The sequence below is a fragment of the Octopus bimaculoides genome, chromosome 2 (genome assembly GCF_046866305.1).
Source record: "Octopus bimaculoides isolate indiv1 chromosome 2, ASM4686630v1, whole genome shotgun sequence".
Lineage (NCBI taxonomy): Eukaryota > Metazoa > Mollusca > Cephalopoda > Octopoda > Octopodidae > Octopus > Octopus bimaculoides.
In genome coordinates this window covers 28,360,601-28,426,812 of record NC_142929.1, presented here as the reverse complement: position 1 = coordinate 28,426,812, position 66,212 = coordinate 28,360,601, and the positions used below count along the sequence as shown (strand labels likewise).

General features: G+C 35.7%; 2 protein-coding genes across 5 annotated transcripts in view; one reads left to right on the top strand and one right to left on the bottom strand.

The window, feature by feature from the left end:
* The first annotated feature begins 11,695 nt into the window (after nt 1-11,695).
* Nucleotides 11,696-44,050, top strand: LOC106872744 (U4/U6 small nuclear ribonucleoprotein Prp31). Of its 3 annotated transcripts, XM_089342228.1 has the most exons (15): nt 12,417-12,502; nt 12,740-12,789; nt 13,718-13,894; nt 16,089-16,146; nt 17,808-17,891; nt 20,428-20,525; nt 21,309-21,418; nt 24,103-24,154; nt 25,752-25,869; nt 28,259-28,416; nt 28,958-29,175; nt 32,207-32,279; nt 37,088-37,216; nt 39,627-39,725; nt 43,431-44,050. In XM_089342228.1, exons 3-15 carry the CDS (start codon nt 13,727-13,729, stop codon nt 43,533-43,535), a joined length of 1,470 nt encoding a protein of 489 aa, XP_089198354.1. In that variant the 5' UTR covers nt 12,417-12,502; nt 12,740-12,789; nt 13,718-13,726; the 3' UTR covers nt 43,536-44,050. The 3 variants fall into 3 exon arrangements, with proteins under 3 accessions (XP_014775318.1, XP_089198344.1, XP_089198354.1); XM_014919832.3 differs by lacking the exons at nt 12,417-12,502; nt 12,740-12,789 and adding an exon at nt 11,696-11,775; XM_089342218.1 differs by having other exon boundaries at nt 11,696-12,789.
* An 11,200-nt stretch (nt 44,051-55,250) lies between these two features.
* LOC106872738 (protein FAM81A) overlaps nt 55,251-66,212 on the bottom strand; it is a 120,232-nt gene continuing 109,270 nt past the window's right edge. For both annotated transcript variants that reach the window (XM_052976000.2, XM_014919821.3), the window contains 2 exons: nt 63,570-63,680; nt 55,251-59,534 (listed from right to left, as the gene is read on the bottom strand). In XM_052976000.2, coding sequence (XP_052831960.1) covers nt 59,331-59,534; nt 63,570-63,680 — 315 coding nt within the window. In that variant the 3' untranslated portion in view covers nt 55,251-59,330. The remainder of the gene's footprint in view (nt 59,535-63,569; nt 63,681-66,212) is intronic.

Sequence of the window (66,212 nt, the reverse complement as noted above, 5' to 3'; positions counted from 1 at the left end):
TGGTGCGTGTGTGTGAAGGCGCGTGTCGTAGTAGCTAGACTGTTTCATTCAAGATCGTTAGATTGTGGGTTCGATCCCCACATTGGGCGGCGCGTTGTGTTTTTGAGGAAAACACTTCAGTTCGCATTACTCCATTCCTTCTTCGATCAGGCAGGGATTATTGGTCTGCTCGCCGAGCCAGCGAGGTGACGTCATTTGAAGGCTAAAGCAAGGCAAAAGCGCAACGTGACCAGCGATGTACAACATCTGATAACATGGTTGGTCACGTGATCACATGATATATGTGTGTGTGTGTGTGTGTGTGTGTGTGTGTGTGTGTGTGTGTGTGTGTGTGTGTGTGCGTGTGTGGTGCTCTTAAGTTAGACATGACCTGGGCCAATCTTTGGTGGAAACATATTTAAGTTATACCATAGATCCACTAATTCTAGATTCCGCCTGGAACAGCGTTACTTTTTCATTCTACGTACTGAAACTCCCTTCAGACTCAACACAACCCTCCTCCCAATGATTCTCCCCACACACCCTTTTATAAAAAACATTTTACTCAATCTTTTTTTATTCGTTTATTTTTTCTTATAATTTATATTTATTTCTGTTACTGATTTTGTTTTCTGTTACTGGCGCGCACGCGCACACACACTCGCACTACCACACACATACACACACTCGCATGCACGCACGCACGCACACATGAACGTACATATACCTCCACACACACAATACACACACACAACCCTCCACACACAACACACACACACAAAACGCACACACACATGCACACATATACGCGCACGTACATTCACTTCCACACACACTCACACGCACATAGAGACACACATATCCCCACACGTACACTCGTACACATACACACACACGCACACACACGTATATATATACACATCGAGAGACAGAGTGACATAGTGAGAAACACATACACGCACCCATACACATATGCACACACACACACTCACACGTACGCGCACACACACATAGACACCCACAAGCACACTCAACGCACGCACACATGCACACATATACAAGCACGTACATACACTTCCACACACACACATCCACACACACACATCCACACACACACACATCCACACACACATCCACAAACGCACATCCACACACACACATCCACACACACACACATCCACACACACACACACACACACATCCACACACACACATCCACACACACACACATCCACACACACATCCACACACACATATCCACACACACATCCACACACACACACACATCCACACACACATCCACACACGCACATCCACACACACACATCCACACACACACATCCACACACACACACATCCAAACACAAACATCCACACACGCACATCCACACACCCACATCCACACACACACACACACACATCCACACACACACACAAACATCCTCACACACATCCACACACACACACACACTTCCGCACACGCACACATCCACACACAGACACACGGACACACACACACACACACACACACACACATATATACATATATATATATATATATATACAGTACATATATATATATATATATATATACCGTACATCTGTCAGACGGGACCTTGATGAATGCCATGAGGCAGGAAAGTATACTAGCCCTTATATATTTAATACTCTATATTTAATACTCAATATTTCATATATTCAATAAGACATTCAATACTTCATTTCATTTTACTATTTATATTATATATTCCATATTCTATATCCCACATTAATTTTATAAGAATATAAATAAAACATAAAAAACAGACAGTTGGAACTCTTTTAAATAATATATTCCTCTATACACGATCATACAAAACCCCTTTTTTATATTTTTTATATTTCTTTTTATTTTTATTCATATATATATATATATATATATATATATATATATATATATATTTACAGCGATAGAGTGAAACAGAATGACACGCAGAGAGAGAGACACACACACGCATCCATACACATGTGCACACACACATATACACGTTCCCATTCCGTCTACGCACACATGCCAACACATACACACACATACACATATCTTCTTCAGACTGCCTCTGGCTCACCATTTACCGTTCCATCTACGCACACATGCAAACACATACACACATTCACACCTGTCACTATAACTGCTGACCTCTCAGAGCGACTTTAACACACACACACACACACACACACACACAGATCCTAACACATACGCGCACGCGCACGCGCAATTACTGCCACACATACGCTACAATACATACATACGCTTGCACACACACACTCACAGACACTACCACACACACATACTGACCATTTTCACACTCTCTTCATTCCTTCTACTTCCGGTCACTTCTAAAATGTAGCTGCACGTGATTGTGGGCGATTTGTTTCCTCCTTCGTCTTGAACTTTCCTGTTTCCAAAGAAGTGCTATGCCCGAAACCTAAAACTACTACACTTTTTCTTCTCTGAGGATCTTATTCATACATTGCTTGTGGTACGTCCATACGTCCGTTTCTTGAATTGTCTATACACACATACACACACATATATATATGTGTGTGTGTGCGTGTGTGTGTGTGTGTGTGTGTGTGTATGTATGTGTATGCATGTATATTTATGTATATGAGAATGGCACAGGAAAAACTTTTAAGCCACGTTTATTCAACAAAGATTTTATAAAACTGGGCTTCACATTTTCTGGAAATAAAAACAACCCTCGTCCCCTGTGTTTAGTTTGTGAGGATATACTTGCAAACGAAAGTATGGTACCAAACAAATTAAAGCGTCATTTCAGCACTAGGCACGGAAATTTGTCAACAAAGCCAGAGGAATACTTCAATGAACTTTCAAAATCTCTAAAAAGAAAAAAAGCAGGCTTCAACGTTCATAAAGAGATTGAAGACATCAGACAAAGCTCAAGAGGCAAGTTACTTGGTCGCTCAAATAATTGCCAAAAACAAGGAAACGTCGTCTCTTCATTTTATTGCCAAATTGGTAATATGCATCAGAAAAGATGCATCATTGCTTATGTCGATGCCCAGATCACGCACTGATTTTGATTCAGGGATTGTAACCCACCTTGGGCCAGTGTATCCTATCTGCTTTTCATTGAGCTTCATATGTTGGTAACGCAAGGTTTGGAATTTTCCAACATTAAACTGCATATTATTTTTCTCAGCCCACCTGTATATTGCGTCCGACTCACGTTGCAGATGCGCAACATCTCCAGGGTTCTGTATCCTCTGAGAGACTCTTGTATCGTCTGCATAGCTAGAAAAGGTTGCTACCTGAGCAGCTGAGGGCATGTCAGGGAGGACCACTATGAATTGCAGCGTCCCCAGGACAGTACCCTGTGGAAATCCACTCGTTATTTATGATTCCTTGGAGGTGGGCCCCGTTGAGCCATTCTCCAAGTTTTCAACTATGCCAAGATTCCGCAGCTTATGGCAAATCATACCATGGTCGACTTTGTCAAAGTTTTTTTTCAAAGTCGAGATATATCACGTTCACATTTGAGTTGTTGAACAACTGCTTTAGCACCCAGTCGTAATGCTGCAAGAGCTGCATCAGGCAACTTCTACTTGGTTGGAAACCATGCTGGGTGTCAGTCAGCAAGTCATTCTCTTCAAGGGATGCAATTAATTTCCTTCGGACTATTCGTTCCATGATTTTTCTGATGTGTGAGGTCAGAGAGATAAGTCTATAGTTTTTAGCATCTGCTTTTATCCCTCCTTTATGGGCATATTAATCCCTCCTTTAGTTTGCCCCAGAGCTTACTATTTGCGTGGAAGCTCTGAAAAAGAAGATGCAGTGGTTTTGCAAGGACTCGTTTGCATGACTTGAGAAGAACTGTTGGGAATCCAGGGGACCCGGCAGCTGAGTTTGCATCTACATCTATTGCCAGTATTACACCATCTTGTTCGATGTTGATGTAATCAATTGTTATTGTCTCCCATTCAGCTTCAGTAGTGGTAAAGAATTCTACAGGTTTGCTAACTTGCATATGCCGTAGGGGTGGGGTGAAGACACTTTTGAATTGTTCGTTCGGTGTTTTACTTATCCTCATTGAGTTTCCCGTGAGGGAGCCATCTTTTTGGAGGAGTGGTCCTACCCTTCAATGCACAAAAGCAGTTAGTTTGGCGTACCTAAAGAAGGCTTTAGGGTCTGATTTTATATTTCTTATGGCCCAGGCTTCTCTGTCAGGATCTTTCCTTCTCGTGAGAGTGCTTCGGTTGTTTCATAATCTCCAGTAGTGTTGTTTCCAGGCAGATTTTCTCGCCGCTGTTGAGTTCTCTGTTGAGGCGGTTTGCAATCTTTGTACGCCGTCTCATAAGAATTTTTCTCTCCCTGGATATCTTAATTTTTATGTGCAGCGGCCCTTCTCTCTGGGACAAAAATGTAGCATATAGCTTGCATTATGGGCATGAAGGTTTTCAGTTTCATGTATATGCCAGGTGTACAGAGATATTGGGACCAGTCCTATTTGGTGATCTCTTTCTCAATTGATTTCCAATCTGCTTTGTGGTAGTTCAGATTCGGTGCTTCTCATAGGCTGCATATCTGTGGGTTCCTTTGGTCCATACATGGTCGGCTCTATCATGTTGTGATTCGAGACAAGCGTCTGTGTCACTTTCACATTATGGATGCCACATTGTTTGTGAAACAGAGATCGAGTATTTTGTTTGCCTTGATTTGTTGGAGTATTATTTGCTCCATGTATAACTTGGTAAAGTTGAGCAGGAATTCCAACAAAAAGAAACATAAACCCGTCCATACCAATTTCGCCATCAGATCGAAAAATAATCAAAGAATAACAACTCCTACATTTTCATTTCAAAGACGAAGCCCCAGCAATCAAAAATTGCTAACGTCAACATTGAAAAAACAAACGAAAAAACAACACCAATAAGAATACACACAAACAAACGAACACAAAGAAACTTATTAAAACAAAACAATCCTAAAAACAGACGAAAATACCAAGATAGATGGTACAACAACCGGGAAAGTTCCTCCCGACATAATGGAATATATATATATATATTAGTAATGGCTGTGTGGTAAGAAGCTTGCTTCTCAACCATATGGTTCCAGATTCAGTCCCACTGCGTGGTGCCTTGGGCAAATGTCTTCTACTCTAGCCTCGGGCCAGCCAGCCCAAGCCTTGTGAGTGGATTTGGTAGACGGAAACTGAAAGAAGCCTGTCGTGTGTGTGTGTGTGTGTGTGTGTGTGTGTGTGTGTGTGTGTGTGTGTGTGTGTGTGTGTGTGTGTGTGTGTGTGTGTAAATGTGAGAAAAGGCTGAGTTCTATTTCATCCTTTACTTTGTGGGGTTCCAAAGTTAGATTTCTAATAAAGTCTCTTCATATCAAATTGGTAGCTTACTATTGTAAGTATTTTACGAATATGAACATATTACAAATATAAGGTGTGTTATGAGCATTTATAGAACACGTATCCTATAGAAACTCAACAAATGATTAAAGATGAAGAAGAGAAGGTGTTAAAAGTTTTATAAAATTTTAATCCATGCCCACGATCGTTTCGAACGGTAATATTAACATGTAAGAAACATGGAAAAACTTTTTTAATTAATTTAATTATAATTAAATTAATTACATATTACCGTTCTCCTCAGTGCGGAAGAAGAACATATCAAACAGAATTCATCAGAAGAATATTATATTGTTACAGAAGACTAGATGGAGTGAGTGTCATATAACATGTTCGGATATTCGTAATATGATTATGAACTCTTTCCCATCTTTAATTGTTTGTTGAGTTTCTATAGGATGCATGGACTATAAATGCTCATAACACACCTTATTTTATTTATATATTTGTGTGTGTGTTTGTCCCCCGGCCATCGCTTGACAACCGATGTCGGTGAGTTTCCGTCCCGGGGTAACTTAACGATTCGGCAAAAGAGACCGATAGCATAAATACTAGACTTACAAGGAATAAGTTCTGGGATCGATTTGTTCGACTAAAGGCGGTGCTCCAGCATGGCCGCAGTCAAATGACTGAAACATGTAAAAGAAATGTATATGTATATATGTATACATATGCATATATATATATACATATGTATATACACATATACATATACATACATATATATATATATATATAATACAAAGAATATATATGCATGTATACACACATATATGTACATACTTACATCTACATGTGTATATAGATGCATCTCAGGGTACAGGACGTTAGAACAATGAAGTACAGACAACGGAACGAACACATAGGAAAACAGACAGCCACTTGGAATTATTTCTTCATCAGCTGCCTCTATTCTAACTCGACGTTTCGAAGATATATATATATATATATATATATATAATGTCTAATAGTTCATGTTATTATTGTTACTAGTCGATTGAAAATAGCTTGTGCAAGGGAGACAACTTTTAATAGATTAAACGAAAACCCATCGTTCCAGATTTTGTGCAAAACTCATTTGAGTAATTATAGTCTCGGTCCGGACTTCACAAATGTTTCTTCGTTCCGTACCCCTAGAAAACGTCGAGTATGTCGGTATTCTACAGAATATAAAAGAACTCTCGAACGCAGAAAGGTTATGAAAACAGCTTCGAAAATCAGATAAATACCCTTAGAAGATGGGGGAAACGTGGCCAGTAAGCCTCCACGGGAATTCGAACTCTGCATCTCTTAAATTCTGGTTGAGCGCTCTGTACCATTTAGCTAAGAGATCCCTAACAACAGTTGTATGTTGGTATTCTATGTATGTATGTATGTATGTATGTATAATGATGGAAAATAGGAATCCAGCGAATACTTCGGCAAGCACTCTGTCTTATAAACCCAGCTAGCAGGATGTCCAATCAAGATAACAGCAGTTATTAATGCTGTGTAACAGGTGCAAACAGGTGATAACAGCAGTTATTAATGCTGTGTAACAGGTGATAAACTGTTAATCCGAAGTTCATCACTAATAAGTAATTTGGTGTATTAATCACAGGGTATAACAGCAACGGTGAGGCGCGTGGCTTAGTGGTTAGGGTGTCAGCATCATGATCGTAAGATTGTGGTTTCGATTCCTGGACCGGGCGATGCGTTGTGTTCTTGAACAAAACACTTCATTTCACGTTGCTCCAGTCTACACAGCTGGCAAAAATGAGTAACGCTGCGATAGACTGGCGTCTCGTCCAACTGGGGAACACATACGCCATTGAAACCGGGAAACCGGGCCTATGAACCTGGTTAGGCTTTAGAAAGGCGCATTTTTTTTTTTTTTTATAACAGTAATAAAATAAAGAATGAAAAATGATTCAGTGAGCTCTATCCATAGTATATTATGGTCTGCATGCTAAATTTATTCATTAACTAATCGATTAATTAATCAATATATGGAACAGACATCTCCCGAGCAATATTCACCAGAGTTTTTAAAGTATGTGTTAGATGTTTTCTGAAAGATATACGCAATCAGAATTAGCGGAAAAGGATAACTAAAAGAAAAAATATCAGATTTCCTCTCATTATTTATTATCTTATAGCGAGTTCATACTTTTGGGAGGTAAAGTTTTTATCAGATACTAGTGAAATGAAGTCTGTAAGAAGACGATAAGAATATAGCCTGCTTAATGACTACATTAATTTGTCCGTTAAGGAGGAGAATGTATTAAAGTGTGTGAGGTTATTTGAGTGCAAAGCAATTCTCAGTAGACGATTGAATGTAATAACATAGTCTTTCTAGATTATTTAAGAATTTCAAGTTTACAACCATTAGACATAATTCCATTAGCTAAAAAATATTCAAAAATAGTTGTTAAAGGCGCAGTGTGTGGTAAGAAGCTTGCTTCCAAACTACATGGTTCCGAGTTCAGTCTCACTGCGTGGCACATTACGTGTTTTCTACTTTAGCCTCGTGCCGACCAAAGTCTTGTGAAAGAATCGCGTCGTATATTCATATATGCAGAGGAGTGTTTGTGTTTTTGTTTGCTCCTCACTGGTGTTGGTTTGTTTATGTCCTCGTAACATAGCGGTTCGGCAGAAAATACCCGAGAGAATAAGCATTAGACTTTTAAAAAAAATTTACTGTGGTCGATTTGTTCGACTAAAGCCTTCAATGCAATGTCCAAACATGGCTGCAGTCTGACGACTGAAACAAGTAAAAGAATAAAAGAATAGAAGAATAGAAGAATAGACGACAAACGTTAAATAGACTTCCTTTCAGTGAAATATATTCAAGAACAGGATTAATGGCATTACTTTAGGTGAGAAAATTATGCACTCACGATTGGATAGTTTGATCTTCCATTAACGTTTTCGATGTTGCCATTGGGCTTGCAGTACGGATGATATAACCAGTACTAAGCTCCAGTGTAACATCCAGAAAATGTATTACGCTCTAGACTAATGGTTCCCAACCTTTTCACAGTGGTTCCCAACCCTTTTATTTAAATGAGTTTTGCCACGGACCCCTTTCAATATGCTTATCCTTATGTATGTATGTATGTATATGAAATTTTTAATTTAATTCACGGACTCCCAGTACTACCTTTGCGGACCCCAGTTTGGGAACCACTGCTCTAGACTTTCTCCAATGAGATAGAGAGCCCTAAGTTTTAAAAAGTTTTGTAAGTTTCTTCTTGTATCTTCTTAACGCAACATTACCACACGGATAAAATGTGAACAAAGCAGTTAGTTAGGAATATCTCTCATTGTGTATCTAGACTCTCAATTAAGGAGGAGATTTTCAGGCAGAGTGAAGAATACTTCTAACACCGCTTTGGCTAGAGTTGGATACACCGATAAAATCCGATATATTCCTAGGGTGGTTAATGGGAATGCACCGAAGGTCGGTAGGACACGTACACAGTTGCTTGGAAACAACGATTATAATGAAAAGGAAATTAGCTATACTAAGGAATATAACAATAGGATAGATAATAAGAATATTAGTAGGAGAGTATGAATGCAGTCAGCATCTCGAATAATAATAACCATATCCCAACAAAAGGAATGCATAGGCCAAATGGCTGTGTAACTTCATGTGAAAGACTCGGAAATGATCCGGTTATTCTGCAGACCCCTATTGAACACTACCGGTCAAATGACCGTGCTTAAATTCCTCTTTCTCTCTTGCTTTCTTCATGCGCACATTTTTTTCTCTCTTGGTCAGAAATATTTCCCCACCCTCTTCCCTCCACATTATCCGGTTTTTTTTCAAATACCACTCCCCTTACTAATCTCTGTGATTAGCCCTATTGAATACTACCGGTCAAATGACCTTGCTTAAATTCCTCATTCCTCTCACTCCCTTATATTTTTTATTTGTTCTTTCTAATACTTATTTCTCTCAACATTTATATTCTCCTCTCCTACTGTGCTCTCTACACATTCTGATTGAATCTTCCACGTATTAACATATACCTCCTTGCGGCAATGTAATCTTTCATTTAATCAAGATATCCTTGGCCTGAAGAGTAGCCTGCAGTATACACCTCGATTGGATATTTACCACTTCTGAGGTTTCACTCGCTATGAAACATATGTAGCCCGGATCTTATCTACTCCATTCCGATCTTTTCAATTTGACGGCCAGATTTTTTAATTAATATTTTTTAACTAAACACTTTGAAATTTCGGATACTGGTAGAATGTGTCAGATAGAGCAGGGTTTACTCTTAACGTTTTGGACGAAATTTTGTATTTTAGAAGATATTTCGTGTTAAAGTTGTCGTATTTGGGTAATTTTAACCAATCAATGACGTGTATTCAGCTGAAGAAAATTACTGCTGCTGTTTGCGAACAACTTCTAGGTCCACTTCCCTAACAAAACCCTTCTTTAATAACCAGAGATGTTTTTATAGCAACATAGGTTTGCTGTATCAGGGTTGATTTGAGGCTAAATAACAAGAAAATTATTACTGAGACAGACCAACGACGGAGGCTGTATATGGTTGCATGACCTGTTAGAAAAAGTAGCCACCAGAGGGTGGCTGCTGGAAGGCCCTGTGTCTGGTAACAGGACTCTACACCATGACACACAAGCAAGAGAATCCAGGCATGGTTGTCAGACAATTTCTGTGACCACATCGCCCCTAAACTCTGACCACCTACCTCCTCCGACTACAACCTCCTTGATTATTATGTGTGGGGCGTAGTTGAGCAAGAGACCAACAAAACTCCTTGAAACACCAAAGATGGACTGAAGGCAAGGGTTATGGCAGCATTCACCAACTTAAACAAGAAGACCGTTCAAAAGAGTTGCAGGAGATTCCGAAGTTATCTGGAGGTCGTGGTTGAAACCAATAGCGATTTTATTGAATAAATTTACTCTTTAGTATTTCAAGATATTTTTATGCAATTTTGGTAAATATATCTGTTAAAATGAGACGTCAGTGTTATTTTCATTTCTGCGTAAGTTAGACGACAGTTTATTCACCGCAGTCTGTATATATATAGACCCTGCTTGAGATTTGAAACCAAATCCACCTGCTTGTCAAAACGAGCGGGAAATCATCTCCACACCAGATGATTGATGAGGAAACACTCGGTGCTGATCAAGGAAAGGTCAGTCCTTTGTTTAGGGTTTGACCTACATTACTGACCATACTCTATATAACAGAGAGAATTTTCTATCTCTTCCTCTTATGTGTCAGCTATGACCAACGAGCAACACGTTCTTTTGCATCAGACATGACCAACAGCAGCACTTTCCTCGGCCGCAAAAAAGATGATGCCACCTCTATCCTTTCTTGTCAGCGCCGTGCATTCCTTACTCTGTCACTCTCTACTGACAGACAACCTTTTTCTACACTATCAACTACTAACCAGCGAGCCATCCTTGTTGTCACTAGCACTAGAATTGCTAAAGACTCCTTAACTACTTGTTGGGCAAACGAATAAACATATGTAAATAATATTTCTTCTTTCTTGGTGTTGATTCTTCGATGTTTACTGGTACTCCGACGCGAGAACCTTCAAGCGTTACATCTACACACTACATTCAGTAGTGGCCTACATCATATCAACCTGATATCACATCCAGCCCGCTACATATATATATATATATTCTATCGTCTTGGCCTAACAGCCCTTACCGTTTTGTTTTCACTGTTCTGTCTTGTTTTTACTGTATTTTACTGTCTTGTTCTCACTGTCCTGTTCTTATTTACACTTTCACCCTCCGCAAAAAAAATTCCAAATTTTATTTAATTTGCTTTGCGGGAAGGACTGTTCCAATGAAGTCGTGTATTGTCCTTGCCTTCGAAACGTGGAGTAGATGGAACAGGGACAACTGATGAAGTGAAATATTCTTTATGTTGCATGTCTCGTTTCTCTGTTTGTTTTTTTCGTTGTTTGAAAGAAGTTCGTTTTTTGTCTTCGTCTTTATGTTTTCGTTTCTCATTGTGTTTAACGTTTTTGTGATGTCCTGTACCCATAATGCATGTATGTATACATATAGATGTAGGTATGTACATATATGTATGGATATATATCCATACATATATGTATGGATATATATATATGATCGTTTGTAGAAATACATAAATCCGGAGGAGAAGCACACTCTACCTCCACTGTGTGTGTGTGTGTACACCCCCCATCTCATTTCTGATCTAAAATTCTAAAATGTTGACCTAAATTAGTAATCACAGTTAGAAGCTGGGATATCTATTATTCGTATAAAACTTTCGATCAACACCGGTGACAAAAGAGTAAACTACACCGGTAAACAACTGTTTAAGCATATTTATTGCGTTGTATTTTGAAACAGTGAACTAATTAGGTATGTTGTTAACACCTTAATTATTTTCATTATTCTGTATTATTTGTCGTCCGTTTTTATGTTTTAAATTTATGTTGTGAATTTACTTGGCTATTTTGCAATCAAAGTTGAGGAAAAGTCAACGAAACAGCATGTGTCCTCAGCATTCTTTTATTGTTTGATAGCAAGGATATCACATTATGGAAAGATAGATGTGTCGTTTAGTTTGTAACTTGACAATTTGTCTGTATTGTTGTTTAGCTCTGAATCAGCTTTTATCATGTATATATATCATCCAAAGCGTAGCTAGCAAATTTTTCCAGGAACCGGTAAAGTTTTACTATTACACTCGTCACACTTTCAACGAGTGATTTCCGATTATTTTTGATGGTCAGATTCGTTCAAAACATCAAAACCTATGGGCAGACTTAAATTTATCCTTCAAATTTAGACGGGTTTAACACTAAAAATTTATCCACGAACCTCATTATAAAATGGGACCTGGCGTCTTCGTTTTGTATATAATTTGAAGAAAGTTTAGCTGCTGTTTCAACAAAATAGAACAACCACACTGAATCCTCCCTGAAGTGGTTCATATGTTTATATTTGTTGTTGAATGTAATATTTTTATTGTCTTTTTTTTTCTTAATGTTCTATCGAAGCAATGCTATAAAACCTTTAAGAAAGGACATATTTACAGTTTTGTACTGAAGGGAGACTACAGTGTCCAGGCTTTACTGGACGCGATGTATCTTTTATATTGATACTGCAACACGATAACAATCTTTTGACACTTTCATAAATAACTGATTACACATTTTTCTCTCTTAAAGAAAACTAGTAGTGTAATAAGTGAGTTTGTGTTTAAAATATTTAATTAGAAATAAATATTCAACAAAGCAATAAAAGATCGTTTTCTTGGGTAGATGACGTCTCTGATTTAAGTACGTGTTACACTGTTATTTTCGCTTTCATACAAAACTAGATATATTCATTCAGCCTACAAGAAAAGATGGAGAGTGATGGTGAGGCACAGTGAGTAATATTTACTGCATTTTTGACTTTGAGAAAAAATGTTTTTTACAAATGTTCACTAATGTATCAGCTAAGCAAATGAGCTTCAGTGAATGCATTTAAAACAGTATAACACATCCAAAACACTATTTCAGAAAATAATCTGTGTTCTCTTTGAGCATATAAAAGACAAATTTAGATGGGGCAAAATGAGTAAGACAAGATAATATAAATTTGTTTTTTTAGTTCTCCAGAATTACATTTGGAAAAAGACTCGTATAAGTCAATATCCATTTATAGACATCAGAAATGCAAAACAAAAAAAAAATTTAATTTAATATCTAGGTCAAATGAAAGAGGATCATGGAAAAATGACACATGATATGCAATTAACAAAACTTGGCTAAATCTAAAAACTCAGCATAAAATATTCTTTATAGCTTCTTCATGATCTGATGTATTTAAGCACCATGCAATTAGAAAGAGAAGAAACTATTGAAATTAGTTATTACTCATTTTGCCCCGATTTGGACTATTTTTTTAAATTGAAAATTATTAAATTAGACATTAAGTGTGGGGGAAATTGACTTGGAATCCACAATTGAAAAGAATATTGATGGTTAAATATCAAAAGTTATCCAGATATTTTATTAGCAATTTCAATTATAATCGAGTTAAAAGTCAAGGAAAATTTTCTTGAAACAAAAGTACTTGTCACCTGACTATGTTTTAAATTCTCTGTTTAAACAGCTATGCTAACCCATTTTTATTCTCAAAGATGATGCAACAATACAAAATGATAATGCAATAATTCTAATGTAATGGTTTCAAACAGAGAAAATCAGAAATTACTCATTTTGCCCCACTCTCCTATTGAAATACTAACATTTTTGTGTTTCTTTTTATATTATTTTAATCGTATTTAACTACTTTATTTTTTTATTTTTAGGTGTGACTTATGTCTCTGGCAGATGAATTGTTGGCTGATTTAGAAGAGGGTGGAGAAAACTTGGAAACTCAAGACATTGAGCAAGAAGATGTTACCGAGGTGTCTGATACAGTTATGGAAGTTGACACTACCAAACATTCTGTGCGGAGTGTTGCCAAGCTCAGAGATAGCACAGAGGTTCATAATTTACATTAATTAAATTTCTTTTGTTAAAAGACAGCCAATAGTATTAAACACGTTGAAACTGCAAGCATCATTCCTCTGAGGTTAATAAAATAAAGTACCAGTCAAGTACTGGCATTACTGGTATCACCTTTATCCCCTCCTCTCAAAATTATTGGCTTTGTGCCTCAACAGAAACATTGTTATTATTTGATAAGAGAAAGGCGGTGAGCTGGCAGAATCGTTAGCATACCGGGCGAAATGCTTAACAGTATTTCGTCTTCTGCTACATTCTGGGTTCAGATTCCACCAAGGTCAACTCTGCTTTTCATCCTTTTTGGGGTCAATAAATTAAGTACCAGTGAAACACTGGGTTTGATGTAATCAACTAGTCCCCTCCCCACAAAATTTGAAGGCCTTGTGCCTTCAGTAGAAAGGATTATTTGGTGTTAGAATAAGGTAGCTAGCTGGCAGAATCATTGCCATGCTAAACGAAATATTTAGCAGCATTTTGTCTGTCTTTACATTCTGAGTTCAAATGCTGCCAAGGTCAACATTGCCTTTCATCCTTTCAGGGTCGATGAAATAAGTACCATTTGAGCACTGGGGTCAATGTAATTAACTAGAGCCCCCTCCCCTAAAATTTCAGGCCTTGTGCCTATATTAGGATTATTTAGTCAGAGAGAGAGAGAGGCAATACAATACCCATAGCCTTTGTTAGTCCTCTCAGATTGATAAGCTCATTATGTGTAAGTTTTAACTTGAACTTCTGTAAATAAAGCATAGAGAAAATTTCAGAGTTTTACAATTCTAGAAAAAAGCGTGGCAGTTTTGGGATACAGTAAAGAGAAGAAAAGAGAGGTGGTGGACTGTATCAGAAGTTGTACTTCCCTAGGTAATTCAGGAAAACAGAAGTTATTGTAGATGCAGCAGAAAGAATAAACTGCATCTGTGAATGTGTGGTTGTAGCCTGTTGGGGAATAATCTACTCGATGCCCCTTGCTCTAGTGCAGTCTACTACATTTGGCTGTGTAGTAGCAGTACCACTTTCCCAGATATGTAAACATTACCTCAGTATGGTTTTGCTTTAGCTTTATAGATAGCCATTCTTAGTGACTGTCATATGTATGAAGAAGGCTAATTTATAATCAACAAATTCTAAATCAGAGATAAATTGGGGAACAAATGCAATGGCTGAGAAGTGACAAATAGGAAAATATGTATAATATAATGTTTCTAATGTGCCTATGTCTTAATCAGATAACAGGCTTGATTGTAGAAAACTTGTCTTGATAAACTCCATCTAACCCATGAAAGCAGAGAATTGTGGTCATTAAAATGATGATAATTAACTCATACAAACAGAAGAGTAAACTATCAAAGCTAACTTATTGCTATGCTTCATGATCTTCTGCCAACTTTGCAGAAAACTGGTGACTGCCATTTCTCAACCAAGATGAACTTTTCGGAAGTACTTGTGCCACTTTATTTCCTTTCAGTTATGATTTCCACACATCTACAACAACACAGCAAAAATTCTAAACTTTTCTTAAAATGGATTTTAAACAGAAATAATTTTCTCTGCAAAAATGTGATTATACACATAATGTATAAAAAGAATGGAATATCATTGCAAATTTAGTGATTTATGTATACTCTGACATAAACTATGACTATAAAATAAGAATGCAATAAGATAGAGTAGGGTCAGTTTTAAGTATTTTTTTTTTCTTTTCTCCATTGCCAGTACCTCCTGACTGGCCTTCGTGCCGGTGGCACGTAAAAGCACCCACTACACTCTCGGAGTGGTTGGCGTTAGGAGGGGCATCCAGCTGTAGAAACTCTGCCAAATCAGATTGGAGCCTGGTGTAGCCATCTGGTTCACCAGTCCTCAGTCAAATCGTCCAACCCATGCTAGCATGGAAAGCGGACGTTAAACGATGGTTAAAAATTGGATCTTGTGTTTTGTCCAGAAAAATAATAGTCTTTAATAATATCTATTTCTTTCTATTGGCAGTAGATGAACAATTTGTAAGAAAGTGGAATAGTCATTTGAATTAACTCTTAGTTAATTCAGTTGACTCTGCCATTATAGTTTATTAGATCAACTTTTGTTATAAAGAATTAAGTCCTGTATTGTACTATTTTTGTAATTCAATAATAACTCAGTAACATTGAATCTTTTTTGTTTTTTTTTTATCATTTCAAGCTTAAATATGTTTTGCAAGAAATTGAAAAGTTTTCTACCATGCAACGGAAAGATGGAGGTAAGTTTAGATTTTCTTTTTATTTAAAAAAAAAATAATAATAAAAAATTACATTTGTAGAAATATTTATTTTTTCCTTGTGTAATTGAAAGAGAAAATGAACGAAGTTAAGTCTTTTGTATTACTGGTATTTATTTTACCAGCCTTAGAAAGGTAAAGACAAAAACAGTCCTGAAAGAACACTCATGAGGAGAAACAAAATTAAATGCTTTTATATATATAGTCAAATGGCTTACTATTTCTACCAATAAATCATTTTTCTTTTTTAGTAACCATTTTCCCCTGTTAACATGGTTTGTACAGGTCTGTAATACAGCATATTATCATTCTTCTTCATCTTATATCATCTCATGTGAGAGGCTCAGCTTACTATAAGGGGCACCCTCTCTGCTCACTATTTCTAATATACCTACTTTGTCTTTTTCTACATGGGTTCTTGGATATTTCCCATTCTCAGCATACAATATACTTTCACATTCAACAATTGTATCTCTTTATTTGTTCAACATACTGCTCAATATTTCCCATCCTTCAAACACCCTGGTACTTCAAATCAGCTAAATTCTATACTGACTACTCTTGCCAGCAAATAGGATTCACACTGACTCAGGCAAGACAATTATGTGAGTGAAGCCATCCTCCAAAAAATATACCCTGCCATATTCAGGTGTAGGCATAGCTGTATGGTTAAGAAGTTTGCTTCCCAGCCACATGGTTCCAGGTTCAGTCCCCTGCATGGCTCCTTGGGCAAGTGTCTTGTACTATAGGATAGGTCAACCTATTTCATTTGATTTCTCTTTAAAACCTTTTACTCCAGACCAGATCTTTTTGTTTTTTTGCTATTTATTTCTACCAAGAGCATTAGATTCATTTTTGCATGGTATATTCAACTCCCCAAGACTGGTTTTTAGCAAATATTTATATCATATGTTTTTCCTTTGCACTGTTTTTGCTTCCCAGCAGATAGCTCACCTTAAAAAACATGCTTAAGGATTATGCTCATTCCTCATTTGTAATAAATGACCAGTCCACCTCAGCTGATGGGAAACCAGCATAGTATGAATGGTTGAGATTCCTGCTCTCTCTAAAACTTTTGTATTAGGCGTAAGCAATCCTCAGAATTTGACAGACACTTTTGGTGAAAGTGCTCTAAGAGTTTTATTTAGTAGTTGTTAACAGTTCATGTTTCTGCCATTAAACAAAGGAGGATAGTACAAATCCACAACAAACCAAAGTTTTTGTGCTGACCTTAATATGTCATTATAATCACATACAATTTCCTCTTCGTACAATTAGCCCAATGATGCAAAGATCATTCCAGCAGACATGGCCAAGTGCCAAATTTGTTAATAAGATATCTAAATCCCACATTGGTCTAATAAGATGTTGTTTTGTCAAGTATTTAGTATTTAACAAAGACTTTCTTTCAAGTTACGAAACAATTTGTCATGATATTAGAATTTTCTTATTGTTAAATTAAATTTCATCAAACTATTTCTCTATCATTTATGACTTTATACACTCCTTATAATTTTCTCTTGTATCATACTATATATTCTACACACACACATAAATATATATATGTAATACAAATAATTTTGTTTCTATCATTTACTATTGTATAGTATTATAATATTGAATGAATTGATTTTAATTTCCAGTCAGTGGTCCAGTTGAGGCAGATCCAGAATATAAACTCATTGTTGAAGCTAATAACATGACTGTTGAGATAGATACAGAAATCAGTAAGTGATTTTGTTTTACCTTTGTTTGCATAGACTAGGGTGGTTGGTGTTTGGAGTAGTAAATTTGGACATTTCTATATTGCTGAAGTGAGATGGGTTTTTTTTCTAACTATAATTATTTCTCAGTTATATATTTTTCCTACTGCAAACCACTCACTGTGAAGTTGAACTTGGCAAGCTGAGTTGTTATGCATCTAACTCATCTGGCTCAAAGGCTTAACACAACAGGTGTGTTGAGATTTTGAATTCATGACCAGTAATGGTTTCTAACATCAATGCAAAGCTATAGCTTATTATACCGGTGAGGGGGGTGTGGATTTGGTCAACTACAGTACTTGACTGGGGCACTACTATCAAGACTTCTAGTCAGTCATATCAACCCCATTGACTATTTCAGATTGGTACTTATTTTTATCAAATGGTTACAGTTACCTTTTGATGAAAAGAGACATTATTGTATACTAATATGTACACACACAAAATGAGCTTTCACACAGTGTCTATCTACCCGATTATACTCACAAAACGTCAACCAAGAGCTTCAATAGAAAACATTTACCTGAGGGGCTGCACAGAGGTTTTGTTTATGGAACCACATGATTATGAAGAAAAACTTTTTAACCACACATCTAATCATTGTTGCCAATAATAAATATTATTTCTACTTCAAACTTCTCTCATCCTTGCAAACATGGAGCCCCATGCGTGAAAACTAAGTGGATGAAGAATTTATTGTAGCCTTAGATGAACTTCATGACACGATCAGGTATTTAAGTGACCTGATTAGTGCTGGATGAGGTTGTAGAAAAGCACAGTAGCCAGAGTAAGAAAGGGCATTAAGGAATTTGACAGCAAAAATGGTCCCACTGTACATGAAAGGCAAACTGCATAAAACATGTGTAAGAAATAGATGCTGCTTGATAGCAGCATCTATCACTGGTGATTGCATGTGGAAGCTGGAGAGAAATCTAAGTGAGCTTCATACACTGGATATGCTATGTCAACTGCATGAGAGGCTGAAAAAGTAGGCAAGGAGTGGCTGTGTGGTAAGCAGCTTGCTTACCAACTACATGGTTCTGGGTTCAGTCCCACTGCGTGGCACCTTGGGCAAGTGTCTTCTACTATAGCCTCGGGCCGACCAAAGCCTTGTGAGTGGATTTGGTAAATGGAATCTGAGAGAAGCCCGTCGTATATATATATATATATATATATATATATATATATGTGTGTGTGTGTATATGTTTGTGTGTCTGTGTTTGTCCCCCCAACATAGCTTGACAACCGATGCTGGTGTGTTTACGTCCCCGTAACTTAGCGGTTCGGCAAAAAGAGACCGATAGAATAAGTACTAGGCTTCCAAAGAATAAGTCCTGGGGTCGATTTGCTCGACTATAAAGGCGGTGCTCCAGCATGGCCGCAGTCAAATGACTGAAACAAGTAAAAGAGTAAGCATTAAAAGTGTCGTCATGCATATACAAGGGAGACAACTATACTGATATCATTCAACGTCTACTTTACTTCCATGCTTGCATGGGTTGGACAGTTTTTGAGGCAGATTTTCTATGGTTAGATGCCAACCCTCACCTATTTCCAACCAAAGTAATACTTTCCCATGACCAGACATTTTCATGCAGAATATTGGAAATGAATGACAGTGACACTCATTTACATATATCACACGATTTCAAGATAAGGAAATTCACACACATATCTATATAACAAATTTCTCTCAGTTTCCATCTACTAAATCCACTCACAAGGCTTTGGTCAGCCTAAAGTAGATGACACTTGCCCATGGTGCCATGCAATGAGACTGAACCCAAGCAAACTTCTCACTACGTAGCCATGCCTGCACCTCTGACTGTGAAAATTCTGTTTGCTGTCAGTAGAGGTATGTGTTCAAAAGGAAAACGTTCGGGTGAAGCATTATAGCCAGACCCCAAGACACTAGACTTCAAAGAAAAGATGCAAAATATGACTGGAATGGTTGGTACTGACACTAATGAGATTGCCATGTAGCTTGCAGGAGTAAGATTCCTTTCAACTGAATAGGACTACACTAAAGAAGTAGGTAGCTTTATGCTAAGTTATGAAAGAAAGTGCTAGAACAGGTTTCTTACTGTAGACTGGGAGTTAACAGGGTGTAGTCAGAAAGGGCGATGAGGATGTTGGTGACAAGTGTTGTGGGGAGGAGGTTTGGAGGAGGCAGAGGATGAAAGAATGTATGGGGCAAGTGAGGGATGAGGTAGTGGAGACGAATATACTGAATAATGAAGGGGGTGATCAATAAAAAAACTAATAGTTGGGAGGAAGGCAGGAGAAAGTAGATGATGAATGTAGAGATTGGATAAGGCTAAGGAGTGAAAATAATGAAAGGTGAACCTATGTATATATGTAATTGATAGAAAGCTTCTGATAAAATTAGTTAATGAAAGCTATTTTTAAATTCAAAACTGATGTAAGTAATGCTACATATTTTGTATCAGACATAAACGTTTTTTGTTTTTTTTTTTGTTTTGTTTCACTTAATGAACAGATGTTATTCATAAGTTTACCAGAGACCACTATGCAAAACGTTTCCCAGAATTGGAGTCACTCATCCCTACTCCGATGGAATATGTGAAAACTGTAAAAGTAAGTTTTAGTCTTCTTTAATATATATATATTTTTGCCATGATGTGGTTATAAGTTTGTGGAAGAGTAGTTTGAATTCCAATTAAGTATTTTTTTTTTTCATTTCCATTTCTGATTCTAGAATAAACTCAGAAAATTTCTGTTTTACATTTCCTGCAAGTTGGATGTTTTAAGAATTCAAATGTTTGCAGGAAACTTCTCTCTGTATGCCATTTTCCTTTAACAGAATTCATTGTGTGTGTGTGTGTGTGTGTGTGTACACATGGTCATTTGCATTTCTTAGGTCATTGTCTTCAAGAGAAAAGTGATGACCACCCTCAATTTTTAACAATGAATCTTTGTTGGGATTCCTTTTATCACAATTATATTTTAATTTATCCATGTTTATCTTCGTGAGTTGGGAGAAAAACTATTCCTTGTTCATTTTACTGCATAGCAAAAATATCTACAGTTGAATTTTAATCATCATTTTGCTGCAAATTAAATAAACAAGAAATACGATTTCTCCCCATAGATACAGGTGTTGCTTTATGTGTGTGTGTGTATTTCTGTAGAAGATAAGATACATATTTTGTATAATTAGTTCTTTGTAATCTAGATAAAAATCTTCAAGAAATTATGGAAATTATTAGTGTTCTTTCTATTGAATTGTAGATGGGAATAATAAAAACAGCACATTGCATATATCTTCTAGCGTAAACTTCTTATAAGTAAAACAATTGAAATATATGTTATTTGTTACTGTCAGTGGCATTTTTAAATAGATTTGTATGTCTTTTGCAGGAATTGGGAAACAACATTCTGGAGAAATCAAAAAGCAATGAAGTGTTACAAGAAATTTTAACCCCTGCCACATTGATGGTTGTTAGTGTAACATCTTCTACAACACAAGGGTAATAACTGATTCTTCAGTACAAATCATCATTATTATTTATCATTATTTTTGCAGAAGTAGATAAACAAAACTAATATAACTAATAAAGAGGTTCTTCATTCTTGTGTTCTCATTATATAAGAATATCACTGTTATCTTTATCTTTTACTTGTTTCAATCATTTGTCAACCACTCTACAGGATGTATAGGGTACATTTCTTAGGATCAAGAGGTCTCTTTAGTATTGCTGAGAGCAAGAAACCTCTCTGGTGCTGATGCCACAATATAATTCACCCAGTTCGCTCTACTGCAGAAACCAAGCCAAAACTGAGATGTGTTCCTCCAACCTATCTATCATCATCATCATCGTTTAACGTCCGCTTTCCATGCTAGCATGGGTTGGACGATTTGACTGAGGACTGGTGAAACCGGATGGCAACACCAGGCTCCAGTCTAATTTGGCAGAGTTTCTACAGCTGGATGCCCTTCCTAACGCCAACCACTCAGAGAGTGTAGTGGGTGCTTTTACGTGTCACCCGCACGAAAACGGCCACGCTCGAAATGGTGTCTTTTATGTGCCACCCGCACAAGCCAGTCCAGGGGCACTGGCAACGATCTCGCTCGAAAATCCTACGGGAGCCAGTCAGGCGGTACTGGCAACGGCCACGCTCAAAATGGTGCATCTCATGTGCCACCCGCACAAGAACCAGTCCAGGGGCACTGGCAACGATCTTACTTGGCTTGCCGGGTCTTCTCACGCACAGCACATTTCCAAAGGTCTCGGTCAGTAGTCATCGCCTCGGTGAGGCCCAATGTACGAAGGTCTTGCCTCACCACCTCAGCCCAGGTCTTCCTGGGCCTACCTCTTCCACGGGTTCCCTCAACTGTTAGGGTGTGGCACTTTTTCACGCAGCTATCCTCATCCATTCTCACCACATGTCCATACCAGCGCAATCGTCTCTCTTGCACGCCACAACTGATGCTTCTAATGTTCAGCTTTTCTCTCAAGATACTTACACTCTGACGGGTATTCACATTGACATTACACATCCAACGGAGCATACTGGCTTCATTCCTTGCGAGCTTACGTATGTCCTCAGCAGTTACAGCCCATGTTTCACTGCCATGTAGCATGGCTGTTCATACGCATGCGTCATACAGTCTGCCTTTTACTCTGAGTGAGAGTCCCTTTGTCGCCAGCAGGGGTAAGAGCTCTCTAAACTTTGCCCAGGCTATTCTTATTCTAGCAGCTACACTTTCAGCGCACCCACCCCCACTACTAACTTGGTCGCCCAGATAGCGGAAGCTATCGACTACCTCTAGTTTTTCACCCTGGAATGAGATAGAAGTTGTTTCCTGTTTGTTTACAGTCTTTATTGCACCTGAACATCTGCCACAAACAAAAACTAACTTGCTAGTTAACCTGCCTTTGATGTTGCTGCACCTCTTATGTGTCCATAGCTTGCACCGGGTACATCTTATAGAGTTACTACCTACTCCTTTTCTACATACTGAGCCGGGCCATCAACCTGAAGGGGTTTGTGTTTTATCTACCTTCCTACTTATTAGGATTTTGGTTTTAGCTAGGTTGACTCTAAGGCCCTTCAATTCTAGACCTTGCTTCCACACCTGAAACTTCTCCTCTAGTTCTGATAGTGACTCCGCAATTAGGGCAAGGTCATCAGCATAGAGGAGCTCCCAGGGGCAACCTGTCTTGAACTCCTCTGTGATTGCCTGGAGGACTATGATAAATAAGAGGGGGCTGAGGACGGAACCTTGGTGGACCCCTACCTCTACCCGGAATTCATTGCTGTACTCATTTCCAACCCTCACCTTACTGGCAGCATCTCTGTACATGGCTCGCACAGCTCTCACTAACCATTCTATGAGGGCAGAAACTCCAAATAAGAACTGGTTCAGATCATGTCAAAGCTTCTAACCCATGCCAACATAGAAAATGGCCTTGAAATGACAATAATAATGATGATGATATTCTATCAAATTTAATCTTTTTGAACAGAGTTAAAATGCTATCTTTCAAAGCATTGAACCATTTTTGTATTATAGTAGTTCCATATAGACAAACAGAAACACCAACGGAGACCAACATTTCATATCTCTCTCTTTCTCTCTCTTTCTCTCTCTTTCTCTCTCTCTCTCTCTCTCTCTCTCTCTTTCTCTCTCTCTCTCTTTCTCTCTCTCTCTCTTTCTATCTCTCTCTCTTTCTCTCTCTCTCTCTCTCTCTCTCTCTCTCTCTCTCTCTCTCTCTCTTTCTCTCTCTCTCTCTCTCTCTCTCTCTCTCTCAAGGAAAAAATTATAAACTTTTAATTTCAAGGCTATCCCAGCTGATAGCTATTTTACAGATTATCAAATTGTGGCAAGTTGGTAGAAGTAGTAAGACACCAAGCTAAAATGATGTACAGTTTCTTTCCTCTCTCTCTTCGATCTGCAAATGTTGACATTGGTTATTCATTTCACTAATCAATAAAAAAAACTAGTGTGATTGGGCTGAGTCAGTCATCTATAATGATGATTCAGTCATCCTCAAGGCAAATATTGGTTCTGTGCCAAATTCTAGTAAAAGATTAGAAACAACTCATTCACCTTGGTTTTAAGATTATTCTTATTAACCCTTTCATGTTTGCAAACAGTTTATCTTTTTTTTTTTTTTTACCCACTTTCTCTCTCTCTGTCTCATTGCAGGACAGAATTAACAGTTGAAGAAATGGATCGTGTCATTGAAGCATGTGACATGGTAAACCAGTTAATTTCTTTCTATTATTTCAATGAAATAGATTTTTTGATTATTATTATTATGGCATTATTTCTATGATGTATCATATAATTATGACTATGTCACATCATATAACTATAACTATGTTGTATCATATAATTAATAGTCATAATAAATATTTTAGATCTGCATCCACTAAAGAATGATTATTACTATAGTTGACTGATATTCAAATGATTTTCCTAAGAAGATTTTTTACATTAAACATTCTGGGTATACTGCAGTGTTGCAATCTGTTATCATAACAAGAGCCAAGGAAAAAATCACACTGTTCATATGAAAATAAGCCAGGAGCGTGAGGTTATCTTCATCTTGGTTGTTATAGCCACAGCTGTTCAGCTGTTATATTCTTCAGACTTCTTCAGGTGCTTGGTATGTACAGTAGCATTCTTAGAATTTCAAACTGAACTCTATTAAATCTAACCCCACTTTCCATTGTCCATTCTTCTATTAGTTGCTGTCCAATCTATGATGTCTCTTGCTCATTCCACTTAAACCAGAGTATATAATGTTCGTGAAGGTATGTGCCCTGTGATAAGGTTGTTGGATTCATGATCATAACATTGTGCTTTCAATTCCTGGACTGGGCATTGCATTGTGTTCTTGAGTAAAACACTTCATGTCACATTACTCCAGCCCACTCAGTTGGCAAAAACGAGTGGGTAGATGTATGTATACCACAGAAACCTGGAAACTGACTCTTATGAGTCTATAGGGCTCAAGAAAGATGCTTTATCCTTGACTGAGCGAGGAATTGAACTTACACCTGCTACTTAAACTATTATACTTAATACTTAATCAACACTTTATATGTACTATTCCATTGTCTTATTGGACAACTGGGTTATGTAAATTAGAATCTGTAAGCCTAACTTTTATTGTCTTTTTTTTTTATCCATTTGATGTATAAAATTGTTGGAAGCACTCTGAGCACTATACTTTGCTTAATTTTAAATTCTGCAAAATGCTACTGTACCATAAAACTATTCTCATCAGTATCTCATTTATAGAGTGGCTGTGTGGTTAAGAAGTTTGCTTCCGAACCACATAGGTTCAAGTTCAGTCCAACTTGTAGCACCTTTGACAAGTGTCTTCTACTATCACCAAATCGTAGTGAGTGAATTTCTTAAACAGAAACTGAAAGAAGCCTGCCATACATGTATATATATGTGTTTGTGTCTCCTTGCCTTGACATCGCAAGATAGTTGTAAATGATAGTCATTATTATACAAGCAGTGTCATTCATTTTCATTACTCTGTGAAAACATGTCTGGTCATGGGGTAAATATTACCTTACTTGGAAACGGGTGAGGGTTAGGGCCTGGAAATGCATTTGGCTGTAGAAAATTTGTCTCGACAAACTCAGTCGCATTCAAGCATTGAAAAACAATCGTTAAAACAACGATAATGATGATGATTATTTTGTGTAATTATTTACATGTAATTTGTTTGTTGTGTATGTAGTTTAAGTGATATTTTTTGTCTCATTGTCAGTTTTTTGTGATACTTACAAATATGAGGTTTGAATATTTTTTTTTTTTAACTTTTTATCTGCTAGGCTATTGACTTGAATGACTACAAACAGCGTATTTTCCACTATGTAGAGTCTCGGATGAGCTTTATTGCACCCAACATCTCTACAATTGTAGGTGCCTCAATAGCTGCTAAATTGATGGGTAAGAATTTTTCTTTTCATTTTGCAATTTCTGCAAGTAGATAACCTTAACAGTCTGGGAAGACTTGCAAATGATATGGCACTGTCTTTCTTTCCTGATCTAAATGATTCTTCTACTTTTGGCCCAAGGCCTGAAACGTTTCAAGTGGGTGGTCAATAGCATCAAACCTAATGCTTAGCTGGTACTTTTGTAGCCCCCAAAAGGATGAAAGGCAAAGTTGACTTTGGCAGTTTTTGAACTCAAAAAATTAATACACTACTGAAAACACAGTTTTCTTTCTCTCAAACTATGAAAATCTTTCTTTTGTTTTTCCATTTATTTGGAAAACTTGAACTTAATGAATTACATCTCACCTTTAAACATTTCTACTGTATTAGAGTCTATTCAGGCTGTAAGCTCAGTCAGCCTCTTTTGTATTAGACATCACATGGAATAAACTATGGTGCTTTGTATACCATCATATAAACCTATACTTTTGTGTCTTTGTCAGTCTATTGAGAGAGCCTCTATGTGGTTGCACAATCTGCTAGAAAAAGTAGCCATTTCTTTCTCATATCACATCCTTTTTTTCTTAAATAATGATAAGACACAGATAATGCTGATCAAGATAAACTGCCTAAAAACAAGAGAATTGTTATGGCTGGAATGCCTTGGTCTGCACAATCAAGGCAGACCTGGGTCTAAGCAACAACAATAACTATGTAATGATTAATTGGCACAAGTTAAGCAACCAACTTTCTTTAAAAGTACCTGCAAATAACTAAACCAAACGACCTACCTGGGACATGATTGTTTATATGTACTGAAATTTGAAGTCACTTGTTTAGTTGAAGATTTCACTTTGCAACTACATGGTGTAGGGTTCAGTTCCATTGCATGACACTGTAAGCATGTCATCTACTATGGTTTCAGGTTGACCAATGCCTTGTAAGTGGAATTGTTAGATGGAAAATTTAAAAGGTTTGTCATGTATCCATAAATTTGGATGTGTGCATGAGTGTGGTCACCATACATAGTACCATTGTTTGCAATCTGTCCAGAAAACATGTCTAGCCTTTGAGCTAGTCATTATTTCAAGGACTAAGGGAAATATTACTTTAATTGCAAAGAGTTCAGAGATTGACAGGAAGAGTCTCCAGTTGTTGAAAATTTGCCTCAAAATGTTTCATCTGATCCATGCCAACAGGAAAAGTTGTGACAATGAGAATGAATTTTTTGTCTCTTTTCCTGTGTAGTGATTTCACTACTGCTTGGTTCTTTTTATTGAAATTTGATCCTAATTTGATTCTGTTGATTCATTTATACAATTTTTCAATATTTCTTAGGAAAATTGAAAACTGAATTTATCCCATTCATTACCATATTTATGTTGATACACTGCTTGTTTTTTCAATTAATTTTGAAAATAATAAAAAAATTATCAAAATCTCTGTTGTTATTATGCTGGTGTTTGGAATATAAATTAACATGTAATTTTAATGGAAGGTTCTAATTTAGATCACTTTAACCATTTTACTGTGAAATTAAATTTCATGGTTATTCCAGTAAAGATGTCAAATATCTATCAAAAAATAGTATTGGTATTTTCTGCAAGTTACATTGCCTAAATAAATTTGAGGTGGCTGTGTGGTAAGTAGCTTGCTTACCAACCACATGGTTCCGGGTTCAGTCCCACTGCGTGGCACCTTAGGCAAGTGTCTTCTACTGTATCCTTGGGCCGACCAAAGCCTTGTGAGTGGATTTGGTAGGCGGAAACAGAAAGAAGCCCGTTGTATATATGTGTGTCTGTGTTTGTCCCCCCAACATCGCTTGACAACCAATGCTGGTGTGTTTACAACCCCCGTAACTTAGTGGTTTGGCAAAAGAGACCGATAGAATAAGTACTAGGCTTACAAAGAATAAGTCCTGGGGTCGATTTGCTCAACTGAAGGCAGTGCTCCAGCATGGCCACAGTCAAATGACTGAAACAAGTAAAAGAGTAAAAAATAATTTCAAACATGACATTCCTCAACAAAAGATAGCTTGGTATATAAAACTGTTTTCTGCTATTCAATGTAATGAAATTTTCAGTTGATATAACTGGTTTCTGCAGTAATAGGAAATTCATATCATAGAGCCAGGGACAGTCTAGACATGTTGATAGTAAAAACGTTAAGAACTATTAAATAGTCATTAGATTCCATAATTGTTTGTTTAAATCTTTCTAATATAAGCACAAACTCCAAAATCAGAAATTTATTGTACAAAATACATTCTTTTACAATAATGCCTCTGGTATTTTTCTTGTCACTCTACCACATTAGAAACATGTTTCTTTTCAGATAACACTGTTAAAATATTTCAATTAAACATTTAATTTCTTAAGCTTTTAAATTTTTACATTTTACAGGTGTTGCTGGTGGCTTAACGAACCTCTCAAAAATGCCAGCCTGTAATCTCTTAGTTCTTGGTGCACAGAAAAAAACTCTCTCTGGTTTCTCCACTGCTGCTATAATGCCTCATACAGGCTTTATTTATCAATGTGAAATTTGCACCAAAACACCACTAGTAAGTTTCCTTTTGAATTTTCATAAAATCTTCTTATTTGATACACAAATTAAGATGGTGCTGGTGCCATGTAAAAAGTACTGGTGATGGTGTCACGTAAAAAACACTGATAATGGTGCCACATAAGAAACACTGATTCTGGTACCACATAAAAAAGCCCTGGTGTTGGTGCCACATAAAAAGCACTGCTGTTAGTGCCACATAAAAAGAAGCACTGCTGATGGTGCCAAGTAAAAAGCACAATAATGGTGCCACATAAAAAGTATTGATGTTATGTAAAAGGCACCCAGTACACTCTGTAAAGTGATTGGCATTAAAAAGGGCATTCAGCTATAGAAACCATTCCAAAACAGACTATGGAATTTGGTCTTGCCAGCTCCTGTCAAACCATCCAACCCATGCCAGCATGGTAAAACAGATGTTAAATGATGATGTTGTATATAAAGAACAAAGAAATGTCACAGTGGTTTGATATTCTTTTTCATTTACTAAATCTTCAAATTGATACATTCATTTTAAAAAATTCGATTTCTTTCACTAGGATTTAAGAAAAACTGCAGCTAAGTTTGTTGCTGCCAAAAGTACTTTGGCTGCACGTGTTGATAGCTTCCATGAAAGTCAAGATGGTCATGTTGGAGAAACTCTCAAAGCAGAAATTGAGCACAAATTAGACAAGTTGATGGAACCTCACAAATATAAACATGTCAAGCCATTACCGGCACCCATTGATCCCCCTCGCAAGAAACGTGGTGGTCGCAGGTAAAAAACATTTACATACATACAACAATTTTGTGGGAATCTGGGCAGGGTGATTAAGAAGGAAAATTGATAATCCCTTTGAAGTGTAATTCCTACTTTCAAATTTGAAATAGATTTAATTAAAGAATTGAGTTAATATCTGTAAAATTCTATGAAAATCTCTGTGGTTGCTAACTGCACTCGTCATCATTTATACTAATCAATTCACATTTATATACTGTGGAAGCCAAAAGGTTTCCATTTAAATTTGCAAATATCTTCTTAAAACCAGGAGTACCATATTTGATTTTCATGCCAAGATTCAAGATAAAGAAGTGGAAATATTTGCAAGTGCCACGTGACCAAGGTTTTAACCCTTCAGCATACAAATCCTCCATATCAAGCCCAAATACTCTACCTGCTTTTATGTTCTAACTGGTCAGATCTGGCCTCCCACCTCTACCCTACAATGTTGTTCTAAAAATGAACAATTGCATCATTAAAATCTCAAAGCTATAAGATAATGCATAATTAATTCAAAACACTGAATAAATAAGTATTACCAGTGGCAGCTCGTGTATAGGAACTGCAGCACCCACTATTTCCACTCGATATTGTTGATAACATTCAATATAATGCGTCCTTGTTTTCTTTAATTCTTTCTTTATACTTGTACATTATACAATTCTTAAGCTTAATGTCAGTAGCCATCTCCTAGTTTATGAGAAAAATACAAAAATCCCTGTATAGAACTGCGCTTCACAGTTCCAGTGACACGGTGTTTGGCTGTTGTGCGCATGCTCACATGTCCGAGATAGGAAGCTTCACACAAGGGAGAGAGAGCACTGCGTGAATGACAGTGCTGGGTGGAAGGTAGTGTTTCTTTTTGATTCCATGTGTGTTGTGCTTAAAAACCTGTTTATATTCTTGAATGTGATAAAATGTAGAATTAGATTATTATCCTACTTCCAGCTTCAGTGTTGCTGCCAGGATTTGGAAAATAGGGCATATTTCCCCACCACCTTATTTTGTGATTTAGTGGGGATTTTTGAAAAACAAGGGGTAATTCATGGTGGCGTTCAGTGTACAAATTAAACACACTACCTGGCAGTGACTAAAATGCAAACCATTCAAGTTTATGTGTGAATTTTCTTTTTATCTGTTTGTTTCCTTTTACACAGTATTAAAACAAAGGCTAAAAATTTTCTGAAGCAGCACTCCAACTAATTTTATCTACGAGCCACCACTGAGTTTAGCATTTGACAGAGTAAAACTGAACACTAAAGCTTTAAATCAGTATGTGGTCTGCCTAAAATAAATATGTACACATTTCAAAATGACGCAGTGAAAGCCATGGTCGAGCTTGTTAATTACTACTGTATGTTACTATACTTAACATAAAAGATTTGACAATTTATATGAAGGTAGTTATGATTTATGGATGATACCATTATAAAAATTGAGGGAAGTTGCTTGAAATCTTAAAATTGATCGGATGCTATGAGTGAGATATCATCCAAAGCACAAAGGGACATAACCAAATGCCATAAGATGTTTTGTCATTTGTTCTGTGTCTCAATAAAGGTACTGAACCTCTTATCCGGCAGCCTTGAAACCAGAGGTGGTCTGAATTTCTGGTCACAGGCTAAATATATACCGAAAATATAAAATAAACAACGTAAAGTAAATAACAAAATTGTATAGCATACAAATTAATACATTTCTAAAGCAGAGTTTGTTTGATCTTTATTAAGCCTCTTAAAATTCTTAAAACTCTTAAAATATAGAATACAATACCACGTATAATATATAGGTGAATTACTACAGCCCACAAAATTCAAAGCTAACCAGTTTCAAAAATATCCAGATTTCTGGATTCCAGATAAGAGGTTCAGTACCTGTATTTCTGATGTATTGTGTCAAACATTATTATAAAAATTATATTTTGTCTGTTATTTTCTACTCTGTTGTAAAAGAAGTCAACAGCCAAGTGAACTATAACTGTCTCAGTATTTGGCAGGCAGGGTTCATATTATTTAAGCTACATCACTATTGTCCTTGGAAAAGGTTTGAACGTCTCAACTTGCCTTCCTCTCTACCCATAGTATCATAATTGATGTAAGAAACACTTAGTTCATATTGTATCTTGAATTGAAAACATGAATACAAAAAGGTCGTTGCCAGTGCTGCTGGACTGGCTGCTGTGCAGGTGGCACGTAAAAAAAAAAAAACCCATTGAGCGTGGCTGTTGCCAGTACCACCTGACTGGCCCTCGTGCCAGTGTCACGTAAAAGCACCCACTACACTCTTGGAGTGGTTGGCATTAGGAAGGGCATCCAGCTGTAGAAACTCTGTCAGATCAGATGGTGCAGCCATCTGGCTCAGTCAAACCGTCCAACCCATACCAGCATAGAAAGCAGACGTTAAACGATGATGATGATGACTGTCCCAGCATGGCTGCAGTCCAGAGATTAACCTTTTAGCATTCAGATTACTCTGTTACAAGTAACACATTTTCACTCACTTTGTTTTAAATTAATCATTCATTATCTCATATCTTTGAGATTTCAATGATGTGATTGTTTATGGTTTGTATGACATTGTCAGGTACGTGTGGAAGGCTAGATGTGGCCAGTTTTGATATGGAACAGGTAGAATATTTTCAGCTGGATATGACTGGTTTAAGAACTAGAGGGTTAAAAGCATTCAAAGAGGTAAAAGAAAAAGATTCCAACTGGTTGTGTAGTTTACAGTTGGAAGACCATCTTGTTACAAGACCACTAACTCCACCAGTTCTCTTGCAAAATATGAATATAGAAAAACATAAATTGCCATTACCATGCTGATATTATTATTAAAAAGTGAATGTAAAACAATATTTTAAAATTAAATTATAAAGAAAACTAAAGTCAAACAAATTCTGAAAAGCATGTTAATTTGTCCGTTTAAAGACTGAATTATAAATTCTTCAATCTTACACTCTGTCTTCTAACTGAAACCATTTTCTCTTTCCCTGTATTGTTATCAAATGTTTTACATATTTATTTTACAGAGCAAGAAAAATGAAAGAGCGTCTTGGACTAACAGAGATAAGGAAGCTTGGTAACAGAATGAATTTTGGTGAAGTTAGTTTCATATAGTACTTTTGCATTGTATTATTTTTAAGTGGTGTTATGGTCAACTCATAATTTAATCATTCTTTTCTTGTTTTCCATTGTTTATTTATTTATTTATTGTGTGTGTGTGTGTGTGTGATAGCCTTGATAGAAGCAGTACTTGTAATAAATTATAGACACATCTAAATTCAGGAGCAAATCCCAGATTAAGAGATTTCAATGCCATTTGGACTATTGAAATGGTCAGTGGTGAAAGTATTGATAGAAAAAGATCTCTAAAGGAGTGTAATTCTGGGGAAGAAGGATATTACAAATCATTATGAAGCAGGGATGCTGGAAGGTAAAAAGATTGTGCACCTTATTGGTCTCAGTGAGGCTGATTGATATACAGTTTTGGCAAGTTTGGAGAAACAATGGATATTGTATGAACGAAGCAGGTTTTTCACATTCAGTACTTATATTCTGCTTCTCATCATTTCTTTACTAACATCCTCTGTCAATACAGGTTTTAATGGAAGTTTTTAATTTACCTTACATTAAGTTAAGTTTATTAATTGTACATGTCAAAAAAAAGCACCGAACGTTATTAATGCCAAGTCCGCCTGACTGGCTACTGTGCTGGTGGCATGTAAAAAGCACCATCTGAATGTGGTCAGTGCCAGGGCCGCTTGACCTGGCTCCCGTAACCAATATCATCATCAGATATTCTACGGCTACTAAAATAGTCTCTGTTCTTCAAGACTGGTGGATCTCACATCTCTGCCATTCAGGCACTCTCCACCCAGTCATTTCACCTCCTTGCATTAAATTTACCATGTTCAAACCTCCTCTCCCTTCACTCCAGCCAGGCCTCACACTAACAACTATGCTCAGTTCTTCATCCCCGGAACATGGTTGTCTGTAATCTCCCTGCTCACGTTTTCCTCACAGGTGTTAACTTGGCATCAATCTCACCGGTTTCAGAGTACTTGCAGAGGCCACAAGGCCTACTCTTTCCTCCAGACCCTACAAATAAAAACAAAAAAATATTCTTTCCTAAGCATTTGAAATTAGATTCCAATCCAAATCCTGACTGTATTGGCATAAAGTAATAGATTTAGTAACTCATGTGATTGTATCTAGTCAGAGAGCTGCTGAAAAAGTTCAAGGTCAGGAAGAGGCAATTGAACTTGTATTGAATATGTAATACAATTAAATGAGATACTCGGTAGCTGAAAAGTGCTCTGGGTTGACAGTGGAAGTTTGGCATACTAGAATTAGACCAAGTAAGACATAGAAAGAAGTGATGAGGTTATTTAAGGCCTGATAACAAGCCTTTCCCTTGATTCTGTATCATGTTGCCTTATAGATGAGACAATATGACACAGATTCAAGGAAAAAGGAAATGTATGTTGCAAATGTACTCGATTCTTGAGTGCCACCTGTCAGCAAGCATAAAAAGGACAGGCCATTTGGCAACAGACATTTCAAGATGACCTGAAAATAGTCAGCATTGCATAGAATGGATGTACAAGAGTTGTTGTTGTTGTTGGCACTCCGTCGCTTACGATGTCGAGGGTCCCAGTTGATCCGATCAACGGAACAGCCTGCTCGTGAAATTAACGTGCAAGTGGCTGAGCACTCCACAGACACGTGTACCCTTAACGTAGTTCTCGGGGATATTCAGCGTGACACAGTGTGACAAGGCTGGCCCTTTGAAATACAGGTACAACAGAAACAGGAAGAAAAAGTGAGAAAGTTGTGGTGAAAGAGTACAGCAGGGTTCGCCACCATCCCCTGCTGGAGCCTCGTGGAGCTTTTAGGTGTTTTCGCTCAATAAACACTCACAACGCCCGGTCTGGGAATCGAAACCGCGATCCTATGACTGCAAGTCTGCTGCCCTAACCACTGGGCCATTGCGCCTCCACTGTACAAGAGTAGTAGCCAACTAAACTCAGTGAAGAAAGCTGCTGCACTTTGTGCTGAGCAATGCAAGAAGACCTGAAGTCAAAGCTTTCTATGATGGAAACACATGATTATGATGCCAATGGCAGTGACAATTTCTACGTTAATTAAAATTACTTAATGTTTTTTTGTTTTATTCTTTTTATCACTAACTTTTTATTTATGAAAATAATGGCATTCAAAATAGACTATGGCTGATGATACAGCTTGCTATTGTTATAATGCTGGTTAGTTATTCATACATTATAGTTTCCATAGTATTTGATGCATGATACACCAGAATGGTTCCTTGTGATCTCCAGATACATTGAAAGCTTAAGAATTATAGACAGTCATTGTTCTGTTCTTCCTCTATTGTCAAGAGGCTTGACATAGTGAATTGAGATGGAAGCGAATAGCTTTAACTGGGAGCATACTTAACTCCACTTGAAACTTTATTCTTACTCTTTACTGCACACTTATTTTAGTGCTGTTTATTGCTAATAAGTAGAAGCATGAGTGTGTGTAAAAAGTTTGCTTCCCAACCACGTGGATCCTGGTTTGTTCCTATTGTGTGGCACCATGGGCAAAACTTTAAGCCAACCAAATCTTTGTGAGTGGATTTGGTAGATGAAAACTGCAAGAAAACCTGTCATAAATGCATCATATATATTTTTTTTTTTATGCGCCCTTTTAAAGCCTAGCCAGGCTCATGGGCCCGGTTTCCCGGTTTCTATGGCATATGTGTCCCCCCCCCAGCTGGACAGGACGCCAGTCCATTGCAGCGTTACTCAAGAAATTGGAAGAAAGAGTAAGAGAAAGTTGAGGCGAAAGTGTACAACAGAGGTCGCCACCACCCCTTGCCAGAGCCTCATGGAGCTTTTTAGGTGTTTTCGCTCAATAAATACACACAACGCCCAGTCTGGGAATCGAAACTGCAATCCTCCGACCACAAGTCCGCTGCCCTAACCACTGGGCCATTGTGCCTCCACATATATATATAATATATATATATATATATATATATATATAAATATATATATATATATATATATATATATATAAATATATATATATATATATATATATATATATATATATATATATAAATATATATATATATATATATATATATATATATATATATATAAATATATATATATATATATATATATATATATATATATATATATATATAAATATATATATATATATATATATATATATATATATATATATATATAAATATATATATATATATATATATATATATATATATAAATATATATATATATATATATATATATATATATATAAATATATATATATATATATATATATATATATATATATAAATATATATATATATATATATATATATATATATATATAAATATATATATATATATATATATATATATATATAGGTGCAGGAGTGGCTGTGTGGTAAGTAGCTTGCTTACGAACCACATGGTTCCGAGTTCAGTCCCACTGCATGGCACCTTGGGCAAATGTCTTCTACTATAGCCTTGGGCCAACCAAAGCCTTGTGAGTGGATTTAGTAGACGGAAACTGAAAGAAGCCCGTCATATATATATATATATGTATGTGTGTGTGTTTGCGTGTCTGTGTTTGTCCCCCCACCATTGCTTGACAACCGATGGTGGTGTGTTTACGTCCCCGTAAATTAGCGGTTCGGCAAAAGAGACTGATAGAATAAGTACTAGGCTTCCAAAGAATAAGTCCTGGGGTCGATTTGCTTGACTAAAGGCGGTGCTCCAGCATGGCTGCAGTCAAATGACTGAAACAAGTAAAAGAGTACGTATGTATAAAGTGTTAAAATATCCATCCATCTCAGGAGAACTGAGGCTCTGTCAAGCTTCCCCCCCACTTTTCATCTTCTATTTTCTTCACTTCCCACTACACTGAACTGATATCATCATCATCATCATCATCATCGTTTAACGTCCGCTTTCCATGCTAGCATGGGTTGGACGATTTGACTGAGGACTGGTGAAACTGGATGGCAACACCAGGCTCCAATCTAAATTTGGCAGAGTTTCTACAGCTGGACTCTGTGTTTAACTGATTCCCTATCCGTAATCATCTGTCACAATATTTTCACTCTACTATCCTATTCTATCTCATATTCATATCGTACCCAGCCCTCACATTTCTTTCTTTTATCTTTCTCTCTCTTTTTCTGTCACTTCCAGGTGGACAAACCAATGTATTCAACAAGACACCTGCTCCCTCCTATTATAGTTTCTTTCTCCATTTTATACCCCACTCAGTTGAGGAGTCTTACCTTGCGGGTACTTGGTCACCTCACCAGTACTGGTGTCATATAAAAAGCACCCAGTAAGATATTGGGAAGGACATCCGACTGTAGAAACCATGCCAAAACAGACATAGAACTTGGAAGAGCCCTCTGGCTCATTTGTTCCTCGAACCATCCAACCTATGCCAGCATGGAAAAAGGGACATTAAATGATGATGATGATATACATATATGTATGTATGTACACCTGTGTGTACTTGTGTTTGTTCCTCAACACTACATAACAGTTGGTGTTGGTTTGTTTACATCCCTGTAACTTAGCAGTCTGGCAAAAGAGATCAATAAAAAAAAGTACTAGGCTTTAAAAAATATGCACTGGGGTCAATTTGTTCAACTAAAACCCTTTAGGGCAGGGCTCCAGCATGGCCACAGTTCAATGACTGAAACAGGTAGAAAATTAAAGATGTATTTTGTGAGTCAGTCTCGTTAAAAAAATGTCTGTTTATGTCATTGTTCATTTTAACCATTTTTTAATGTTATCTATTAACGAGTCTCTTGAATTGCTGTTATTTTATTCGTTTGCTTTTTGTAATTTTACTTTTTATTTCTCTAGATTGAGGAAGATGCCTACCAAGAAGATCTTGGCTTCTCCTTAGGAAATATCAAACGCTCCAAATCAGGTCGAGTTAGGGGCCCTGTCGTGGATTCTAAAACTAAAGCAAGAATCTCCAAAACACTTCAAGTAAGAATCTTCCAAATTCATTCTCTCTCTCTCTCTCTCTCTCTATCTCTCTCTCTCTATCTCTCTCTCTCTGTCTTTGTATCAGCCTCTCACCCTTTTTCTCCTTCACTTTTTATCATTCCCCCTTCTCTCACATTCTATTTATCTATATTTCCACCATGTTGCATTTTTTTTTTATGATAACCAAGTACACCATCTTTTGGACATGGTTGAAAAATTACATTACTAAATTTGTAGAAGCAAATGTACTTAAATGTATTTTTATCTTGCTATAAACATATTCAAAGTTCTATTACAGCTAAAGAACTGTAATATATTTTTAGCTAATATAATATATTATAAGCTCAAGAGCTATAATACATTATAACTTAAGAGCTATAATATATTATAACTTAAGAATTATAATATACCTTTTTCAAAGTATTCTTGTGACTAATTGTGTATCTGATTTAGTCAAATTCTCCTGGATTAGAAAATAGCAACAGCTGGCTTAGGTTAACCCTTTAACATTCAGATTTCTCTGTCAAATATAATGCTTGTTTATTCATGTTAATTTGAATTAGTCATGTACTACCTTGTAGCTTTGATATTTCAATGGCATAGTTGTTTATTTTCAGAATAATATTGTAGGAACAGTGTGAGAGACTAGATCGGGCCAGTTTAAAGATAAAACAGGGCTGAATATTTTGGCTGGATACGGCCAGCTTAGATGCTAAAGGGTTAATATGATTAATGTTTAGTTTGAGCTGTTACAGAATAGTAGGTATGGGCAGAAAAGATGGGGGGAAAAGGAGCTGGTGCAAGGTACTTAGATTAGGCTCTTAGAATAGAAAAGGTAATAAACAGGAGAAAAAGATTGGAATGGAATAATCAGTTTAGGTGAAATTAGAATACAGTAAGAAATCTCTGAGGAGCAAAGAGTATTATTGTAGTAGTACGAGTAGAAAAGATGGTTTTACAATATTAAGATAATTGAAGAATATTGGTTTCAAATTTTGGCACAAGTCCAGCAATTTTCAGGAAAGGGGTGAGGTCAATTACATCAACCCCAGTGCTTAACTGGTACCTATTTAAATGACCCCAAAAGGATGAAAGCCAAAGTCAACCATATCAGAATTTGAACTCAAAACATAAAGACAGGCAAAATGCTGCTTAGCATTTTTCCTGGTGCATTGACAACTGTGCCAGTTTGCTGCCTAATAATTGAAGAATATTAAGTCTATCTATAGGATAAATGGGTATGGCATTTTTTAATGGTCCAGACTGTACATGCATGTGTGGTGAGAAAATTGTGGGAGGAAGGTAAAGACAGACAGACAGTAACCTCAAGCAGGAGATCTAACCCAAGTTAGACCAGGTGGTGGTACTAAACCAGGTAATAAAGTCCTGCATCCATGTAGTCTACTGGGATTTGAACTCAGAAAGCAAAGCACTAAAACAAATACCCCCAAGGCATCCCAACTAACTGGTGCTTTATCACCCCCCCCCCCCCCCCGAAAAATGCAAACGAAGCTGGTTTTGGCAGGATTTGAACTCAGAATGCAAAGAACCAGAGTATTGGTTTTAAATTTTGGCACAAGGCCAGCAATTTCAGAGGGAGGGGATAAGTCAATTACATCGAAAACCCCCCCCAGTCCCTGACTTGTACTTACTTTATCAACTCCAAAAGGATGAAAAGCAAAGTCAACCTTGGCAGAATTTGAACTCAGAATGTAAAGCTGGAAGAAATGCCACTACACATTTTGCCCAGCATGCTAATGATTCTGCCAGCTCACCGCCTTAAAGAGCCAGAATAAATATTCCTTTCTACTAAAGGCACAAGGCCTGAAATTTTGGGTGAGTGGGGCTAGCCAATTACATTGACCCCAGTGGTTGACTGGCACTTATTTTATCACCCCCTAAAGGATGAAAGGCAAAATCAACTTTGGCAACATTTGAACTCAGAACGTAAAGACAGTCAAAATGCCGCTAAGCATTTTGTCTGACTTGCTAATGATTCTACCACCTCACAGCCATAGTAAATGTTGGTTTCAAATTTTGACACAAGGCCAGTAATTTGGGGGAAGGGTGTGTCAGTTATATCAACCCCAGTGCTCAACTGGTAAATTATCTTATTGACCCCAAAAGGATGAAAGGCAAAGTCACCCTCAGTGGAATTTGAACTCAGAACATAAAGACAGATGAAATGTCACTGAACATTTTGTCCAGTGTGTTTACGATTCTGCCAGTTTGACTCCTCAGAGCCATAATAAATATTGCAAAGCATTTTGTCTGACATACTATGATTTAGCCAACTCACTACTAATTGCTAACATTGATGGAAAAAATATAATTGTTGTATCATATACTTCTTTATAATTAATGTATATATTGAGCTATTTTCTGTTTTTTTTTTTTTTTTTTCCTGCAGCAAAAACTTCAGAAACAGAACCAAGTGTGGGGAGGAAGTACAACTGTAAAAAGACAAATAGCTGGAACAGCATCCAGTGTGGCTTTCACTCCTCTGCAGGTAAGTGGTAACGAAATTAAGGTACATCAAATCAAGGTCATTTTCAGCAGTGAATCTCACTTGTACTAGCTTTAACTAGCCATTAATACAGTCCAACACATGCCAGCATGGAAAGCAAACATTAAATAGAGATGATGACGATGATGACAGCATATCTGCTGTGATTAGGATACACAAATTATACAGTTCTTTTCTACTCTAGGCACAAGGCCCAAAATTTTGGGGGAAGGGGCCAGTCGATTACATCGACCCCAGTATGCAACTGGTACTTAATTCATCAACCCCGAAAAGATGAAAAGCAAAGTCGACTTCTGTGGAATTTGAACTCAGAACATAAATACAGACGAATTACCGCTCAGCATTTCGCCCGGGACGCTAACATTTCTGCCAGCTCGCCATCTCACACGTTGTACAGATCTTGAAAGAAAGATTAGTGTAAGAGCTCAGGTTGCAAACTGGATATTAAAATCATAGGTAAGCAGAGGAAGATATTGAAAGAATTATTTAGATCTAAAATTGGATGCTTCTGGTAAGATGAGATACCAATAAATATATATATACACAGACACAGAGGTGGGGGCTGAAAAGTTCCTGGCTTTGGGTAAAAGAAAATATGGGTGGATCAGTTAATTACAATTTTATTCAACATATTTCCCTCTCAGATTCACACATTTATTGCAGTGGTCCTTCAGTTTTTCTAAGCCTGTAAAAGAACTCATAAGGTTGGGCCTCCAACCAGGCCTTTCGCTACACCCTTAAAGCCAGGAACTTGTCAGAACCCCCTTATTTATATGAAGAAGATGGCAAGCTGACAGAATTGTTAGTGCACCAGACGCATACTTAATGGCATTTCAGCTGTCTTAACACTCTGAGTTCAAATTCTGCCAAGATTGTCTTTGCCTTTCATTCTTTCAGGGTTGATAAAATAAGTACACTGAGGTTGAGGTAATCAGCTTACCTACTTCCCTAAAATTGCTGGCCTTTTGCCAAAATTTGAAACCAATATACATATGGGTGTGTGAGTGTGTGTATCTGTATATATATATATATATATATATATATATATATATATATATATATATATATATATATATATATATACTCTCGGAGTGGTTGGCATTAGGAAGGGCATCCAGCTGTAGAAACTCTGCCAAATCAGATTGGAGCCTGGTTAAGCCACCTGGTTCACCAGTCCTCAGTCAAATCGTCCAACCCATGCTAGCATGGAAAGTGGACGTTAATCGATGATGATGATGATGATGATATATATATATATATATCTATATATATATATATATATATATATATATATATATATATATATATATTGGAAGGTTTGGAGGTGATGTACAGAAATTATATAGAAAAAAATTAAGGTACTCAGAAATCTGGATGTTTGTACATTTACAGATATTTATTAATGTCACATATTAAATAAAGCGCTTTTCACCTATATATATATATGGGAAGATGTACTGTTGACCTGTCCAACTGATAAAACTATGAGGAAAATTCATTGAAATCGTTTTTGGATTTGGTTTGCAAGATTCTTTATGTGAGTTCATGTGTTGAAACATATTTTGTTGTGTCTGGGGAGAGTCATTCTCTTTTAGTGCCTTATTTTGTAACACACTCACCAGTAAAGTTTCCATAATCAACGACTATTGAAAAGGTTGCAAGATGCAATGAAAAATTTTTGGAAAAATATATAAGTAAATGAGTAGAAACTTTACTGTTGAGTGTGTTAAATAAGGCACTAAAAGAGAGTGACTCTCTCCAGACACAACAAAGCATTGAAATAATTTCTTCTAATACGTAGGTCTTAAATCATAAATCCACTTGCACAATAAGACTGTATTTGTACACTCTTATTTGAATAAGTCTGATTAAATTATCGGCTAAAACATTGAAAATGTATGCATATGTGCAGACAAGGATGCATAGAATCTGTACTTGTCACCTTTTCAGTAAAGCAATTGTGTAGATATTGAGAAATTTGATGTTGTAAACTAACGATTTAATTCTAATTGTCTGACTCATTTCCCTTCATTTTCTTCTTCCTACCATTTGCTGAACTGGTCTGTCTTTTGGTTCTGATTATGTGTGTGAATGAATGTGGCCAGGTCACATTCAATGTCATATCCAAACAATGCCATATACTGACTAGTTGTAAATTGTCTATTTAGAAATATACAGCTGCTGAGTTGCTTTTTTTTTTTTTGTTCTCTTTTTATTGATTATCCATGAAGAGTTAGAATTCCTCACTACTGTAATAAAATAACATAATTGCTCTGTTTTTTAGTTGTACAAAGTTTAGCCAATTGAAAGAGTTTCAGCTGTTTTAGTGTTTCTTCTCCTATTTTTTTATTCAATACAAAGAAGTCTGGTAAATATTAAATTGTAGCCAGTATGCAAATTTTCCACGTCCTTTAAAATAAGGATCTGTCATTAAATCTCGCATTCATTCACACTTTATATTTATATTTCTTTCCCCCTTTTATTCTCTTTCTCACACTCCCCTTCTCTTTTTTTACCCTTCTTTTTCGTCTCTTACATGGTGCCTTGCTGAAGGTACCATGCAGTGGAACTTCTACAGCCTTGAGCTGACCACTGCCTCTGAGTGTAGTTAAAGGATGTAAACTATATGGCAGACTGTCATGTGTATATAAATATGTGTGTGGCACGTAAAATACACCATTTTGAGTGTGGTCATCGCCAGTACCGCCTGACTGGCCCTCATGCCGGTGGCACGTAAAAGCACCCACTACACTCTCGGAGTGGTTGGCGTTAGGAAGGGCGTCCAGCTGTAGAAACTCTGCCAAATCAGATTGGAGCCTGGTGTCGCCTCCTGGTCCACCAGTCCTCAGTCAAATCGTCCAACCCATGCTAGCATGGAAAGCGGACGTTAAACGACGATGATGATGATGATGATGATGTAAGTGCACATACAAATGTTGACATTTAACAGCTTTGCTTGTCACCATCTCAGCAACACAGTGTTATAATATTTACATTGCTTTTTGAAATTATGACCAGTCAGCTCTGCTTTCAAAGACCAGTGGAATAAAAGCAGGAAAAGGTTGACTATAGAAATTGCATCCCTTCATGAAATCCTATCACAAACAAATACCCATGCAACTCATGCTAGCATGGAAAAACAGACATTAAATGAATGGACAAGCAAATAGAATTGGAATAAGAACAACTTGAAGCCCAACTTCACTTCATTGTCAGAATTGTTCACTTCCTGGACTAATGTATGTTTAAGAAGATTGAAAACCACAACTTTCAATTTCTACACTTCCATAATTTTTGTTGTTTCATCATCAGCAGCATTTAACGTCCATTTTCCATGCTGGCATGGGTTGGATGGCTTGACAGGAACTGGTAAGGCCAGAGGCCACAACAGGTTCCATAATGTATTTTTGGCTTGGTTTCTATGGCCAGATCCCCTTCCTAATGCCAACCACTTGACAGAGTACACTGGGTGTTTTTTATGTGGCACCAGTGCCTTTTACATAGTGCCAGCACCCACAACCAATGCTTTTTATGTGGCACCTTAGTTTTAGGATCTCAGTTTTGTTGTGGTGGGCAAGTCTTCTCAAGTACTGCTTTGTTTAATTTATAAAATCATTATCTTTTTTCTTTGTATCCAAATTATTGTTTTGCCTGTTTTTCTAAACATTTTATTTCTCTCTTTGTTAGGGCTTGGAAATAGTAAATCCACAAGCAGCAGAGAAGAAGATGATGGAAGCCAATCAAAAGTACTTTTCAAGTACATCTGGATTTATCAAACTTAAAGATCAGTAAAACAATTAAATAAATACAAATGATAGACTTTCCTCATTTAAAAAATGCAATATGTTAAAAAATCTTAGGCAGCGAGCTAGCAGAATCGTTGTCACACCAAGCAAAACGCTTAGTGGCATTTCGTCTGTCTTTACTTTCTGAGCTCAGTTTCTGCTGAGGTCAACTTTGCCTTTCATCTTTTCAGGGTCGATAGATTAAATACCAACTGAACACTAGGGTCGATATAATTGACTTATCCCCACCCCCAAAATTGCTGGCCTTGTGCCGAAATTTGAAATGAATATTGTATTTCTCATACTTACCATCTATTTTGTATGGTTTGGAATAAAACTTTGAACCAAAATGCACAGAAAAATAAACCTGCATTATTTTTCATTCATTTGTTAATTTTAAAGTCTTGTAATTACATTAACAAGAACAATTCCAAACACACTCAAAAAGAGAATGTTGAAAATCATCTGTAAACAGGTAATTTTGTGACATTAAATTGTTTCTAATTTTAGAAATATTCAATACATATTTGTCAGTTTTTCTTTTTTTTTTTTTTTTTTTCATTCGAACCTTACAATAATAAAATATTTCATTGATTTTCTAAAATATAATGTTGTGTATTTTCCTGGAAATTATTTTTATGGCTGAAAGGGAAAAAATACTTAAAAAGTATGACACCACTTTAATAATTTGTTGAGTTTAAAATGTTTTTGTGCTACATTAATAATAATTAATGAACTAAAGACAACAACAATTGCAAAGAGTGAAAAAAAAATTGTCACATCAAATGTTACAAATTATATACTATGTTTACATTTTTAACATTATATATAAGTCAAGATAGATTTTTCAGTCAAACCATCAATGTTTAAGCCTCTATTCATTGTATGACTGGACCCCTTTTCAAATTTTATTTTTAATATTTGCTTTTATTATTCCACTGAGGTCGACTTTGCCTTTCATCCTTTTGGGGGTCAATAAAATAAGTACCAGTTGTAGACTGGGGTCAGTGTAATTGACATATCCTTCCTCTAAAATTGCTGGTCTTGTGCTAAAATTTGAAAACAAAATTTGCCATTATTAGGGTGGTGAGCTGGCAGAATCATTACCGTGCTGGACCAAATGTTTTGTGGCATTTCTTCTGGCTTTTTTCAAATGCCACCAGAGTCAACTTTGCTTTCATCCTCTTGGGGTTTTGAAATAAGTACCACTCATGAACTGGGGTCTGTGTAATCGACTAGACCCTTCACCCAAAATTTCAGGCATTGTGCCTATTGTTGAATGGCATATTTTCCTTTAGTTACAATTATAATCACACAACAATGTGAACACAACATAGACATAAAGAGAATTAACAGACAACTAAAATTTATTGCTGTATGCCACCATAGTGGACCTGAAGGGTAAATATTCAAGCATCATTCTCTTTCCAAATCTTGTGGCATTTCACATGGAGTGTTTAGTCCACTAAAGTTGTCCTAGTGTATAAATCAACCTACCTTTTTTTTTTTTTAACACTATAAATTTTGGTTTGAAAAATTCAACTTGTATGCCTGAAAAACGCAGTTTAGTGAGTATAGACCATCCCTAACACATGAGTAATTCATAGTTTACTATCATGGTCATGGTTTCAGAAGCAAAGCCAAAGGCATAATATGACTGGCAACTAAAATGTCAAGAAAAAAATGATATATTATTCTGTATATGTGTCTACCATTGATATGTATAAAAGCAATCAAAAGAATTTTGATCAGTTTTAATATTTTTAAACAATAAATAATGCTTAACCACTCATGTATTATCTTGTAGCTTCAACATTTCAATGATGTAAATGTTTATTCTCAGAAAGTTATTGTAGGCTAGTTACGAGAGGCCAGATATGGCTTTTTGTAACATAAAACAGGTAGAAAATTTGGGCTGGTTTAAATTCTAATGGATTAAATTATTTCTCTAAAAGTTTGAAAGAGTTAAGACAAAAGTTTCAGGAAACCAAGAAAATTCAGGCAATATTTTTATAGCACATCTTGTTAATTCTTTGATGTATTCTGGCAAGCATTCTTGATAAAAATTTTAAAGCAAATTCCTCAAATATTTTCTAAGAAATTTGAGACTCAGGATTCAGGTCCATGTTATGTTGATAGATTTGAAATTTGTATGTATCAGACTTAATACTGTTCAAGTGCCATAAATCACATTCTAAATAACCCATAACATAGAAAATGAAATATAGTTTATGAATTGGTTTAGGATGGTAGATAGTGGTTTAGCTTTAGATCAGGTCTGATGAAAGGTCTGAAAATAATTATGTCTCTTCTCGAATAAGGAAATAAAGTATATATGTTATTTTTCTTGAAAACAAATTCTAAAATATTTCCTTTTTTTTTTTTTTTTGTTTTTTCCAGAGATTCTATAAAATGTTTAAATAACTATCACTAAAATAGACTTTGATATATTTCTTTAGTCCCTTTGCAGTATTGAAATACAGCATTAAACTGACCAATTTTTCAGTACATTTTTTTACAGTCAGACAGACTGTGTAGTTAAGAAGCTCACTTTGCAGCCATGTAGTTTCAGGTTCAGTCCCACTGCATGGCACTTTGGGCAGATGTCTTCAACTATAACTCCAGGCTGACAAAAGCTTTGTGAATGAATTTGGTAGCCAGAAACTGTAAAACAGTCATATATATATATATGTGTGTATGTCTTCATGCTTGCATTTCTCCTCCACCTCTTAATGAGTGTTGCTTTGTTTACGTCCCTGTAACTTAGTGGTTCAGCAAAAGTGACTGGCAAAATAAGTACTGAGGTCAATTTGTTCAACTAAACCCTTCAATGCAATGCCCTAGCAGCATGGCTGCAGTCTAATGACTGAAACAAAAGATACTTCATTGAGTTGTGTTTGTAATGGAACATTCATCCAAAAAGTTGACCTCACCAGGCTAAGAGCTTTTTCTTCTTCATATGCATTCCTATTTTCTTTGCAGAATAATAATTAAGTGCAAATGTGCTTTGTGATTAAGAAGTTTGCTTCTCAACCAAGTTAGTCTTAGATTCAGTCCCTCTGCATAGCACCTTGAGCAAGTGTCTTCTACTATAGAACCAGGCCAACCAAAGCCTTCCAAGTGGATTTGGTAGACAGAAACTGAAAGAAGCCCATTGTGTGTGTATGTATCATTGTCTAGACATGTGATTGTTGTAAGGGAGTGTCACTATCGTACAAGCAGGGTTGTTTATTTCCAGTCTTCCCATGATAAACATCTCCTGCTATGGGAAAACATTACCTTACTTGGAAATAGGTGAGGGTTGGCAACTGGAAGGGTATCTGACTAGAAAAATCTGAATTGTTGAAACAGAAAATCTGTCTTGACAAATTCAGTCTGATCCATGCCAGCATGAAAAGGTGAAATTTAAATGATGATGATGATGTGTTGCCTTCAATATGTCCTCACCAAATTATACAAATCTATTCTCCTAGTCAGGAGAGAAGTGACTGTTATCTAAACCCAGGTCAGCTCTTACCAAGCAGACATATTATGTAAAATATTTCAGCTCTGACCATTCTGTCTTTCTTTCAGATACAGCATATTATTGGGTTTTGTAATCCACTATTTCTTTCCATTCCCCAAGATAGTAGATTCTGATTTGAGATAGATTTTGCTGCTATTTCTTGCAAGTTGAGCAACCACATAGAGGTATCTTTGGTTCTTAGAGAGTTGTGGTTTCTCACAAAAATATAAGAAAGAATGAAAGCATTTACTATTCAATTAGTCACCAAGTTACAATGAGAGGGAAGTGTGGGCAGATACATACAAAGAGACTCGTACAATAGCTGTTCCTACGCTATTATTTGTTACAACCATTAAACAATGAAGAAAATCCACTAAAGTCAGGTGGTGAAAGGGATAAAATAAGTAAATAAAGCATCACCTCCTCCCCTTTCAAAAGGTTTTTTTTTGTCTTGCAAGTACTTGGTGACCCTGTCAGTGCAGAAGCCACTTAAAAGCACCCAGTCCACACTGTAAAGTGGTTGGTGTTCGGTAAGGCATCCAGCTGTAAAATCCTTGCCAAAACTGACCTTGCTTGTGCTGGTGCCATGTAAAAAGCACTTAGTCCACTCTGCTGAGTGGTTGGTGTTAGGAAGAGCATCCAGCTGTAAAAGTCTTGCCAAATCAGTCACAGAAGTCTGGTGCAGGCTTTGGCCTGGCCAGCTCTTGTGGAACCGTCCCACCCATGCTAGGCATGGAAGACGTATGTTAAACAATGATGATGATGATACTTAGGTGCAGGAGTGGCTGTGTGGTTGAGAAGCTTGCTTCCCAACAGAATGCTCATGGGTTCAGTCCCACAGCATAGAACCTTGGGCAAATGTCTTCTATAACCCCAGGCCAAACAAAGCCTTCTAAGTGGGTTTGGTAGATGGAAACTGAAAATAAGCCCATCATGTGTGTGTGTGTACATATATCATTATCATCACCATTTAACGTCCACTCTCCATGCTGGCATGGGTTAGACAGTTTGACTGGAGCTGATGAACCAGAGAGCTGCACCAAGTTCCAGTCTGATTTGGCATGGTTTCTACAGCTGTAGCCCTTCCTAACGCCAACCACTCCTAGAGTGTAATAGGTGTTTTATATATATAAATGTGTATATGTTTGTGTGTAACCTTGTCTTGACATCATGACTGTAAATATGCATTATCATCATACAAGTGATGTTTGATTCCATCTTCCCTGAAAAACTTCTCAGGTCATATGGAAATATTACCTTTCTTGCAGGCAGGTGAAGAGTAGTAACATGAAAGACATTGAGCTGCAAAAAAAAAACTACCTTAACAAATTCCATCTGACTCTTTCAAATATGGAAAAATGGACATTAAAACAAGGACGATGATGATGAGTTAATGTAGCTAAATAATAGTACAGTGAAAAATAGAAAAGTCCTATGCCAGGTAGTCGGACTGAACTTGAGGCCATATAGATGGGAAGCAAACTTCTTAACCAACCATCACTGTGCCTATATATATATATATATATATATATATATATACTAATCTCTCTCTCTCTCTCTCTCCTATCACATGCAATCAAGTATGATTTGGTAGTTGAAGAGGAATTTTTGCTTTGTTTTTAAACATAATGAAGAAACTTCAATGATATTTCACACTTTTATGAAACTGTTAGACCAATGGTGTTGGTACTGCTATGAGTGCAGATATTGCAGAATATTATTGGCAGTTCCAGCATAGTAGATCTTAACATTTTCTCTCTTCCTCTTAGTTTCACCTAATTTAATTCTGCAACTTTTATTCCTTTCTTTATAGCCCTCCGTCATTAGTTGTGGTCAGTTGCTGTCACAGTCAGACCCTATAGGAACACATAAAGACACACACACATTTTTATATTATATATATTATATAATATATACAAACATTATATATGTATTAGGTTTCAAGCTGTTTCTATCAACAAAATTTCATTTAAAAGGCTATGGTATCAGATGCTTGCAGGTATTGTGTGTAATAGGAGTGAACTTGAAACCACATATCTGCGACCTAAGCTTCTTCATAGAGACATGTTTAGGAAAAGCTAGGTATCCAAAACGGCTGCTCACAGCAAATGCTAGGAATATTAAACACTAAGGGCTAGTGCATAAAAAATCATATTATGAAAGGGAACTGTTAGGCCAGTATGTTAGGTTACTTTTAAAAGTTTTACCTATTTTCCATGAAGTTAGCCAACAATTATAGCTTCTATCTTGGATCAATAAAAGAACCAGCTGTGACACTATCATTATAGCACAATATTGCCTAATCAATAATAGTTTACTACTGAACTAAATATGCTCTCATAAATAATACATCTCTCAAATATTTCACAGCCATTCCTGAAATAGACATCATAAAATTTCTAGATAAATTGACAAAATTTCCATTTTGACGCTTCATCAAGCACTCACCTGTGCAGGTATTCTACAGTCCAAGTTCTTTTTGATATGCGATATCTACACTTACATATAATTCCCTCTATCTCTTGCATTTTAGTCAATCAGACATCATCATCATCATCATCATCATCATCATCATTTAACATCTGTTTTCCATGCTGGTATGGGTTGGGTGGTTTGACAGGAGCTGGCAAACCAGAGAGCTGCACCGGGTTCCAATTGTCAATTTTGGCATGGTTTCTATGGCCGAATGCCTTTCCTAACACCATCCACTCTACAGAGTGTACTGAATGCTTTTCTATGTGACACCATTACAGATGCTTTATACATGGCACCAGCGCAGGTGCTCTTAAAATATTTCTTACATACCAGGAAGAATATAATGCAAAAATATATGCAGAAGTTAATGGATTCTGCTTCAGCTACTTATAATAATTCTTACTCAAAATTTTTCTTCTGCCATTTTCCTAAATACATCCGTTTTTACTATTCATTGAACACTTCAAATAACCATCCATTATTCAGCAATCAAATATCAACACAGTATATAGTGTAAGCATATGGCGTAAACATTCAAATATCGTCACTATCTTTCCAAATCCTGTTGCATTTCACATGGAACATTCAGTTCTTTAAGTCGTTCCTCAAGTCGTCATTTTACCTTCTTTTTTGGCTGTAAATCTTGGTCTGAAAAACCAGCAGAAACAACTCCCTCATAAAGCCTATGCACATACCTACAAGCATTTTGACATACTTAGTAAAGTGTCTCAGTCAGTACAATTCAAGTTAATAGTGAAGACAACCAACAAGTAAACAAATTCCTGTCAGCTAGTATGTTGATTAAAACATCAGCCCACCATCAACAAGTTGACAGCAGGCCACTCAATCATTCAACAACTAGTCACGCCCTATGTTTAAACAATAGCTATCACTAATTCTAAAAACAGCCAATCAACACAACAAACTTGCTTCTGGTCTGATTCACTTAAGTTTGTCTTCCTGAGTTTGAAACTTCTAAAATTTTAAGAGATGGTAATATAAAAAAATTTAATCTGTAAATTTGATTGAATGGACCTCCATAAAATTTTTTGTAATATTTCAAAATTAGAATACTTTAAAAATTAAAAAAGGGACATTTATTGCTTAAAATATATTTTTTATATATTTTATTCTAAACACGTTTTATAAAAATTTAACTATATTTTATAAAAAGAAATATTTCAAAGTGTTCTTAGAATTAATATGTAATGTTCTTTGAAGTATCAGGCTGAGTAAAGCAACGTTTTGAAACATGAAATTCATCACAATATATTTCAACAATGCGGAAATTTTATTCATCAAAGTAAGTACCATTACAATCAACACTATTTTGCCAATGAATTACAAGTTTGTTTATTCTGGTAACATAAAAATCTGGAGTTCTGGAACTGATGAACTATTGGAATGCATTTTCAGCATTGGTTTGATTTTTGAACTCCTTCTCTCACAGGAAACCATCAAGGTGCTTGAAAAGATGGTAATCAGTAAGAGAAAGGTCTGGGAAATAAGCTGGGTGGGGAAGAACTTCGTAGCTAAGTTCCCTCAACTTCTGGAGCATCATTAGTGAAATGTGTGGTCAAGCATTGTCATGAAAAATGATTGGCCCTGTTGACCAGTCTGGAATGGAGGAGTATCAGTTTTTCGTTCATTTTAGCAATTTCATGGTAATATGTTTCTGCAATAATGGTTTTTCCAGGTTTTAAGAAGTTATTGTGGATGAGTCCAGCAGTACACCACCAAACAGTTACCATAACCTTCTTTTTGAAGAGCTCGGTGCTTCATTTTGGTCCAGTCACTGTGAAGAGCATTTTTTTTATTATTGTACAGAATCCACCTTTCATTGTAAGTTACAATATGGTCAAGAAATGGATCAGTCTGGTGACAGAAAAGAAGCGACAAGCAAATTTCATATCTGCTCATTTTTTGATTTTCATTCAAATCATGTGGTACCCATTTGTTGTCCTTTTTTGATTTTCTGATCACATGCAAGTGGTTGCAGGCAGTTTTCTTTTGCCAGTTCTTGAGTGGTCTTATGTGGCTCTTTCTCAATGACAGTCTTTAATTGACCATCATTGATGACAGATGGGCATTTACTATGCTCATGATCTTCAAGGCTCAGGTCTCCACTGTGAAATCATTTAAGCCATTTTCAAGCTGACCACTCACTGGTCATTTCCTCATCAAATGTTTTGTTGATATTGCAAGCAGTTTCAGTTGCTTTACGTCCTTTTTTGAAGTCAAATAGCAAAATTGCTTGAATATCACACTTTGACAGTTCCATTTCAGATGATTGTAACAATGGTGAAAAAAATAGCAGTGTTAATTTATTGATGCATTTGGGAAAGTTTATGTCTGTATTATCAGATAATTGCAACAACATGTTTTAAAAAATTCAAAACTCTGCAAAAGTCCAGTACAAATTCTTCATGGTTCAAAACATTGCTTACTTTTTACTCAACCTGATATTAAGCACTCTTTTAAGTGGGAACATTACTTATTTCTTAACTAAAAGACAAAAGTGAAGTGAAATAATTTACTTAAACTCATAATGTAGTGCCTACAGCAAAGTTTAAGCCCACTACATTTGGGCTCTTAGGATTTCTCTGAAAATATTTCCTTGACTTTTTATTTAAAATTTTCAAAGAATTTTGGTCAAAAATTCTATTGAGAATTTAATCCAAAATATTTCTAAAAGAACTATCATGAAAATTAGATGTAGTTTTATTTTGTCATTGATATTCATTTGTTTATTTTATTGTGTTTTTCATTATTGTTAAAATTAAAATTAACTGAAGAGGTTAAAATATTTTGATAAATATTATATCAGAAAATGTGCTAATAATTTCTGAAGAATTTTCACAAAATGTTTCCAGAGAAATAATTTTGGTTAAATGTTTATAAAAAAGTTTATTTAAAACTATTTCTGATTTAGGCACATGCCAAACATTTTGAAGAGAGGGGTTTAGTCAACTAAATTGATTCCATTACTTGACTGATACTTTATTTTATCACCCCAAGAGGGATGAAAGTTAGAGTGAGCCTGGGCAGGACTTGAAACCAAAATGTAAAGAGTCAGAACAAATACTACAAAGCATTTTGTCCAACATTCTAATGATTCTGCCAATCTACAACCCTGGAATTTGTTTAAAATGCCAAGAAAATTTGATGAAGAACATTTTGATCTTATTCAAAACATTTATTAAGTTTGAGAAAACTGGAACATTTCAAAGATATGCCATGGACTTTTTATCAGGATTATGTCCAAATTTCTGCTATAATTTTTTAAATCATAACTTGCAGTTACTATTGTTAAATTACATTTAATCTGCTTTCAGAATTTCAAAAACTTTCGTTGTTTTTGGGACAACTTATTTCAGATCAGCAACAAAAAGTTTTTAAAGAAAAATTTATTGATTAAAATATATTTTTAGTTTTATTTCTATTTTTCCTAAACATGATTTACAAAAATATAATATATTTTCTAAATTTTATTCAGTATGCTTCTATTAGCTATTTTCTCCCTTTTCACTTTAGAACAACAGTAAAGAAAAAGAAACATTATTTTTTTAATCTTTTATTTGTTTTCTTTAAATAGTCCATATTTTGTCATTGGTTCTGCAACATATCCAAGGTTAAAGATATTTAATTTTGAATAGACCGCCAGTTAATAATTTGGCTGTTTGGTTGATTGGCTGACTGTTTGGTTGGTTGGTTGGCTGGTTGGTTAGCCTAAGGAAGATTTATGATCAAAGGCATTCTTGACATGACCAAACTGCTTTTCATTTGGAATTAGTATATCTAGGACTACATTATCTAATGTACCCTTGCTATTTTAAAACAGAAGAGTATAAATTTGAGGGAGATTTAACTGTCACTTCTAGCAGGTTCAGAAGCCACAGGCACGTAGAGGCCTTCTCATTAGCTCAACTGTTAGTAGATGCCAAAGAAAGGCATAATTCACTGTTTAACTAAGAACAACAAAGTAGACAAAAACAGTCTAAATAAAATCAATGCAAGTTTAACACCATCACCTGATCCTGGATGACTTTTAATAGTACTCAATCTACTGCAAGCATTTGAGCCAGATTTCCAGTTTGAAGATAACTTTATCCCTTGCTTCTACTAATCTTTGATCACCTCTGACCAACCTGTCTTTTCCTTGTGTGTGTGTGTGTGTGTGTGTGTGTGTGTGTGTTTCACTGTTTAGTCAAGTTGTAAGGAGGGCAACGGTTCATAAACCTTTATTTTTTCAGCTCTTCTAAGATTGGTAAGAAGCAAGGGAGAAAGTTATCCTCAAACTGGAAACCTGGCTCAAATGCTTGCAGTAGATTGAGCTCCATTAAAAATAATCCAGGATCAGATGATGGTGTTAAACTAGTCTGTAGCTATGTGATTGAGAAGTCTGTTCCCCAACTACATGGGTCCAAATTCCATGCATGGAGGTGTACGTATCTGTATCTCCTTCTCTTGATATCACATGGTAATCGTAAATAAGCAGTATCTATTGTTTATAATTTCCTATAAAAAATATCTGGCCATAGGGAAATATTACTTTGCTTAGAGAGAGGTAAGAATTGGCGACAGGCAGGGCATCTGATTATAGAAAATCAACCTCAGTGAATTTTGTCTGACCCATACAAGTATGTAAAAATAAACATTAAAACAATCATGGTGGCGATGATGTTGATATATACACAGACATCTCAAAAGTAAATAGACTTTTTTTTTCCCCAGAAAGATTTCCTTCTAGAAATACAATAACACTATATGACGTTTTCAAATATTTAATCTAGTATTTAGTAGACATACCATATGCAGTGTTTTGGCAATTTAACCCACTTGGACATCTTACACGGTGGCAGCTACCACCCTATAATTTGTTTGAGGTAAGCTGCCATTTAACACTACCAGTCATTGTATGATGATGGGAACATCATAAGAGAGACAATTTCTCTTATCAACTCACATCATACCATGTCCGGTTTCTGTGATTGAAGAGGAGATAACCAATCTGAAATGTTTGCATCTCACAGTCTTGGTAGGTGGCTCTGTAAGCTGATTTTAGTGTATTTATATCATTTGTCAACAGTGAGAAATTTTCTCCATGACAAAACACAGTGAATGGGTCTTTTTTTCTTACAGGTTTGAATATGCTGCAAGCATATTTGAACTGGTAATAACCTTACATACTAATGAGTAGTGTCCACACAGACAAAAGGACATAATGAGAGGTACCTATTTACTTTTGAGCTGTCTTTGTATAGGCACATTATAACCAGATGGTTAAAAAGTTCACTTAAGAATTATGAGATCTCAGTTTGACCTCACTGCATGGTGTCATATTTATTATAAAGACTGATGAGAAAATATTAGATCTACATATTGTCTAATTACTATCAGCACATGTTCCACTTTGCACTTAGAAATATTTTCTTGTCATTTGCTAGTTTATATGTCTCTTATATATATAAATATTAACATTTATATTAATGTAATCTGCTTCCTCTCATACTCTCTTTTTCTCTCTGTCTCTCTGCATGTCCCTCTCTCTCTCTCTCTTTCTCAACACACATACATGTCCACACACACACACACACATACATATACACACACACACAAACACATATACACTCACACACATATATGCAATAGAAAGCTGATTGAAAAATGGGAGATATTTTTTTCTGAAGAATTTCTGGAAAAAAAAAATTAATAAAGATAAATGTTAAAGACTGATACGTATTTGTAAAATTAAAATTGCTTTTGTTTTTTGTATTTTTTTTTTTTAGTTTTAGCTTTTATTATTTCAAAACATTCACAAAATATAATATAAACTGAATAATTCAAACTGAAACTCAATTTTACAAAATCTTTTTTTATCTCCATCAAAATTATCAAAATTATAAACTTTGAAAAATATCCAAGTTATAAAACTGGAATATATTGGAAGGATTATAACATATTTCTATGAAGCAAACCACCTTCATAGATCAAAAAATTTAAGTATAAATGTAATAAAATATAGATTATGATTACATTCTGTCATTATATGATTTGTGTAAATTCTCCTTCACAAAACATAGTGAATAGTAAATTTGTCTGTGTAAATTCATCTTTTTCTCATATTTATTATTAACTACAATTTCCAACATTGAGAAATGAATCATAAATTTGTGGTACAATTACTTAAACCAACTCTGGTACATGAATGATAGTTAACCCTGCTTAATAAAATATAAACTCAGAACACACAAGGATGGAACTAAACACTGTTGATAAACAGTCTTACAATCATTTCTTATTTCTTTATTACCCATAAGGGGCTAAACATAGAGGGGACAAACAAGGACAGACAAAGGGATTAAGTTGATTATATTAATCCCAGTGCGTAACTGGTACTTATTTAATCGACCCCGAAAGGATGAAAGGCTAAGTTAACCTCAGCGGAATTTGAACTCAGAATGTAGCGGCAGACGAAATACCACTAAGCATTTCGCCCGGCGTGCTAACGTTTCTGGCAGCTTGCCGTCTTAAAACAGATCAAGATTTAATACGTGGCTTGTAATCATTTCTGTCACCCACTACCACTTATTAATTAATTGAATAGGCACAGGTGTGGCAGAGTAGTAAGAAGTTTGCTTCCTAATCACATGGTTTCAGGTTCAGTCCTGTTGCATGGCACTTGCACTTTAGGCCGGTATCTTCTGCTACAGCCCTGGGCTGACCAAAGCCTTATGAGTGGATTCAGTAAATGGAAGCAAAAGAAGCCTACCTGTCATGTGTGTGTGTGTTACTGTCTCCTTTCCTTGATATTGTGTGATAGTTGTAAACAAGTGTCACCATCACACAAGTGGTGTCCTTCATTTTCAGTCTTCCATGGAAACATGTTTGGTCACAGGGAAATATTTCTTATTTCTTTACTGCCCACAAGGGGCTACACACAGAGGGGACAAACAAGGACAGGCAAATGGATTTATATCGACCCCAATGCATAACTGGTACTTATTTAATCGACCCTGAAAGGATGAAAGGCAAAGTCGAATTTGGCAGAATTTGAACTCAGAACATAGGGGCAAACGAAATACTGCTAAGCATTTCGCCCGGCGTGCTAACGTTTCTGCCAGCTCACCGTCACAGGGAAATATTTCTTTGCTTGAAATGAGGTGAGGGTTGGCAACAGGTAGGGCATCCAGCTGTAAAAAAATATACCTCAACAAATTTCATCTGACTCATGCAGGTATGGAAAAGTGGACGTTAAAATGATGACAATGACGACAACAACAGTACCAATGCGGACATTGATGATGATCTGCTACTAAGATTCATAATATAAGAAGAATGAGATTACATCATAATCTTGTCTTCCCAAGAAGTAGAAGTATTAACAAATGTATGAACACAATTTCAAGCTCAAATTGAAACCAAGATGAAACCTTGATTAATTAAGAATTTGCCGCGAGACACACTTATTACTCATTGGTAATATATATTGACTGAGTGACAATTTTAATAGCTTCTCTATTTAAATTCTACTTTTGAACATTCCTGATATTAACAACCAAAGTATGTTGAGTTATTTTGTGCTTTTTTTTTTTACAAGCCACATATTAAATTTTGATCTGTTTTTAGTAGATGTCAATTCAATTTGAGATTATCTAACATTATCCAAGAAGTAGTATTCATCCTTACCATTTCACCATTATCACGGCTGTCATAACAGCATTATAGGACCCAAAGCAAAGTCCTTGGGTTCTACAGTCACAGCATAGATTAGCATTGGGCCCCTAAGACCCTGAGAGGAATGGCCAGTGTATTCCACACTTTAAGATAAAACTGGTCATTATCACTACTACTTACTTGATTGGTCTAGCTTCTCTGATTTTTTCCATTACTAGCACTCTCAAAATAACTATTGTCATCATCATCATCATCATCAATACAGACTGTTGTCCACATGAAGAGGTCAACTAAATCTTGTAACATTCAACAGCAGGATTCAGTCAAATTAGTCGACCAATCACCTTTGCCCAGACACTCAGTCCTCATTCTTTAATATTTGTTCCTTTAAGGGAAGATCAAATCATGGTAGTTGGAGACATCATACATTGCTACACAATTCCTTGCTGGTTAGCTAACAAACTTAGAATTAAGATATAAAATACAATTCCTCATGTGTGTTGAGCATGTTTGTAACTTTTCTGGAACAAAGTTGCCAACTGGAATGTAAAGTATTGCCCTTTTGTTTTTGTTTTGTTTTGTGTGTCCCCACCACCACCACCACCACCAATTCAGTTCATTAAGCCTTCCATAGATTGTATTTTCCTTCACAGCCCCAAATACTATTTGATAGCAACTTTGGTAAGTTTAGATAATTCTTTACTGAAAGGAACTCATGGCATTGTGAAATGATAAGCGAAAACGCTGGAACCTGCTTAAATAAGTTCATAAATCTGTTATAAATTATTTTTTTTTTTAAATCAAAAACCTTGAACAATACAAACAGACAATAAATAAACCAAAATAGTATATAAATATATATAGCTTTTTCATGTATTTATAAAAGAATGTGTGATTTGAAAGTGACAGAAAACTAAAAATAAATAACAATTTTCAACTCTGTTGAATAATCCATTATTCCACATCAGTGCTTTGGTTACAATTCATTTGGAAGACTGGGTATAGCTGGTCTGTTATAATCTAATTTAAAATGTATTATTTTAGGAAGCAGCTTAACCCAAGCAATATAGCAGTATCAGTGAAAATATATAATGCAGTTATTTTCAATGTTTTGTGAAGGTATAACTGCAATCACCTTTCACAAAGAAAAAAAAGAAAAACAAAACATCTTCATAACATGGTTCTGTTTCTGTCAGCTCTTTGGCAAAATAAAATGTTTAGTGCATCACAGTGTATCATTGATACACTAAATTTGATTTTGACTGGATTTGCATTCAGAAATACGATATATGAAATAAATACTGAGAGGAATGTGTAGCCTAGGCATATTCAGACATAAATGAAACATTTTAATTAATATTTGTATAAATATAGTATATTACATGAACATGAATAAGATAATGAATGAATGTATATAGATGTGTGACAACAAGCACATATCATGGTTACTTTGGAACTTTAGAAGTGATTTAACTCTTTAACATTCAGATTATTCAGCAGTTAAATATGCTTATTTATTCACATTGTTTTGAATTAACCATGCATTATCTCGTTGCTTCAAGATTTTGATGATGTGATTGTTTATTTTTAGGGTAGATGGGAGAGGCCGAATACGGCCAGTTTGAACATAAAACAGGTGAGATATTAGGGCTGGATATGGCTGGCTTAAATGCTAAAGGGTTAAAGACTGCATAGGTCAATACTCTCAATGTTCATAAATACATCTGTGGTTGATAAAATAATTAAAAATGCTTGGTAAAAAAAATATACAATATATATATGAACATGGCTTTATATATTTAAATATTTAAAGTCATGTTCAAATGCACCTCTACTATGGTTTGATTGTCTAGCTTAAAGGAATTAACTTTATTTCTGAATATACATTTATTAATGTATAAGTTCCCATTGTGTATTTTATATACATCTAAAAAACAAGAACACATACCTTTACTATACTGGTACACTGACATATGAAAAATGCAATTTTGTGGGGAAGATAGTCATTTCATTCAACGAAATTTTGAATGAGAAAAGAGCAAAACAGAACAAATTATATTACTGTGTGTTCAGTTTAGTTGCTCACTGTCAGTGTTATAAACTAATAAAATGTGCTGAAATACCATAAAATATATGGCCATGATATCACATAAGAACTACCATTTTCCTTATCTGACTGATTTCTTTACGCAGTAACTGTTCCATAAGCAAGCATTTGCCATCTACTATTTTATCCATGTTGCTAAGTCCTTCATGAACAGCCAGAAATCCACTTCGACACTCTTCTTTCCAATGATCCATGTTTTTCTGAAGTTGCTTATAGACAGTGTTTAATTGATCTTTCATAAACTGAAGAGATATGGACAAAAACAAAATGCTGATTTGATAAGTCCGATTAATATCAAAGTGTGGTTATTTTTTTAAAACATTTTTATATTAACTCTACTTCAAACATGGATTAAACTTGTCAGTTCATAAGTATTATTTAAACATAAATCATTAGCAAACAGCAATTAAGCATGTAGGATAGATTTTGACTAATTAAACTATCAGACTTTATGTCTAATGATTCTAACACGAAAGGTATTTGTGATGAGAACAAAGAGAAGAAATTACAACAGAAATGTAGTATATTGATTATAAATAGTCAGAATTAAACAGTAATTACTAAACTGAGAAAGTAGAAGTTAATAGATAAAATGTTCGAAAATAGGGATAAGAAAACAAGCATTTTCTTAAACATACCAAAGTGTGTATAATACTGTAAAATGTTAAAAAATACTGTAATGTATCCTCACTCTTTAATACAGTGATTTTGATAGCATTTGAAACTCTACTCTATGGATCAGTAGCCCAGCACCTTAACCTCTCAACCACTACAAAATGAGACACTATCAAAATATTACAACGGCTTATTCTGGCAGAAATAGTACAATTTTTAGAAGAATGAATTTTATTTAAAATTCCTTATAGAGAACAAGGATACAACCAAGCACTACTTTGTTCTAATGGCTACTAAAGGCTATGTAGTCTTGTTCTACATGTAAGAAGGAATAATTGGGAAACTCAATATTTTGTAATACTTGAGTGCATAAAAGTGCTGCCGAAACAAAAAACATTGACTAGAAAGCAAAACTTCAAGTATTCTCGCAACATTTGAGAATGAGGTAAAGATTAAGAATTACTCATAAAGAGCACAACATAAATTCTCTGACTTGGTTGAAATTAGATACGCTGATGAAGTGAAATATGTCATAATGACTAAAGTTAGGAAGGGAGCAGAAGTTTAAAAAAAAACTAGAACTTCTGTGAGAAACAACAAATTTCTTGAACTAATGAGATAGCCTCTATGAAAACAGCAGTCAAATATGCCTCAAATTAAACGCTACCAATTTAAAATACATGATGTTTTGAAGTAAAAACATTGAGTATGAACTCAAAGGAAGTGAAATGGTTGAAAAGAAACAAGATGAATGAGTTCCATTGAGTGTGCAATGTTAATCCTCAAGAACGGTTAGGAACAAATAAACCCAAGACTTCTACAGATATATGATGCCGAGTAATAATATCTTCTGAAAATGTGCCATGAATAACCTTGAGGTTCACAAAGGAGACAATACGAGACTAAGGCAACGCAAGAGATGCAATGAAAGCCTGTTCGACTCATACCATATTAAAAACAAACATAGAAACTGAAAGATGATATCCTTTTATAATAATTCCAAATAAAAAACCACATTACTATTTTCTTTTTTTCATTTTTTTTTTTCTCTTTATTTGTGAGCATGGAAAGCTTCAAAAGAAAATCAAGAAAAAAGATTCTGAGAAGAATCTCTCAAAATCTCACTTTACTGCATAAATACATACTGAACTGGAACACTTCGGAAAAAGTAAATATTTGTGATTATTATGCTATAATATTTAAATGATAAGGAATTGGTTTCTATATTTGAAATATAAGTTTGTGCAGTGTTGCAAAACAAATATAAAATGGTAGCAGAAACAGTCTAGTGATGATTGCACCACATAAACTGCCAGATTAAAGAACTGAATTCCAATAAAATGAACAAAGGAAGCAGTTTGTAATGAAAGTACTAGAATAAGTTGTGGTTTTGAAGAAAGAATTATAATATACTTGAAGTAAGAACATATTGGAACTTCTCTAGACACTAGATTACATGGTAATACAACAAATTGGTTGTTTACAATTTTGATTTTATATGAACTAACACATGTATGCATGTGCGCATGCACACACACGCACACACACACACACACACACGGACAGACAGGTGGTGGGTTTATAGTTGCTTGATTTAGTAGCCAAATCTCCATCCAATTGCATCATACTGCCTTGAAAAGAGGACACATTAGATAATGTCATCCTAGACATGCAATGCTCAAGAGGAGAAGGGGATGGTCATGGCTGGAATGTCTTTAATGATTGGCACCATCCATTCATAGTTGACCTGAGATTAAACAACAGTAGTAACAATATTATATATTTATACTATACTTGAAAACACTATAACTTTGCAGTAGACTATGTTGACTGTTACATCACACTATAACAGTGCTCTGCAACCAGTATGCCATGAGACGATGCTAGGTGTGCCACAGTGTAACCAGAATATAATTTTTCCCCTCTATATTTTTAGTTATATTTTTACTTCAGGTGTGCCAACGAAATTTTGATAAGAATACATGTGTACCACAAGTGAAAAGGGGTTGCGGAGCACTGCACTATAATAAACTGCAATAAACTATATTGACTGTTCATCTTATACTATAACATTCTACAGAATAATATAGTACACTATTTTTACTGTTATAGTACACTATAGCACATCTCAACGCATTACAGAACAGTATGTTGACTGTGAAAACTTATATTGTGACACTCTGTTGTATTTAGTAATAAATAAAGAAAGAAATGAATAAAAAAGAAAAGAACTCTAATATTATTATGTGTCACTTCTTATTAACCTAGACAAAAATATTTATAACAGCAATTACAATAACAGCAGCTTTCACCAGTCACGAAACAACATGCAAGTAAACAATATTTCAATTATTAAAAGGTAAAAATACATTTCTCTTATTGTTTCATCATTTGTACATCACTAAGGAAGTTGGCAGTAAAGAATAATAACTGCAAGCCATGATGTACACAACAGTTGAATAATTTTTGAGAAAGAATTGACAAACTATCAACTTCACTCATCTGTCACAACCTATTACTTCAGCCTTATGCAGCAGAGGCTATCAACAACTTTTTTACACTGTTTTCAACTCCAAGCTATCTTTTTGCTTCTTCCCAGTTTGATCCTGGTATCTTTGGCCTTGCAACTTCCTTTCAAATTTTGCTGCACCACGTCATATGTTTTTCTGAAGGAAGGTCTTCCTCTCTCAGGTCTTGTTGGTTGTTGTGAATTATCACCAATGCTTCTATAACTTTACTTTTTCTAAGGTAGGAGTTGTTGGCCTAATATAAACTCCTTTTTACCTCTGGTTAGAGGTTGTCCTGCAACAGGGGCTGGGCCTCTTGGTGGCCATTTGGTTTCTGCCATGGGTGGAAAACAAAAACAACTGGAGAAGCTTTACAAAACAATGGATTACCATCTCAGTTGTTTGTGTTTTTCTCCATGCTACTAGCAGTCCACATTGCTATATTGATATAAGTTGAACAAACCACCTGATAATTTCTTCCAATGTTCAATGAAAACAATTTTCATATATTGAGACTCATGAATACTCCTACCTGGTTAGGCCTGCAGCATCATAACAAAGTGAGACTGCATTGCAATACACAGATGCTTGAATACACAATAATCATAAAATTTTAATGATTATCATGAGAATACAGCAGTGTTGAAGTAATGGAGATGTTGAAACACCAGACAGAATGGATTCTGGTGTTCTAGCTTTATCTACACTGAGTTCAAATTCTGCCAAGGTCAAATTTGCCTTTCATACTTTCAAGGTTGATATAAAAGTATCAATATTCAAGGTGGTGGACTGGTAAAACTACAGGAACATTGGGCCAGATGCTCTCTGTGCTCTAAGTTCAAATCCAGCAATGGTGTTCTTGGGTGGTAGACTTACCGAGTGGTCTGGTTTAACACCACCACCTTCCACCTTGGGTACTCTTTAGCAGAGTCTACTCCATTGCAAGCATCTGAGCATTCAAATATACCTTCCTCCTTCCTTCCATGTCATGAGTCATTCGCACTGCCTTACTTCTAACAAGATGAAAAAAAAAGTATCTATAAGGTTACAAAAGTCACTTCAAGGAGGCAAATAAAGAGAAAAGCACTCATGACAGCCAAACAGAGACCATCAAGGAAATTAATAACATAACTGGATTGAATTTGAATTACCCACATGTTTAAACTCATCCAATGATTTCTCATTAGAGCTTAACTTTTCTTCAAAGTTTTTTAACTGCTGTTCAATCTCTTGCTGTTTTTGAAGCCATTTTTCTTCAATTGTGTACTGGAAAAGACAAAGCAAAAGTGTCAATTACAAGGGGATATTTTAATTATGTAAGATGAACTTATAATGAATATAATAAGTTTAAGATACTGAATTGTTGATCATATGGCCAAGAGTTCAAGTTTTAGAATAATTATGGTTTTGAGTCCCTAGGCAAAATAGTCTATGACCTTGCCACATTTCTACTTTAAATGTTCATGTTTGACTGCCAAATAATATTTTACATCTTGGACATATATTACATACATCACGTATATTACATGCATTAATAAAGAGCTTTTAATTGGTCATTCAATCTGCTAGAAGAAGCAGCAAAGAACATAGCACTAGATACTTCATTTTCTGGCATACAAGTATATATTGCAAATATGTAAACATTGAAACATCATCTCTATCTTTCCAATCCTGCTGCATTTCATATGGGATTTTAGTCCTCCAAAGTTGACTTCATGTATAAGTCAATCTATCTCTTTTGGCTGTAAATTTTAGTTTGAAAAATTCAACTTGTATACAGAAAAACATGATAACCTTAAAATTAAAAATCACAGCCTAAATGCCTTTGACCAGAAGCTTACTCAATCAGGTTTGACTTGAGGTTAAACAACAATATCATACAAAAGAAATCAATTTTATTATTGAAACAAAAAATAACAGGCTGAAATTATATTGGAAAACAGTAAATTAAGATGTTTTTAATTTAATTACTTTTTGAGGTATACTGATGTCATCATGAACTACAGGGCTTCTACTGCTTAGCACTAGCTTTAGAAATGTTAACAGAATCTAAGAAGTAATGTTTGTTGCCATTTCAACATGGCTGTTCCACATGAACTGACGTTACTACCATTTTTCAACCCCAAGAAGACACCTTCTCTAGCTGGTTATTGATGCAATCTGCACCTGATATATATTGCAAGTCAGGGAGCAAACCCCTACCATCTTCCAGTTGCTAGAAGATGGTAGTGGTTTTCTCACTTGCTTGAAATATATATATCAGTTGCAGATCGCAATCAATAACCAGCTAGAGGAGACATCCTCTTGGGGTTAAAGAATGGTGGTAACATCAGTTTGTACAGAATAGCCATGTTGAAGTGGCAACAAACATTACTTCTCAGTGTAATTACTACTTTCATCTTTTATAGAGATTTTCTAACTAGATGAATCTAACATTCCTAGAAAATTTGGTATCTACTGACCATAACTGAGAGGTGCAAAATTAAGAGCCAAGGTCAAATTCACAAAAACACGGTTATATTGAAAACATTCTTTCAACCTATCAGTTAATCCTGTAAGACCAAATTCTCTCAACAACTATGTCTTAACCACTATATCTCCCCAAATCAATGATTCTCTTGTAAGTGTCTATGTACAGTGTGGATTTTAAAAATATAATTTAAGGATTCAGAAAATCCTTCTTAATGCTAAATACTAAAATTATGAGTAACATGTGATTCTTAATTTTGTAAATAACATAACTTCGTTATACACAAAGTGCAGGCATGGCTGTATAGTTAAGTAGTTTGCTTTGCAACCAAGTGGTTTTATGTTCTGACCCTCTGCATAGCACCTTGGGCAAATGTTTCCTAATATAACCCCAGATCAACCAATGCCACATGAGTGAATTTAGTAGACTAAAACTGTAATTAACTAAACATTGTGTTTTTGTGTGAACATGTATGAGTGTTGATATTTTGCATATCACTATTTGAGCAAAGAAGAGACAACAGTGACATTCTTTGTTAACATTATGACTGGTCAATGAAGGTTGATCACAGGAAGAGCACCCAGCCACAGAATCCTGCTTCAAAATCAATTCCTATCCAAGCCATACCAGCTCAGGAAAATGGACATCAAATGAACAAATAAATAAATAAACATGATGAATAAAATAAAATAAGCAATAACTTGCTCTGTTTTTTTTATATCTTTCAACAAGAAAATATAGTTTTGATCATCTTTCTATGGAAAGTGCTAGAGTCATTTTTTAAAAAAAATTTAATCTCTTATGCACTGTGAAGTCAAAAAGATTTAAGATCATTGTCCAAAATGTATATTTGAAAGATAGTTTTGGTGATAAAGATGGTGTAAAAATATTTTAGATAAAAACAAAGTGATACATTTCTTATTGTAATTTAACCATATGAAGTAGTTAGTTTATTCTTTGTGAATAATGAAAGACTTTATCAAGTGAATGTGAAATTTGATGGAATTGTTTCTCTTGAATAGAGGAAATGTCATGTATTACCTATCACGAAGGATTTCCTATAATTAGAGTATCTTAAATAAAAGCTCATATTTCTAATTGGTGAAAGACTGAATGTAGTGTTTTTTCATGCCTTTCTCAAGTGCATTAGTGAGTAACAACTAAATGGTGACTATGGTCTCATATTTCATGTTCAAATCCTTGAAGGCTTTGATAACAACTTTGAGCTCCAATAATCTGGTTGATGTAGTATCACAACATCAAACAGACTATTGTTATACACCACTGGTCACAATGCACTTCCTCACATTGTTGTGGCTTTTGAAATG

Coding starts and splice junctions, on each gene's coding strand:
- LOC106872744 (XM_014919832.3), top strand. CDS start 13,727: ATGTCTCTGGCAGATGAATTGTTGGCTGATTTAGAAGAGGGTGGAGAA. Junction 24,155..25,751: donor TCATTGAAGCATGTGACATG/GTAAACCAGTTA, acceptor TTTATCTGCTAG/GCTATTGACTTGAATGACTA. Junction 28,417..28,957: donor TTTGCACCAAAACACCACTA/GTAAGTTTCCTT, acceptor TTCTTTCACTAG/GATTTAAGAAAAACTGCAGC.